This window comes from Bombina bombina, chromosome 2, assembly GCF_027579735.1.
Source record: "Bombina bombina isolate aBomBom1 chromosome 2, aBomBom1.pri, whole genome shotgun sequence".
NCBI lineage: Eukaryota > Metazoa > Chordata > Amphibia > Anura > Bombinatoridae > Bombina > Bombina bombina.
This window is the reverse complement of record NC_069500.1, coordinates 435,697,251-435,769,339: the sequence shown is the minus strand read 5'-3', so window position 1 is coordinate 435,769,339 and position 72,089 is coordinate 435,697,251. Positions and strand designations below refer to the sequence as shown.

Genomic DNA, 72,089 nt, shown 5'->3' with positions numbered 1-72,089 from the left:
CCAAGTGATTACAGCCAGTAGCCCACCCTGATACTAGACAGCACCAGTTTTCCGGATCCCACCCTGTGACAGACTCTGGGTACCCCGATGGGGTAGCTCTGCTAGAGGGTCCTTCCTATACCTGACAACAGGCCGCTATGTAGCAGAGAAAGTGATTATAGCAATGCCCATCCAAATAACTAGACAGACTAGCATTCAGGTGAAAAAAGAACTGATTTTTTTGTGAAACACACTCGCTGTATATACACACACAAAGGGTCTTATCTTACTCCCAAATCTCCCACCATTACCGCCCCTCCAGACAGGCTAGCGCCTGCCATAGCAGCCACAGTCCAACTGAGTTCCAGGACACAGAGATGTGGTGGTTTCGGGGTGATCCCGGGGGAGCGGTGGCACTTACAGCCCGGTAAAGATAGGGGGGTAGGAGTGTCCAAAAACCCCCGTTCTCAAAGGAGCTTCCCTCTGGCAATTCCCCCACCTCTTGTCCTCCCTAGGGGCTACCAATCCCCAAAAGAGCGGAGCTCTGGGGCAAAGGACCACTGGAGCGACCAGGGGTAAAGTTAGCAGGTGTCTGGCGTGATACAGCTGACCGGGAGTTCCAGGAGCCCGGCCAGCCAGAGAGGGGTTAGACGGGTATTTAGTGTGGTGCAGGGCTGGCCAGCCAGAAGCCCGACTGGCCTAGAAAGGTTTTCCCGGTCACAGATCAGCTCTTTCCTGACCAAGTACACACAGCAAAAACAACATATAGAAAGAGTCAGTGAGATCCTGTAAGCCATGAAATGGCCAAATCTGGTGTAAAAGGGAGTTAGCCAGGTAATAGGGGGGTGGGGAATAAACATAATCAATGTGTTTATAGGGATTAACTGGTTAGAATTTAGGAATTAATTTAATTTGAGATGAAATATTAATGTTTATAATAATTTTATTGTCATAATTTCTAGCTATCTCAATAGCATTTTGGAATACACTATATAGATTATATAACATTTCACTGGAGTGTATTGACAAATTCCACTATATTAAAAAGAATGAGTCCCTGAGCTAAAAAGCTGAATATTTAGGATCCAGTAAAAAAGAAACTGATGCACTTCTGGTGGGCGGCTCTAGAAGATGGCAGCAAGCTTTTCTAGCTCAGAAGAAAACCTCTTCTAATGTCTGCAATTTTACCATTCTTCTATGTCATCTGCATTTCCCTGGACAGATAAGCTGTCCGGTAACCCTTAGCAGATAGAAGCATCTCCAACTTCTTCTTCCCTGGAAGGCAATTTACTAAAATATAATCCACAAGGGATTACTCAGCAATGGAACCAGAAAAGGACATTGCTAGGCAAATACGCATTATTTTTCTACCTACAATGGAACGACTATTCCGAAGTTGTGAGGAATTGTACGAATTGGTTTGGGCAACTGGGAGGTCCTGCCCCATAAGACTTGATACAGTAAACATGATCAACACACCACTACCAGTAACCTCCTTGATGCCTGTTGAAGAAGCTCCTCGATATCGACAACCGCCAGAGCATGATTCTCCCTACGATACCATGTGGCCAAACAACACACAGCCTGACTCAAGCCAAAGCGGTCCTCCGCCACGCAACGGATTAAAACCGACATCGGATGATTACACTTTGGAAGCTCCACAGAAGATCACTTTTCAAAGCTCACTTATACAGGCAGCATATTGGGTCTCCATACCACCAAGACTTTGGATGGACATATATCATGCGCACACAGGACAAAGATCCGACTTGCAATTGCAAACACCTTGCATAGGACACTCTGAGATGGCGCACATGTATGTCTTAAGGGAAATGGTGGATCTGAATGAGCGTAGCTGGAAAAACTTTCTTGCGCTTACCTCTAGATACATGAGTCCTAATCCTAGCTGGCATGTGGAGGACACCCATAGACCAAAGGGCATAGGCTGACTGTCACTATGGAGAAAGCCAATACGGGTCAGTTTAACCACCTATGTTAACCGCATCAGAGGTGACCCGTCATGGAGCTCAGAATTTTGTATCTCAGTGCTATGCTGGGGATATTCTTGAAGATGATGTCAGCTCTGCATTGGAAGGGTGCAGCCCCCCACTCAGCAAGTACTTTTATTTCTCTACATTCCGTACTATGGGATACTCTGAAATATTGACAAAATGCTTACTTTATATTTTTTACAACATGCTGACTTACTTATATCCTCAATTCACGGCTTGTGCTGATGCTTCGTTTTTCTTCTTACAGAAACAAACACAGTCATTTAAATGCAAAACTTGTAATACCCTTTTGCTCACTTACACCAATTTTCTTAATGTAATGAATGACACACTACTCTATATAAGCATATGGGATCGTGCATTTGTTCCTAGATATGAGGATTGCAAAAAATCATGAGCCTCTAACTCAAGGTCTGTGGAATATAGCATATCTCCTTTATTGTTCTATGTGCACGCATGTTAACTATACCTTTGTGGCTTACACACATTGTGTTCTGTTTTGTTTTGTTTTTTTCTTTTTGGTGTGTGTTTTAAGATAAATAACGTAGTGCAGCTCTACCAAATTCTGTAAAAGCAATTTGTCAGCTACACATTTAGATACGCAGTTTATGTGCTTATCATTTTGAATGACACTGTCAATTAATGGCCATTACTATATTTTTTCATTAATTAACTGGATTTGTGTTCTAACCTTTAGATCCTAATGTAAAAGCCCTCTCTTATACTATAGTCATGTATCACGTTAATAACAAAATGACTCATCTACAATTAATATATTACATTAGGTTTCTAGCTCCTGCACTAGGGTAATTCAGCAATGAGGAGATAAGGTTCAGTTAGACAACCAGATCTTCTAGGTTTACCACAATTAGCTGCTCTCTGCCATATACACTGGTTTTTGTGCTTACCTAAGTGTAGAAAGGGAGAGTATATTCTCCAGATATTGAGTTTAGTCAGCGTTAAGAGATTCCACCGTAAGACAGCAGATGCCCTAATTTGTTTAAAACTTGGCTATGTTGTGTTTTGTTGTTGTACAGGTGTTTGGTATTAGTTTTATTATTTTTTATTTTTGCCTCCTAGTTATTCTCAATAAGTCCCATCACCTTGCTAAAATCTTAATATAGCTATTTCACATGTACCCTAGTTATCCCCAATAGCGTGGTCTTTTACACATATTATAAGCCACTTGCAGTGATACCTATACCTAAGAGAGTCACAATATAATTTCAGTGTAATTTAGCTTTAAACACATCTTAAATAAAAGCGTATTCGGGCTGATAGTACGAGTATTACCATTATTACTTTCTTTAGGCATATCTTGGAAACTAAAACGTCCCAGCAAGCGCAAATTTAAACACTAAACACTAATTCATATAGGTTATTTCATTCTAAGTAGATTATGCTTGTACATATCATACACATTTATACCTCCTCAGTTAACCGCTAGACCACTGTTTATTTAGGGAAAAGTATTGGATAGTATAACTCATTAATAGAACCAGATAAACCTCTTTTTAATAGCGCTCTTATCAATTACACTTCGGCAGATTTATTGTTTAATTAAATTTGCCTATCTTACAATACTGGGTAACATATATATTGTCCTTCCTCCTATACATATATTGGGGATGGCATACCTCTGATAGCTCTGGGTCATTTAGGGAAGTGTTTAGTTTATATATTTAGTTTGGTTAAGTTGTTTTGTTTGTTATTATTTAAAAAAAAATAAGACACACGGGTTACACATGAACGGATACGACTAACTTGATAAAGCTCCTCTTACAAGGACTTCTCTATTTTGAGCAATATAGAAGAACTATAATGATAGCTATCTATGGAGGACGGAAACACAGTCTGCAGCCCTTCTTAGATACCCGTGGTAATAACTACATTGCGGCTTCTGATATATGCAATGCTTATTTCATATGCGCATTGTGAATTGTCTATAATTTTACTCTGTATACGCATACAATTGTCTAACTGTACCTGTGTTTCTTCAATAAAAAGAATTAAAAAAAAAAAGAAAAGAAACTGATGCTATGTATAAACAGTCTATTACTAAAATAAAGGATATTGTTATGAAACAATGTCTCAATGATTTCTAATCAAAATAGAACAATGTGTACAATTAATGCAAAGAATAAATATTAATAAATAAAACGCGTACAATTTAATACATTATATATATATAAAAATACCACCGGTGGTTCACAATAAAAAATGTTATATGATAATACAAACAAATATAGAATACCAAATAAACTAAACCAAATAAACCAACTAAATCAGCTAATAGCTCTATAAAGGTATCTATTAAATGTCAGATCAGCTAATGTTAAAAACAATGTCTTAAATACACCCAGTTGAATTTGGCTGATAGTCAGTGGGTTTAAAGGGACAGTCAAAAAATGTCTTATTTAAAAAGATAGATAATCCCTTTATTACCATTTCCCGCTTTTGCATAACCAACACAGTTATATTAAAGGGACAGTCTAGTCAAAATTAAACTTTCATGATTCAGATAGGGCATGCAATTTTAAACAACTTTCCAATTTACTTCTATTATCTAATTTGCTCAATTCTTTAGATATCCTTTGTTGAAGAAATAGCAATGTAGATGTGTGAGCCAATCACACAAGGCCTTTATGTGCAGCAACCAATCAGCAGCTACTGAGCATATCTAGATATGCTTTTCAGCAAGTGATATCAAGAGAATGAAGCAAATTAGATAATAGAAGTAAATTAGAAAGTTGTTTAAAATGACATGCTCTTTCTAAATCATGAAAGAAAAAAAAAAAATTGGGTTTCATATCCCTTTAATATACTTTTTACCTCTGTGATTACCTTGTATCTAAGCCTCTGCAGACAGCCTCCTTATCTAAGTGCTTTTGACAGACATGCAGTGTAGTCAATCAGTGAAGACTCCTAAATAACTTCACGGGAGTGAGCACAATGTTATCTATATGACACACATGAACTAACACTGCCTAACTGTGAAAAACTTTCAAAATGCGGTTTTCAACGGTTTAGAAATCAGTTTGAGTCTAGCTAGGTTTAGCTTTTCAAAAATACCACCAAGGGAACAAAGCAAATTTGATGATAAAAGTAAATTTGAAAGTTGTTTAAAATTGCATGCTCTATCTGAATCATGAAAGTTTAGTTTTGACTTTACTGTCCCTTTAACTGTTAAATGAAGAAAGGCAAAAACAGGTGACGCTGGATAATGCTCACTTACTGCTGTATAATAGTCCTCCTCGACCGCTACTATATGCAGCTTACAGCTCGATAGGTTAAGTCAGTGGATGTGTGGATGAGAAATTTCTATCGGCCACATCAAAAATAGATTTAATATTTCAGGTGAATTAAACGAGTATATTGATATGCTTACCACTAAGGCCAAAAATATTGCTATTGATAATAGAATGTGGAACGAAACAAGTGAATTTTTTCAAGAATGATTAAAAATTAATCAATGCAAGTGTTCTAAAAAATGGGATGAGAAAATAATCAAATCTTGGCCGTTGATAATATGCATTAATGACGAACTGTCCACTCAAGTTATAGAAAAGGAATGGCAATTACAGCAGCTAAGAGATGAAATTCACTCATCACGCAAATGTGAAGAAAATTTAGAATTAGCCCAAAATGAAATTGTTATGCTTAAACAAGATATGGTCGCCTTAGATAAACATAACCAAAAATTAATCGCTAAAATAAAAAGTTTAAATGAGCAACTCAACAATAATAAGCCCCCCTCCATTAGTGATGAAAATAATGGGAATAATAATGAGATTATTAAATCCTTAAAAGAATTTGTGAGAAGCGAGATACAAGGTATAAGGGAAGAAATTAAACAGAAATGAACTTCCCATATAGGCAGTCACCTAAGGGTTTAAATGCAGGGAATGCCTACACTTCAGAGGGAGAGGACAGTTATTATAGTGAGTCAGAGGGCGGAGCCAGCTACCCAGATAGCCCATATAATAATAATACACATAAGGGATCTCCCCATAGTAAAAAATAGGACAGATAGGGGGTTCTCCAGCCCTAATAATAAGGTCCCTAGGAGAACTCATGATGTACCTAATAAGGTGTATGACACCCATAAGATAATTAAATTCTTAAACAGTGCAGTATCTGTATTCTCCAAAAGGGGGATTATTTCTATAATGGACCACTTAGAGGCCTATGAAAATGCTTTATCTATACTAAATGTTCATAGTGAGCAGTCTAAAATTGAATTTCTGCCATGGGTATTTGAAGGTAAGCATCGCAAATACTTTGTTTCACTAAAGGATATGAATATTAATTCTTGGAGTGAAGCAAAGCAACAATGTAAAAAGGAGTTTGGGCAGTATTGCACCGCCACCAAGCGTCTGTATACAATTTAAAATGCGGCGCAAATCAAAGACCAATGAAATTCCTTTCTACACTAAAAGGAGCTTACAGTATGTCAGATAACAAGCCCAAATTTGAAAGCTCAGAGTTTGTAAATTTATTTTATGAAGCCTTGCCCTCACACATCAAAGTGAATCTGGCTAGAGACTTTGATGATAACTTTTCATTGGATTGGCTGATCAGAGAGAGTACAAAGTTACTCCATTCAACAGTCCAGTGAACAGGGGGTTAAAAGAGAAACAAGGCCCAACCCTAAAATTGTGTCAGAAACTAGGGTGTCACCTAGCCCCCTAAATTTTGAATCCAAAAAGAAAACATATGCTGAGGTGGCCAGAGGAAACAGGCCTTCCCCACAAAGTTTTGAGTCTGCCCCTCCCCCACCAAGGGCTGAGACGCAGAATCCACAGGCCGATAGAAGGGAATATACTCAAAATGGGGGGCATACCTAAATAAATAGATATCCCCAAAGAGACGAATACCCACAAGGTAATAGGTATCCCCGAAGAAGTAGATACCATAAGTGGCGCAGATACTCTCAGGATAAACAGACACCCCAATTAAATAGTGCACCCCAGGATATTAATGCTGGACAAGTTGAACCTCAAAGACAACAGCGTCAAAATAGACCCAATGGCTATGACTCTGAGGGATCACAACGATCCAGGAATCACTAACCTGGGGCATAAAAAATCGGTCCATGGGTAGAAATAACTTGTATAATCAAGTCGGTCAACTAGGTACCCAACTGGCTAAATTATCTGAACAATTTGCTAATATGAGTCAGCAGGCACAAGCATAAATACTTAGATATTATCTGGGGGGAGAGAAATACCAAAGGGGATAATGAATGTTAATAATGATACTAATCAAATTCTCTCCCTACAGCCCAGCAACAGAAGGCCTGACTGTGATGACAGGTGTCCACAGACTGGAAATATTAATGAATCTCTTCTTTTGAAGTTGTCCCTAAACCTTATTCCCATAGATGCAGTACACAGGAATCCCGTCATCCCTATTATAGAGGAAGTGGCTGATAAGAATGAAAATTCTTCTGCATCCGGTAAAGTGGTTGATTCTGGGGAATCGTGGCGAAGTCCACCAATGTTTAAACATGCTAATTTTATGTGTGAAATGGTAGAAACTGAAGGGAGATATTATGTATTAATGTATTAACTGAACTCCAGGATTCAGATACAAACCCTATCATGGGATTAAATGATACTGGATCTTTAGCAACTATTTTATTTTATCCCACAGGTACTACACACAGCTAAATGAGCTAACACCCCACAAGCCTAAACTCAGGGAATTTGACAATTCATTAATAGGTGTTGGGGGTGACTCTCTCAAAGTCTGGGGCACTGCATGGTTAAAACTAAAGCTGGGAAACAAGGTAGTAAGACACCCTGTCATTATAGTGGATCTGCCAAATGATTGTTTAATAATTGGTATTGATCATCTTAAGCGATTAAGTACCATAATTGATTGCATAAATAATATTATTTGGTCACAAGTCAATAGATCTATTAATTATGAACGGTCCAGTATACCTCACACCAGACATAACTGTCATGTGGTTGAAGAGAAGCCAGATGCTGTTGAGATTCATTTCAGTCTGGTACAGAATGTCACCTTAGAAAACATTCCACCTTAAGAAGCAATTAAGAAGGAACACAACCAATGAGATCCAAGCAGCAGATTTTTAAACAAGGTTCCGGGAGCAGCTGCTATCTTGAAAAAGCCTGATATTATGGGTGAAACTCATTGAAGGAAGTGGAGCTGTTTGTTTTGTGAACAAAATTCTACAACTAGGTACCTAGTCCAACCCGCGCGTGATACTCGCTACGTGCGGATGTCCATATTGCGGAACATGAATTCCACCAACCACCGGGATCTTGTTGGCTCTTTTCAGGCATAAGGAACTGTGAGTAGTGTTATCTATCACACAAGACACTGACCTGACAGACCGTGATCCGGTAGGACTGTGAATCTCAATACAGATATACTAGCTGCATAAGTGGGGCGAGTGTTATCAATCCTACTTCCCCTGAAGGTGAGCAGTGGTTTATTACAGATACCGACCTGATATCACCGAGATTTGGCGGACTGTGTATAATTCTGTACATAGTTACCAAAAGAAGATTTGTTACACTTTTTAATAACTGTTCATTAAATCGGAGCTGCTAAATTATAAGGTTGTTTGATTTGATTATAAGGTGGTATTGGACATTATTTTTTCACATACATCTTTTTAACAATTTTAAGGCGTAAAGCCTATATTATTATCATTATTATTAATTATATTTAAGGGAGACGTCCCTGCTATTGCTTGTTTATTTTTATGGATTTTTAGATATATGTCGATTTTTATTTTATTTTGTTCTATATATTTTTATATCTGACTAGATGTTTACAGAATAAATATGTTGGTTATTTTAAGCTTTCTAGCGCCCTCTTATTTAATCCATTTTGTAATATTATCTGTGTCCATCCTAAGGGAGGTGGTCTGAGAGTTGCAAGGTGTAACCTTTAGGCTTAGCGCTGTATTTATATTTTGTTGGAGATTCATTTCAGGAATAGCTCTGTATCTGAAATAACTGTCCTGCAATGATCGGACTTCCCTAATGTAATGAACCCACAATACAGACTATGCAAAAGTTTGTTTTGTTGCTCCTTTGTGAACACACCTTGAAATATGCTGAGTTGCAAGGATGTGTCACTGTGAGCTGAATTAATGCACAACAATGAGGATTTGCTGCGAAGAAAAAGGATTGGACTGCTGGACTTCACTATAATAAAGTATAATAAGTCCCAGAGATAATTTGTTAGAATTTGTATTCAGTTTCTTATATGTTCACTTGAAATTTCACACACACTCACTCACATAAAATATATACATCCCAGGCACACCAATGAAGATCACCAAATGCGGTATTCCAAGTTTATACAGATGCTGGTATATGATAGTCCGTATATATACAGTAGAATGCTATCGAGTCTCTAAAGCATAAGAGTATTAAGGTGATAGTGGAGCCAGGAGTAAGGTTATGCAGTGAAAGAGGATCAGCGGCTGTTAGCAGAAATGTTTGTTTTACCTTGCTGGGAAGCGCTTCGCTGTGCGGTGACTGCTGCGGCTCCAGTGAGAGAGTGTGTGACTCACTTCCGGTATAGCGCAGCGGCGTCAGTGTTCAGCTCTTACAGCTTGGAGGATCAGCAGAGACTAACCTGAGTTACAGCACAAAAGGTGAGATCCGTGCGGTATTTGATCTGAGGATATCCCAAAACTTAGATGAGGATAAAGTTTCACTCTGAAAGCCAAACGTAACTTAGACTTAGTAAAAGTGTGACCTGGAGACTGAGGATATACAACCTCAACAGAAGGTTGCTAGACTTCAATAATCAGGCACTGATTATGAGAAAAGGTCCTCCTTATAAAGGATAGAGGAGTGGGAGGGATATACCTTAAAGGTATATCACACCTAAGTGGCTCTGATGGTCATACCATTAAAATTTCGCCCGGGAAAATAGCCAATATTTCCCTAGACGGTGATGTATTAACCATCGCCTAGATTACGAGTTTGGCGTTAGCCTAAAAAAGCAGCATTGAGAGGTCTCAACGCTGCTTTTTAACGCTCACTTTTTTTCCGCGACATTAGCATACCGCAAATCCCCTTATGTCAATTGCGTATCCTATCTTTTCTATGGGATTTTCCTAATGCTGGTATTATGATTGCTGGAAAAAGTGAGCGGTACACCCTCTCCTGTCAAGACTCCTAACGCATTTAAAAGTCAGTAGTTAAGAGTTTTATGGGCTAACGCCGTAGTATAAAACTCTTAACTAAAGTGCTAAAAAGTACACTAACACCCATAAACTACCTATTAACCCCTAAACCGAGGCCCCCCCACATCGCAAACACTATAATAAAATAATTTAACCCTTAATCTGACTTCCGGACATCGCCACCACTTAAATAAATGTATTAACCCCTAAAGCGTCGCACTCCCGCCTCGAACTAACTACAATTAATTACAATTAAATTAAATAAACTAAATTACAAAAAAAACAAACACTAAATTACAGAAAATAAAAAAGAAATTACACATTTTTAAACTAATTACACCTAATCTAAGCCCCCTAATAAAATAAAAAAGCCCCCCAAAATAATAAAATTCCCTACCCTATATAAAATTACAAATAGCCCTTAAATATGCCTTTTGCAGGGCATTGCCCCAAAGTAATCAGCTCTTTCACCTGTAAAAAATCAAATAAAATACCACCCCAACATTACATAGGATGTGAGGTCAATCCTATTGGCTGATTGGATCAGCCAATCGGATTGAACTTAAATCCGATTGGCTGATTGCATCAGCCAATAGGATTTTTCCTACCTTAATTCCGATTGGCTGATAGGATTCTATCAGCCAATCGGAATTCAAGGGACGCCATCTTGGATGACGTCACTTAAACGAACCTTTATTCAGTCGTCGGCCTTCGGAAGAAGAGGATGCTCCGCGTTGGATGTTTTCAAGATGGACCCGCTCTGCTCCAGTAGGATGAAGATAGAAGATGCCGCCTGGATGAAGACTTCTGCCATTTGGAGGACCTATTCTGCCCCGATCAGATGAAGACTTCTGCCGTATGGAGGACCACTTGTGCCCGGCTGGGTGAAGAAGTCTCAAGGTAGGGTGATCTTCAGGGGGTTAGTATTAGGTTTTTTTTAAGGGGGGATTGGGTGGGTTTTAGAGTAGGGTTGGGTGTGTGGGTGTTGGGTTGTAATGTTAGGGGGGTATTGTATTTTTTTTTAAAGGTGAAAGAGCTGATTACTTTGGGGCAATGCCCCGCAAAAGGTCCTTTTAAGGGCTATTTGTAATTTAGTATAGGGTAGGGAATTTTATTATTTTGGGGGGCTTTTTTATTTTATTAGGGGGCTCTTAGATTAGGTATAATTAGTTTAAAAATATGTAATTTCTTTTTTATTTTCTGTAATTTAGTGGGGGGGAGTTTCCGTAATTTAGTTTATTTCATTTAATTGTAATTAATTGTAGTTAGTTTAGGTAATTAATTTATTATAGAGTAGTGTTAGGTGTAATTGTAACTTAGGTTAGGGTTTATTTTACAGGTAAATTTGTCTTTATTTTAACTAGGTAGCTATTAAATAGTTAATAACTATTTAATAACTATTGTACCTAGTTAAAATAAATACAAAGTTGCCTGTAAAATAAAAATAAACCCTGAGATAGCTACAATGTAATTATTAGTTATATTGTAGCTATCTTATGGTTTATTTTATAGGTAAGTATTTAGTTTTAAATAGGAATAATTTATTTAATACTAGTAAATTTATTTAGATGTATTTAAATTATATTTAAGTTAGGGGGGGTTAGGGTTAGACTTAGGTTTAGGGGTTAATAACTTTATTATAGTGGCGGCGACGTTGACGGCAGCAGATTAGGGTTAATAAATTTAATATAGTTATGGCGACGTTGGGGGCGGCAGATTCGGGGTTAATAACTATAATGTAGGTGTCGGCGATGTTAGGGGCAGCAGTATAGGGGTTCATAGGTATAATGTAGGTGGCGGCGGTGTTCGGAGCGGCAGATTAGGGGTTAATAGTATAATGCAGGTGGCGACAATGTCGGGGGCGGCAGATTAGGGGTTAATAAGTGTTAGATTAGGGGTGTTTAGACTCGGGGTTCATGTTAGGGTGTTAGGTGTAGACATACTGTATTTTTTATTTTCCCATAGGAAACAATGGGGCTGCGTTAAGAGCTGAACGCTGCTTTTTTGTTATAGGTAGCTCTTAAATAGTTAATAACTATTTAATAACTATTGTACCTAGTTAAAATAAATACAAAGTTGCCTGTAAAATAAAAATAAACCCTGAGATAGCTACAATGTAATTATTAGTTATATTGTAGCTATCTTATGGTTTATTTTATAGGTAAGTATTTAGTTTTAAATAGGAATAATTTATGTAATACTAGTAAATTTATTTAGATGTATTTAAATTATATTTAAGTTGGGGGGGGTAGGGTTAGACTTAGGTTTAGGGGTTAATAACTTTATTATAGTTGCGGCGACGTTGGCGGCGGCAGATTAGGGGTTAATAAATTTAATATAGTTGTGGCGACGTTGGGGGTGGCAGATTAGGGGTTAATAACTATAATGTAGGTGTCAGCGATGTTAGGGGCAGCAGATTAGGGGTTCATAGGTATAATATAGGTGGCGGCGGTGTTCGGAGCGGCAGATTAGGGGTTAATAGTGTAATGCAGGTGGCGACAATGTCAGGGGCGGCAGATTAGGAGTTAATAAGTGTTAGATTAGGGGTGTTTAGACTCGGGGTTCATGTTAGGGTGTTAGGTGTAGACATACTGTATTTTTTATTTTCCCATAGGAAACAATGGGGCTGCGTTAAGAGCTGAACGCTGCTTTTTTGCAGGTGTTAGTTTTTTTTTAGCCGATTCTGCCCCATTGTTTCCTATGGGGAAATCGTGCACGAGCACGTTCAGCCAGCTTACCGCTACCGTAAGCAACGCTGGTATTACAGTGAGATGTGGAGCTAAATTTTGCTCAACGCTCACTTTTCTGAGGCTAATGCCAGCTTGCAGAAAACTTGTAATACCAGCGTTGTCTTAAGTGAGCGGTCAGAAAAAAAGGCTCGTTAGCACCGCACACCATTACCGACAAAAACTCGTAATCTAGCCGCATATCTCTCAACCAAGGGGATCCTAAGTCCCCTAAAGGGGGCGATCACTCTTAATTCCTTGCAGAAATTGAGAAAATAAAGGATGATTTATTTATCCCTATGCAAGTGCATGACCTTGGAAAAAACAAGTATGCTAAATTAAATTTAAATCAGGAAGCTAGCTACATAAGCAAAGGCTTACTAGCACAAATGGCAGATCCTAAAATAATTAAATATCTTTCTCCCCAAGATCACTGGGTCCATGACCAAGATGACCATTCTGAAAGCTATAACATTATAGCTAAATGTTTATTATCTATTTCTATAGATAATAAATCAGAAAAACACCTGTTTTTACTTTTAAATAATCCCCATAATCAAATAAATATTGGCAATGATCTCTTGCATAGATATGCCATACAAATATATTTAATTAACCTTTGCCTCTGGAGCAGGTTAAAGGGGGACCTTGAAATACTTCAGGATGAAAATGCAGCCCTGAAATCAAACCAGCAAATGCTGCATGTTGTGAAAATGCAGGTGTCTAATGATATTGTAATCCCTGCTAGGGCTGATACATTTCTCTTACCCTTATAGTTAAAAGGGGGTCACAAATTAAAAACTTCTGAAGCACTAAAATTCGTCTCCCAGAGAATGCAAAATATGGGTATAACATTGACCCATACTCCTATAGTAAATATTGGAACTATTCCAATACATGTTATTGTGCATAACATGACTCCACATGATATTACCTTATCCAACTTATAGTTATGGGAACTACCATAAGAAAATGCTCTAGAATCCAGTTATTATACTTTTGGATTCCAGAATAATGTAATCGGGCTAATACCTGAAAGGTACTTAACTGAAGAACACTTAATAGAAAAATCCTTTACATCCATGCCAGAAGGATTATTCACAATTCAGTCTATTTATCCTTTCAGCTCAGAGGAAGGCATCTGTAAAATTGAAGAAGCCTCCCTGGTATTTGATCAACCGATCATAGAGCAAGAATACCCCAAAACCCAGAATCCTGGGGGGTAATGTAAATTATAATCAAGGGGACCTCACCCCTAGATTCACTTGCCGAAATCATAAGAAAATTGGAAGAAAGGGGTATCATCAGACAGGTGCACAGCTCTTAAAATAATCCTATTCTAGGTATTCTTAAGCCCAATGGACAATGGCATTTGTGTGCTGACTTAAGACAGCTAAGCAAACAAGTGTACATGTTTGGCTGGCCTGTGCCATACATTGACCAGTGCCTAGCGCAGATGCAGGAATCTAAGATATTAACGGCCATTTATTGTGCGCAGGGATATTGGACCATAAATGTACATGAGGAAGACCAGTATAAGCTAGCGTTTTCCTTCCAGAAGGTCCAATATGCATTCCAAAGACTTCTGTTTGGATACATAAACTCAGGACATGAATTTGCTGTATTCATGCATAAGGCTATACCTGATGCACTAGAAAGGGGGACGTTACCCTATGTTGATGATGTGTTAATCAAAAGCACAGACTTTTAAAAAAACATTACAGAATTTAAACATGTACTCAGCTAACTTAAAAGGGCAGATTTAAAATTATCCCTTCAAAAAGCTCAATGGTGCCGCACTTGTGTCAACTTCTTGGGACATGAGGTTACTTCTGAAGGGTTAAACCCTCAGAAGAAAAAGGTGGAAGCCATAATAAATGCTAAGAACCCCACTAACTTTAAGTAATTGAGATTATTCCTAAATATGACAAATTATTCTCGCAAATGTATTGATAATTATGCAGAATTAGCTAAACCACTGCTACATCTTCTAAAGAAGGATGTGATATGGCACTGGAGTGAGACTCAAGAGACAGCCATAAGAGAGCTGAAGAGAAAACTCACTCAAGCCCCTTGCTTAGCTTACCTCGAAGGTGGTAAACCTTTCTACCTAGAGACAGGTTACTCAGATGTAAGCATGAGTGCTGTTTTATACCAAAAACACGATAAATTAAGCAAAGTCATTCCTTATGCGAGCAAAACTTTATCCCCAGTAGAAATAAAATATAGTGATTGTGAAAAAGCCCCCTTATCTACTGTATGGGCTCTACAAAATTTCCACAGCTACATACAGGGCGAAAAAATTATGTAGAAACAGCCCACCAGCCTTTGCTATATTTGCAAAGTGAGAAAATAAGAAATGTGAACCTGTCCAATAGCTGCATAACAGCTTGGACTCTTTCCTTACAAGACTGGTCTTTAGAAATTTGCTATAAGCAAAACCAAAAGAATCCAGTCGCACAGGGGCTTGCTGAGCTCCATGACTGTACTGCTAAAAATTATGGGGAAAAGTTAATAGAAGATGATTTCCTGGAGGAACAATTGCTTTCCCCATGTAAAATATACAATGAGGACCATTGCCAAACATTACCTTGGGTGTATGTTGATGGATGTTCTTACCATGCCACTATTGATAATGAGCACAGATTAGTCGCTGGCATTGGTATAGCTTGGGCAAGTGGATTCCCAAATATTTCTGTAGGATTCAACATTGGACCAAGATTCAGTCAAGTAGCAGAACTTATGGCTATTCTCAGGGCCGCCATCAGGGGGTGACAGGGGTGACTCCTGTCAGGGGCCCAATGGGCCAGGGGGGCCCCATGAGGCAAGAACTAAAAAAAAATTAATTTTGGCAGCCACCCGTGGGTACTACAGCAGAGTGCACAGCAGAGTGCTAATTGAGCATGGGAAATGTTATTACAGGGAGTAAAGTATTAGCATTTGAGAGGATTTCTGAGTGTGCACTAAACCACTATGCACAGTGTGAGACAGATTTGGCACTTTGTACAGTGTGTGCCTGAGTCAGACAGCAGATCACTTTCATTTGCAGAGGAGGTAGGACTTACTTAGCAAATGATTTTTATTTCTTTGTGCAATTTTGGATTATAACTTCAGTGTGGTAGTAGTTGTATGGTGGGGCCAGGGGTCCATAAAAACATTTTTTATAGCAGCAGTGTATTTATGATTATTTGACAATGCTGTAGAAATTCTATATTTAAAACCATGCAGAAATGTTTCCTCCTCAATACACAAATGATAGGTGCCCTTTTGGCAGATATGCATTTTTTTTATTTTAATATATATATATATATATATATATATATATATATATATTGCATTCCAGTTTACTGCCCCTTTATGTAAGGACTTTCCAGATGCAAGGAGGCATTTTATCTAAGATTTTTACATCTGCATAAAATGTTATACTCTCAGACTAAGATTGCTCAGTGTTTGAAATGAGACAGGTTAACTTAAAACTGTTCCGTTTACACTACAGCTGACTTAATTTTGAAAAACATACCAACAAGCCTAAATCCTGCATTTAACTAGATCTAATGGTATGAGTACCATAGCTTATGGTTCCACCAAGACCATATAGAGTACAGCATTTTCAAAATCCATAAGTACAGCTGACAGATGGGAACATTTGTACACTATATTTAAAGTAGTGCTCTTGGTTGGGGAAAAAACAAACAAAAATATTTTAACTTTTTAAAAGTACTTTTCTCCGTCTAGCCATCTACCAAGATCATTAATGTACAATTTTGAATTCACAGAATTATTTTTGTTTACACATTTACAAATATGATTCTTTAAAAAGTGATCTCTTAATTTCTGCAATTTTATTATCATGCATGTCACACACTGTTGATTTAGGGGATGCAAGGTGCATAAATGTTTCCTCCTGTGAGTGTTTCTGTGGGTGTCTGTGTTTATGTCTTTGTGCTTTGGTTTGTGTCACTATGAGTGTGTATGTATTTTTTTTCTGTGGGTCTCTCTGTGAGGGTGGGTGTGTATGTCTTTGTGCATTTTCTGTGGATGTCTGTGAGGGTGTGTGCATATGTCTTTGAGCTTTTTCTATGGGTGTCTCTGCGAGGGTGTGTGTATGTTTGCCTTTGTGTATTTTCTCTGGATGCCTCTGTGAGGGTGGGTGTGTATGTCTGTGTTTTCTGTGGATGTCTCTGTGAGGGTGTGTGTGTATGTATGTATGTCTGTGTTTTCTGTGGATGTCTCTGTGAGGGTGTGTGTTTTCTGTGGGTGTCTCTGTGAGGGTGTGTGTATGTCTTTGTGTGTTTTCTGTGGATGTCTCAGTGAGTGAGTGAGTGTGTATGTATGTCTTTCTGTGTTTTATGTGGTTGTCTCTCTGTGTGTGTATGTCTTTTGTGTGTGTATGTCTTTGTGTGTTTTCTGTGGGTGTCTCTGTGTGTGTGTGTGTGTATGTCTTTGTGTGTTTTCTGAGGCTGTCTCTGTCTGTGTTTCCTTGGGTGTATGTGCAAGTTTGAGTTTGTGTGTGTCCATTGTCTGTTCCTTTTTAGGACATTTTGACCTTACTACTGATTATTCACATCTTTCTACAGACTTTGAGACTAATGAGACCTTTACGGAAGTCACCAATCCGCCATTTAACCTTTAAATTATTGTTTAGGCAGTTCAGTGCCCTTCCTTTCAGCCACTGCATGCTGTCGTCATCATTTAGTTGGCATCTTCCTTTACAAAAAGATAATCAGAACTCCATATTTTGTTTTCTAAATCTCCTTTTTTTTTTTTTACAAAACTGTAGTCTACCTCATTACTTGTCAGGTCAATGTAATCAAGTGCTGAGTGTCTGTTTGGGTGTCTGTGTCTGAGTGTGTTTGTGTGTTTCTTTGCGTGTCTGCTAGAGTGTCTATATGTGAATCCTTATGTGTGAGTGTGTGTTTCAGTGTATGAGTGTGTTTGTGTGTTTCTTTGCATGTCTGCTAGAGTATCTATATGTGAATCCTTATGTGTGAGTGTGTGTGTTTCAGTGTATGTTACTACCATTACAACATTTCCAAGTTTAAATAGACACTTAAGAATAAAGTGCATATATGTTTTAGTCACTTGGTCAAAAATTGCACATGTCAAAGGGGGGGGCTGATCAATGGTTAAGTCAGCGGCCCCAAAATTTATAGTGGCGACCCTGGCTATTTTAAAAACCATTGAAATAGCTATTGAACAAGGTATTCATGAATTTGTGATCATTACTGACTCAAATTATGTGCGTGACAGTTTTGTTGAATACCTGCCAACCTGGAAAAGAAATGCAGACAACCAATAATAAACCAGTCAAACATGGTAAGTTGTTTTGCGAGATTGATAAATTAGTGATTTCCAATGGGTTAACCATACACTGGAAAAAGACCAAGGGTCATTCCAGAATTTAAGGTCCTGATAAGGAAGGCAATATTCATTAGCCAAACAAGGAGCCATAACTGGAGAGCTCCTTAATAGGTATATTATAGTAGTTACAATGTGGGGCGCCGTCGATTTAGCGGTTAATATGTTTAGTTTAGTATTATCGATGTGGGGGGCTGGCGGTTTAGGGGTTAATAGTTTTAATTTAGTAGTAGTGATGGGGGGGGCGGCGGTTTAAGAGTTAATAGGTTTATTTAGTTCTAAAAACAACAGAAAAAGGAGAGAGGTACCATATGTGTGAATCAATCGACAACTGAAGGAGAGTACAAAGATAGTGCAGGGTACTCACATTCTGTGAAGGCACTCCAATGTGCCAATAGTAGCAGGCTGGTTTTCCACAGCAGACCAGGTAGCTGATACAAGCAGTATCTGGATTCCCAAGAGAGGCTTTATATCTAGCGCCCCCTATAGGGTGTTAACCCTTTATATTATTAGGTTTATTTAGTGTTGGCGATGTGGGGGTTGGCGGTTTAGGGGTTAATAGGTTTATTTAAAGTTGGCGATGTGGGGGCCGGTGGTTTAGGGGTTAATAGCTTTCGTTTATTAGTATCGATGTGGGGGGCCTGCTATTTAGGGGTTAATAGGTTTATTTAGAGTTAGCTATGTGTGGGGTCGGCGGATTAGGGGTTAATAGGTTTTATATAGTATTTGTGATGCTGGGGATGGCGGTATAGGGGTTAATTGGTAGTTTATGGGTGTTAGTGTACTTTGTAACATTTTAGTTATGAGTTTTGTAAAACATTTTTGTTTCGCAAAATCCATAACTACTGGTCTCTGATCGTGGAATTTATTGCGGCAGTATAGACTATAGCGCAAGCATTTTAGCCGTAATATAGACGCTATGAAAATCCGGCACTCAAAAGACATTTATTGAGTGCGGAATGGAGAGTTGTGTAAAAGCTAAAACGCTAACGGTATAGCTATACCACAGTGACTTGTAATACAGGAGACCTGCATATTCCGTGCGCAAAGGTCAATTTTTCAGCGGTATAGCCGCACCGCACCATACAGCAAAACTTGTAATTTAGCTCATGGATAAATAACTGGATAAAAAACAGTGAGCAACGAGTAGTAGTAAATTGATCATACTTAGATTGGACAAAGGTAATCAGTGGAGTCCACCAGGGATCAGTACTGGGCCCTGTTCTTTTAAATATTTGTATGAATTACTTGGAGTAAGGATTAAATAACAAAATCTCTATTTATGCAGATGATACAAAGTTGTGTATGGTCATTAAGTCAGTGCAGGATGAAAATGCTTTACAAGGGGATCTACAAAAATTTTAAGAATGGCCGGGGAAATGGAAAATGAGATTTAATGGAAAATGCAAGGTTCTACATTTTGGAAGTAAAAATAAGCAATCAGCCCATTATTTAAATGGGACTAGACTTAGCAAAACAGAGGAGGAAAGGGATTTGGGAGTAGTGATAGATAACAATCTAAAGATGGGTGCAGAATGAAGCGCAGGGGCTTCTAAGGCTAATAAGATGTATTAAAAGAGGCATTGATGCAGGGCAGGAAAGCATAATTATGTCACTATATAAATCCCTGGTAAGACATCACATTGAGTATGGAGAGCAGTTTTGGGGACCAATCTCAAAAAAATACAATGCAGGCTTAGAAAAAGTTCAAAAAAGGGCCACAAAGAAAAATTTGTTTAAAATGATAGATAATCCCTTTATTTACCATTCTCCAGTTTTGCATATCCAACACTGTTATAGAAATATACTTTTTACCTCTGTAATTACCCTGTATCTAAGCTTCTGCAGACTGCCTCCTTATCTCAGATCTTTTGACAGACTTGCATTTCAGGCAATTAGTGCTTCTGCTGACTGCCTCCTTAAATAACTCCATGGGAGTGAGCACAATGTTATTTATATGAAGCCTAACGCCCTCTACCTGTGAAAAACTGTCAAATGCATTCAAATATGAGGTGGCCTTCAAGGGCTTAAAAATTAGCATATGGGCCTACCTAGGCTTAGCTTTTAAATAAGACTACCAAGAGAACAAAGGAAATTTGTTGATAAACGTAAATTAGAAAGTTGTTTAAAATGACATGCCCTATCTGAATCATGAAAGTTTAATTTGGACTTTACTAGTCTTTTAAATTCTGTGGCGAGGCAGTTCCAGTCCAGAATTGCCATGCTTTTTAATGTAACATTTTGAATTTAAACTCCAGCATTAAAGGGATAGAAATGTCAAAATTGAAATGTGCCTTCACAGAATATGTGTGTAGGTCACTGGAAAAACAGTGATAAATTTTACAAGAAGGATTTTGCACCGACCGCATTAATCCAACCCTTTAGTGCAGCCCCTGGTTCCTGCTGCAGCAACCCTTCTTCCCTGCCGGTCCTGGCCTTCCAGACCGAGCAGATTTTAGCAAGCTGCTGCGCCCAACCTCTCCTAAGTACAAGGTGGCCCCACTAAGAAACCTGACACCCTTTAATGATGATGTAACCTGGAGGGCAATGAGTACATTAAACTGCAACAAAATACTTTAATGTTAGGGTTTAAGTTCCCAGTTACGAGTGAAGCGCTAGCAGTTACGCCTGAGCGAAAAGGGGTTTATATCAGCTGTTTGTGCGTGTCGGGTGTAGCTCTCGTATTTCAAGTTGAAAGTAAAGCAATCGATTGAGCGCAATAGAAGTTAACGAGCGTTAACTTTGGCTTTAAGTGCACATCGAGTTAGCGCTATCTGACGAATGCAAAAAGCTTACTTATAGCTGAGTTAGTGCACGAGTGGGAGTGTTAAATACCACTCCATTCGTAATCTGACCCTAAATGTGAGAATACATAGAAATTTCTAAATTAAAAGGGACATAAAAATAAAAAGTGAAAAGGAAAATGCTCTAATGTGTTGCAGCATTTTATTATTGCACTATTTTTTACTCATAGAGTTAAAGGGAAAGAAAGGTCAAAACTGAAAGGTGCATGAATGCATTCTAATCTTAAATAGAAGCATCTTTGCAATATATTTCCATTAGCAAAAACGTTTCTAGTAAAAGTTATTACTGTTTCAGCAGCATATGCACGTATGCTATGTGTAACTAGAGGATCAGGAATAGAATACCATGTCTGCTTCAGAGAGCTGATGTGGTATGTATTGTGTCAGTGAGGATACAAGTCACTAGTAACTCTCTGAGGTGTTTGAATACTGGTACACTTGCAGCTTATGTACGTATGCTGCTTAAACAGAATTCATTTTACTGGGATAATTTTTACTAATGGAAGTATATTGAAAAAATGTGTCTAATTAGAATGTAATTGCACCGATGTATCAATTATGACCTTTGTATACCTTTAAAGTCAGCTCTAGAACAAGAATAGGACCGAGCTAAACACATCTGGTGTACCAATTACAAGAGGCATATGTGTGTAGCCACCTATCACCAGCTAGTTCCCAGTTGAAGCAGTATTTGTAACTGATTAATTTATTAATATTATATGAAAGCACACTTGTAAAGTATTACACACACACACACACACATATATATATATATATATATATATATATATATATATATATATTTATATATATATATATATATATATATATATAAATCAGCAAAGTAAGGGAGTCTTTATTGACGTTTCGGGGTTGCCCCGTTTTCAAAATAGGCATAAAAATAAAAAACAGGGGCAACCCCGAAACGTCAATAAAGACTTTGTTCTTCACTACAAGACCCTGTGAGTGACTCCCTTACTTTGCTGATTTGTATTTCACTTGGAGTGCACCCGGGGCACCACGGGCCAGTTTTTGGACCTTTACAATTTACCAGGAGTGCTTCTACCATCCTCCTTTGCTATATATATATATATATATATATATATATATATATATATATATATATATATATATATATATATATATATATATATATATACATACATATTAAATGCAAAAATAACTTTATTAATCAATGTACAAAAAGGTGTTTGACTGGGAAGGGCTCAAATTTGTATATGTGTATATATTTGTATGTGTGTATGTATGTGTATGTATGCACACATATACATACATACACATACATATGTACATGTACATACACACATACAAATATATACACATATACAAATTTGAGCCCTTCCCAGTCAAACACCATATCAATCTGAAACACTTTTTATACATAAACCATATATCCTTTTTAAAAATAGAATAGTTTAAATAGGATTGTTGTTATATATGTAAATATACAGTTATTTTATTGTTCATATATATATACACACACACACACACACATATATAGCTAAGAACATATATTTAATATATATATAGATATTTGGTTTAATTTGTATTAAATGACAACAGCCACTTGTCTGCATTTAGCAGTGTTCGTATGCAATGTTTTCAGAGTATCTTCCACATCCATTATATTTAAGTACAAAATCATTCATTTGTAATTACAGTGAATTATTTTTCTCATCCATGTATGGCACAAGAATAAAAAATAATTTTCGCTAGAATTTCTCTTATAACGTTAGACAATTATGTACTTGCTGAGTACTTATGTTGTTGCTGCTAGATGTCCAGTAACAAACACATTGTATCAAAGTATTGAGTATTTCCTTTCACAGTTTGCCATTTTCTATTATGAAACATGTCCCAGTACTAGTCCCTAGCTACTTGATAGTAAAGGAGAGGGACCTTGTAGAGAGCATTTTTAGATTCAGATGAGTCTGTTGGTCCCAAGTTAGCTTTCAGTTGTTTCATTTATTTTTAAGCTGGGGGATGGTGGCTGTTACTAGGCAATTTGCAGCACACATGGTACTTTTTATTGAGGATACGTGGCAGAATATAAGTGAATAAAAGAAACACAATAAACATTTATTAACACCAGAATTACCGTATATAGTAATACGCTATTTGAATAACTCAACCCTATGTAAATATGTATCAGCTACATACTGTCTCATGCTCGCTCGTAATGGGTGTTAGACACATCCCATTAAATCTAAAAATAATTCAATCTGATTTACACAAGTTTGTTCAGTCTCCGTAGAGACTGTCAAAAATTGCCGGTGCCGGCTATATTTCAAGCCGCCACAGCGGGGTATTGGGAAAAGTTTTCAATTAGCAATAATCGCGCCTCGGATAGACCTCATTGGCTACGATACTGCCACTGCGCAAAGCTAACGACAAATAGTTGAAGTGAGTGACTCCTTTTACAAGAACTTTAAGAAGCATATGGCGATATATATTTTTGAATAAATAATACATTACAATGTAGGCAACAACTTGTGTTTGAGATTTCTTTTTAAAAGTCTAACCTTTATGTATGAAATAAGACTTTAATGTTTCACTAAGTTATTTAATGAAACCGTGGTGCATGATGGACGAGGTAGTATGCAAATAAAGTGACGTCACCCATCAGCACTAACTCGTCTAGTGATTTAGTACAGATTGAGCTATTTAGTGCAGAAACAGTTTGGTAAATCATTTTATCACAGATCATTTATACCCTCAGCCAAATGCTCCGCCAGGCAAACGATACACTAATACATATCCGATCTAAACTGGGGAATACTATCCCATCCCAACCACTCTCTGCTTCTTTCTGAGAATCACTTAATCAGACAGCTACATTTCCAGTATGAATTAAACGAATCAATTAAAACAAATGTTTTCAGTAGGTCTCATGTTATAGGAGTAATTTTGCTATATTTTTACTCAGTTATTCAGTCTCCGTAGAGACTGTCAAAAATTGCCGGTGCCGGCTATATTTCAAGCCGCCACAGCGGGGTATTGGGAAAAGTTTTCAATTAGCAATAATCGCGCCTCGGATAGACCTCATTGGCTACGATACTGCCACTGCGCAAAGCTAAATAACAATATTTCAATTGACTTACTCTACTTACATCAATCTTAAGTAAGTTAGGGAGAAGCTCATCACCTCTCAATACTTCGATTTGACGTTTGCAGCAACTTTGTGTGTGTGTGTGTGTTTTTTATTGTCTTTTTTTAAGATAAATATAATTTTCTTTATTCCTATTGGAAAACCATATTTTTGCTTTGAGTGCAGTAATTTAATGACACCGCAATGCATGATGGACGTTTCATGCAAATATAGGGGAACGCATTTGACGTAACCGGAAGTCAGTACTAGCATGTATTTTTTTTTATTGTGCGAAAACCACAAACTTTGCCTTTACATATAAACCATTTTGTCGCATGTCCATCTATACCACGGGTTCATGTCATACCATAATATCAATTAAAGTGATACACAAATACAATCCCTGCCAATGCAATAAATTAGATTTACCCAGTTGCGCTTCATGGTAGTATTAAATACTGTCGAATGTATATGGTCTTGGTCACTTCTAGGAAATATTGACCCATGTAAATGAACCCTTTCTGATAGATAAATGAGTTGATAAAAAGTATATATTTATAGCTAGTCACATTCATTCCAGAGCAGACAGAAATATGTACAATTTCCAAGTACTTCAGCAGTTAAATGCCCTTACAATTATACAGCTTAATAAACCATTATTATAATTAACACATTTCTTAGCTATATATTTCGTGCGTCACTCTGCAACAGTTTCAAGAGCAGTTCAATTCTGCTTATTGGGTTATCTTTTTTTGTACCACAAGTTTCAGTCTCCGTAGAGACTGTCAAAAATTGCCGGTGTCGGCTATATTTCAAGCCGCCACAGCGGGGTATTGGGAAAAGTTTTCAATTAGCAATAATCGCGCCTCGGATAGACCTCATTGGCTACGATACTGCCACTGCGCAAAGCTAAAGATGCATCGCAGAAGTGACGACCTCTATCTACATGACTCTTAAAAAGGTAAGGGAGATGTTATTAATTTAAATGCTTTCCGGTTAGCAACAAATTGTATCTTGCGATACAAGCGTACATTTTCTTTTTTATATATAGTTTTGTAAAAACAAAATGAAATATTTTACTAATATTCAGTAAATAAATAATTGTATCTCTTTTGTAACAATTCTCCAAACACACAGCATTAAGTAGTGAAGCATGCTGGGAGCATCCTGTGTTTGCGCAAACATCTATGGGTATTGTAGTCCATAATGCTTGTAGTTTTAGGAGAGTGAATAGAGCAGATAACAGCTGTCTGTGTGCTCTGTGCTGCACTCGGAAGTGACTGTCACTGTAAGTAAATGTAGGACTGAATCTTTTGTGTTGTATTTAAGAGCTCGCTTTAACCTTGTGTTTTTGTCTTATTGTTCAAACATTTAGTAAGACCAGCACGGTCGAAAAGAGGAATTCTTCAAGTTTTTGTTCTTTTATATTGTTTTAAATTAATTTATCACCCATGTCTGAAGAACACCTGTTTCATTCGACCATATTTGACTATATCCACAAATGAGCCGCGAGACAACGGGCAGCTAGAGTTAAAGGGACAATAGAGAGCAAGCTATCACATGGTTGGAATATTAAAGGGACAGGAAACACCAACACTTTCTTTCATGATTTGTATAAACATAAGATTTTAAACAACTTTCCAGCTTAGTTCTATTAAATTTGCTTCATTCTCTTGTTAGCCTTTGCTGAAGGAACAGCATTGCACTACTGGCAGCTAGCTGAACACTTCTTGATAGCCAATCACAACAGACACATGTGTGTAGACACCAATCAGTAACTATCTCCCACTAGTATAGGATATGTACGTCAGTGACGTGCAGTAATAGGAGGCAGGGTAGGCAGTGCCTACCCTGTCCAATGAGGGAAAAAAGATTTGAACTCATATTTATTAAAAAAAAAAAAAGTGTTTTTTGCTTCATTAATATTTTGTCCACGCCCACCCTCACCCCAAGGGTACCCCCCCCACCCCCATGGCGATACTCATTATGGTACTGCGCTTTGCGCATGCGCTGTGCAAAAATTCACTATCCATATTCCATTGTTGCGCAATTAGGAGGCAGTGAGCCGGTCCGCTGCCCTCCATTAATTGCGCAACATGGATCTGGAGCTGCGCCACCCACTGGTGACTCTTCGGGCCCTGATACAAGCTCCAATGGAGGCGGTTCTCAAAACCGCCTCCATGATGAGCTAGGTCACTTCAGCCAATCACAGCTTCAGCAGCACTGCAGGGAGGCGTGCCTGCTGGGCTGCTGATTGGGCCATGTGACCATTTTGACATGTCACATTGAGCGCGCTGACAGATCTACTGGCGGGAAGACTCAGTGTCAGTAGTGGAGGGAGCTGCTGAGAGAGTCTTGTGCGTGCGTGCCGCCGACCACTGCTGCCTAGTGCCTACTGCCCCAGTTGTTGTGTGGCTGTCTGGTGGACTAGTGTGGACCAGGACTAGTCACGGAGGAGTTGCTGCCAGTGCCTGCCCACTGCCTGGAGGAGACTGAAGTCAGACTCAGGAGGAGCCGGAGCGGAGGACTGCCTAATAGTGCCAGACCCAGTGCCATTGACTCACTGACTACCCTGGACCTGGAAAACACCGGTAACTGTAAGTACTAGTAGTGATCGAGAGTAAATGCCCTGGGGCAGCCTGGCCAGAGTGAGGTGTGTGGCTACTAGTGTAGAATTCATACATGCTGGAAATACACAATGTGTTGGCAGGGCACCAACAACACTGCAACGTTGAGTTCCATCAGGTATACTTTTATATTGGCCATGCTGTGTGTGTGCTCACTACTCAGGGCAGGTCCGGTGCAACTGCAAACTGCTGTCTGCCACACTCTGCATCCATTAACTCCTGCAGTAGTACGAGGAGCCCAATTAGTATACAGCTACAGACAGCGTGTCAGTGACAGAATGATTTGTGAGTAATTTACTTACAATAGTCAGCTAATCATTTTTTTCTAACAACTTAGTAAATCACTCACAAATCATCCTGTCACTGACACGCTGTCTGTAGCTGTATACTAATTGGGCTCCTTGTACTACTGCAGGGGTTAATGGATGCAGAGTGTGGCAGACAGCAGGTGTTTAGACTAAGAGAACATAATCATCTTAATGTAATATTTTGAAAGATCACCTGATCTCCCCCACAGCAGTCATCAGTGAGTGCACGGAATCTTTTTACACTGGTGCTGCTGCAGGAAACATGGGTGGAGCTCAGCTTAGACAAGAGGTAACGCTGGAGTTAGCTGTGAGTGAGTATCAGTAACTCATATATTGTTGTCAGGGCTATAGAGGTCTGAAGCTTCCCACAGTACCTGGTCTGCTCTTTATAGTCTCCCCTCCTCCCTGCTCTCATTTCCCCCATTCCTTCTCAGGGCTGTGTTGTATCTGTCTTCCTGCTGGTAGATATGGCTGCTGTGCAGAGCATGTTTACTGAAGGAAAATCACATGGAAAAAGGGTTTCTGAGGGTAGGGGGTTGGGGATTCCTATTTAAAAATAGATATTTTCTTTACTGAGTCAGCAGCTGCTTGTATTATAGTAATCCTTTAAGACAACTCCAATGCTTCTGTCTAAAAATATGAGGTTGGCTATATGTGTATGTTTTCCCACAGTACTTGTGTTTTTTTTATATAAAGTGACATATTGAGATGTATGGGAGTTGAGAGAATCAGTGTATCTGTGTTTTGTATCTGTATGAGAGTGTGTGTGTGCATCTGTATGTATGAGTGTGTGTGTGCATCTGTATGAGAGTGTGTGTGCATCTGTATGTATGAGTGTGTGTGTGCATCTGTATGAGAGTGTGTGTGCATCTGTATGAGAGTGTGTGTGTGCATCTGTATGAGAGTGTGTGTGTGCATCTGTATGAGAGTGTGTGTGCATCTGTATGTATGAGTGTGTGTGTGCATCTGTATGAGAGTGTGTGTGCATCTGTATGTATGAGTGTGTGTGTGCATCTGTATGAGAGTGTGTGTGCATCTGTATGAGAGTGTGTGTGCATCTGTATGAGTGTGTGTGCATCTGTATATATGAGAGTGTGTACATCTGTATGAGAGTGTGTGTACATCTGTATGAGTGTGTGTGTGTGCGCATCTGTATGAGTGTGTGTGTGCGCATCTGTATGAGTGTGTGTGTGCATCTGTATGAGTGTGTGTGTGCATCTGTATGAGTGTGTGTGTGCATCTGTATATATGAGTGTGTGTGCATCTGTATATATGAGTGTGTGTACATCTGTATGAGAATGTGTGTACATCTGTATGAGAGTGTGTGTGCATCTGTATGAGAGTGTGTGTGCATCTGTATGAGTGTGTGTGCATCTGTATATATGAGAGTGTGTGTACATCTGTATGAGAATGTGTGTACATCTGTATGAGAGTGTGTGTGCATCTGTATGAGTGTATGTGTGCATCTATATGTATGAGAATGTGTGTGCATCTGTATATATGAGAGTGTGTGTGCATCTGTATGAGTGTGTGTGTGCACATCTGTATGAGTGTGTGTGTGCATCTATATGTATGAGTGTGTGTGTGCATCTATATGTATGAGAGTGTGTGTACATCTGGATGACAGTGTGTGACTGTGTACATCTATATGAGTGTGTGTGTGTGCATCTGTATGAGTGTGTTTGTGCATCTGTATGTATGAGAGTGTGTGTGCATCTGTATGAGAGTGTGTGTGCATCTGTATGAGAGTGTGTGTGCAACTGTATGAGAGAGTGTGTGTATGCATCTGTATGAGTGTGTATGCATCTGTATGAGTGTGTGTGCATCTGTATGAGTGTGTGTGCATCTGTATGAGTGTGTATGAGAGTGTGTGTGCATCTGTATGAGAGTGTGTGCGCATCTGCATGAGAGTGTGTGCGCATCTGCATGAGAGTGTGTGCGCATCTGCATGAGAGTGTGTGCGCATCTGCATGAGAGTGTGTGCGCATCTGTATGAGTGTGTCTGTGTGCATCTGTATGAGTGTGTCTGTGTGCATCTGTATGAGTGTGTCTGTGTGCATCTGTATGAGTGTGTCTGTGTGCATCTGTATGAGTGTGTGTGCATCTGTATGAGTGTGGGTGTGTGTGCATCTGTATGAGTGTGTGTGCCACTGTATGAGAGTGTGTGCGTATCTGCATGAGAGTGTGTGCGCATCTGGTTTCTCCTTTTACAAATAAGGCAAGTTGGAGTTTGACTACTGGAGAATAGCTGCAGTTAAAAGGATGTTAATTTGTTTTAAAACATTAAAGGAACACAACATTTTTCTTTTATGTTTCAGATAGAACATACAATATTAAAGACTTTTACATTTTACTTATGTTATCCAATTTGCTTTTTTCTTTTAGTATCATTTGAAAAGCATACCTAGGTAGGCTAAAGATCAGTAATGCACTACTGGGAGCAGCTGGTGAGTGGTGGTTGCACATATATGCCTCTTGTCATTGGCTCATTTAATGTGTTCAGTTAGCTCCCAGTTGTGCATTGCTGCATATCCTTCAACAAAGGATAACAAGAGAATGAAGCAAATGTACTAATAGCCTCACTAGCCTCTGACCTCACCGCACGTCACTGATGTACGTATTCTTTTTCAACAAGGGATAAAAAGTAAACAGCCCAAATGACACGATCTATCTGAATCATGCAAGTTTAATCTTGACTTTCCTATCCCTTTAAACAGTATGCAATTGTAATATAAATTGTTTAGTTACTAACTTTGCATTATACTTTCATTATTTTCCTTCCCTCTGTTTACTATAATTTAAATATGAAAATTGTTGGGCTTCTAAATTCCAAAGTTTCTATAATGGGGCTGCCACATTTGAACTTAAGTTTCCCACTTATCTCAATCTCCTCCTGAGGACATTTAGGGACAGATTTAAATCAGCACACACCTCGCCGCTACAGATCCCTTGTTGTGGTCTATTTACTAGAGTGCAATTTATGCTTCCAACAATACGTAGGTCAAACTTCAAGAGAACTTAGGTCAAGGATGAGAGAGCACATTAGAGATACCAAAGAGTATGTTAAAGAATCAGCTACAGCTGGACACTTGAATCTTGTTCATATGACAAATAGTTTTCAAATGAAGGTTAAAGAGACAGTACACTGTAAAATTGTTTTTCCATAAATGTATTTTAAATGACTTGTTATACCAACTGCAGAGTATAAAATATTTGAGAAATTGCATTTTCGGGTTTGTGTATTTGAAGTAGCTGGTTTTGTGCTTTGAAACCACAGCCTATTACAATGGGTTGAGCTTCAGGTAATATCAGATCTCATTATGTTATCACTTTTATGTACACAGCCTTGCTTCCTTATCTTATATTTGTCTGGAACACCAAAGCTCAATACATAGAGAGAACAATGGAAAATTATCATTTTATTACTTAACTATCATGCCCCTCACTGAGGGTGTAATCTCTTCTGCTGGCTGTGTTTACTTAGGCTTGTCAATAGCGTATACGCCAGTATCAAAACTTTCAGTATAGGTTGGGAAACCACAAGCTAAATCAGCTATTTCAAATGCTGAAATATGAGTAAAGGAGCTACTTGCAACCAATTTAATACACTCTAGCAGGTAAAAAGGATCATTGGGAATAATTTAAAGGGGAGAAAGTTTTTGGGTGAACTGTCCCTTTAAAGTGATAGTAAATTCTAGCGTTTTTGAAACAAATAAAGGTGACTGAGTCATGAAGTATAAAATATTTTATGCTGAAAGTTCCTTTGTTTGAAGTGCATCCCATGGCAGATCGGAATTTTTCAGTGAGGTGACATTTCCACCTCTTAGCTAATAGCTGTGGATAGCTAGCACGCTATTGGCTCAGATCACCTCAGTGATAAAATAGCGTTCTGCTGTGGGCTGCCTGAGCAGCTCAGTGCAGTGAACGCAGCACTGCAGACAAATAAAGGAACTTTTAGCAAGAAGTATTTTATACTGCATGACTCAAAGTCCCCTTTATTTACTCCACTGGTAAATTCTAGCGTTTCTAAATTGCTAGGATTTACTATTATTTTAAAGTTATTGACAGAGTTACACTTTCCCCTAGGGGTGGCGACAGGCATAACTTATTGCAAAAACAGGAACTCTATTGAATATATACATTCAAGACAATTACCCCACTAGCATTAAATTGTAAATGGGATATGAGCTACATAGATTGACAGTAATGACAGCTAAAATGTAAAGTGGAGTGGAAACACAATCTCAAAAATTAAAGTTAGAATAAGCACAATATTATTATTAAAAAGAACAAGGAAGTAAAATTATGCTTATCTGTATAGTTTTAACTTTAGAACATGCCACTATAGTTGCACCGTATAGTAAGCTCAGTAAGGATTGTGGCAGAATTCTTTCCTGTGATGAATTTGCTTAATTGGTTGATGGGTAACGGAAAGTCTTGTGAGTTTTTGTGATGTCTTATAATAATTGCAATTTTATTATTATAACGTTTACAATGTAATGTTTTATTAAGCATTAATGTTTGATTAAGCATTTTAAATATGCTGTGTGAATTAATGGTTTTAGCACATAATATATCACACACTTATGTAAATGGTTTAAATGATTGTATTTATGAGATTTGGTGTCATTTTATTATAATGTTTTATTAATCCTTGATTGGACACTTCCCTTTAAATTGGGGGACGGCATAATGATGGGTAGTCCTATGATTAAGTGCCGATAGTGGACACAAAATGCGTCAGGATTCTGTGATTTCCCAACTCCCATGTTTTAAACATCTTATTAAAAGTTATTTTTTTACTTTGCATAATTAGGGCCTTTTGATGTGCGGCTGCTTGACTACTGTTTTGTACAGATATAAATCAGGCAATAACATAGAGTTTGTGCAAACAAGGCTGGGTGGAAAAACTGCTAGATAATCCTATGTTCTACACAGTCTTGCTTGGACAGACTTTTTTATTTATTTCCAGAATAGAGATAAATAGAAAGCTAGCGGCGGGGCCCATAACTTTATAGAAACTAAAGCTTTGCACTTATATCTTCAATATTTGAACAACTAGTATAATTGTAAAAATAGATCTACATATGAATCTAAGGCTAATCGTTGCTTTAAATATATCATTATATATGTGTAATACATTTGAACATTTTATTATTATTATTATTATTATTAAACTATCACGGACCTATTTGTTTAACCCTCACAAATCGGCTGTAGTGCAGCCATGCATTACTGATCCTGTGCTGAACATAGCAAGTGATTGATGGCAACACGAACGTACTGCCCTGGGTTGGTTCAGCTGCTCTGTTCAAATGGATGTGGACCAGTAGTGTATCGTCAGTCTAGTCAGCCTTTAACTATGTGTTTAACCCCGGGTGGGAGACTTAATCACTCTCTGATCATATAAATATAAAATTGTTTGATTTTTTTTAAACTTGAACCAAGTTTTCTGACCTATTTTACAAATACATATACACACATTTTATTTATTTGCTTTTAAAAAAAAGAAAAGTATTTGCTGCACAGAATTCAGCATCACTTTGCAATAATACCTTCACATCATGTATGTTCTTATCTAATTTAAAGGACCATTATTGTCAAAAAATAACATGTTCTAATTCGTTAACGACCCTAGACTACTGTGTATTTAACCTCCGCAAAGAGTGGTTAAACACACAGTAGAAATATACCTCAGGACTTGCAGAGCACTGCTGTTCCCGAGTGGAAAAATACTTATATGTGCTGGATCAGCAGCATTTTCTGCTCTGAACCTTCAGTGCTGTCCTGTACCCCTGAAGGCATTTATTTCATTTCTATGTTCCCCAACATTTTACATGAACTTAAATGGAATTCCTATGTATTACTTGTATCAGTTATGTTAATTAAGTAAATATATAGAAATCTGATATTTGTTTTATGTTTTCCGGAATTTAATATTTGGCAATATTACAACCAAGGATAATCAACACATAGAACATATATATGTCCATTGATATTAATAATTATATGTAATTACTGTGCTTTTTACATTAAAAAAGAGGAAAATAAACTATTTTTTGCATGATGAGGAAAGTAATATTTATTGTACCGACTTTCTATTTTTAATAACCATTTCATACACAGTTTATCTGTCTTGTTTTGCTGCAGCCCACTTCAGTATGACGCACTTTACCTATTTCACAGTGACACATTTATCTGTCACTTGTCTCTGGGACACTTGGTCACAGTAATACACATGCTTTGTTCATATCAGTGAAGCTCAACTCCAGCCCTCATATGTCACTAATAAGCCAGATTCTAAGGTTTTACCAATTTGAGGTGCATCGGTGATTGAGCAGTGGTCTAACCTAGGCCGGGAAATACTCACACTCTGCCCTGTTAGAAGTGCTCAAGGGTAGAAATGAGAAACAGCTTCCCTTGATATATCATGTTTACAATAGCTACATCAGGAAAAGAAAGTGAATGCCAGTCCCTGAAGTACCCCTTGCCAATGCCTTAAGTACCCCCAGAGGTACACGCACCACAGGTTGAGAAACTAAGCTCTAATGGATTAGAGCATTTTTTTTTTTTTCTATAATGGCCATTTAAAAGATCATAAAGAATACAATATTTTTATCTGGTGCAATGTAATTACAAATACCTGATGATAATAATAATAATAAAAATGTAATCAGTAACCTATGCACTACAAATGTAATGAAAAGAACCAGTCAAATGCCACAAATTTGTTCCAAAAGAGTTACACTTTGTCTATCAAATAAGGGTGTATTCTATTACATTTAGTAAAGGCATCACAGATATATGCTATTATAAAATCTCCTAACTAAACATTTCAATTTCCTGTCACGTGAAGGTCTTTGGATGGCGTACACCCCTGCTTTGTGTTTGCTCCGGGTTATCTAAGACTAACTTTTTCTTTTTTTTTCTAAATATAGAGGTTTTTTTCCCTTACTGAACTGAGCAATTTAAAACAGCAATCTCTTTTCTCATTTACAGGACTTTCATGAGCATCTAGATTTTATGTTCTGCAGACACCGCATAGAAGCTCTGATTATTTTTCTTATATTTGTATTCTGGTCACTTAAATTATGAGGGGGCATTTGGCATTTGGAATCCGACTGTTGTTGGTACAGAAGAGCCCTCAATGCCGACTAAGCTCCACTTTTGCAAAGTTACAGTTTGTCCCAGCATGCCAGCCTGTAGATCCCCATCATCTGGAGAAGCTTCAGGATTTTGTATCTAGCTCCCAGCGCCTTTTTGTTATAACAGGGGCAGGAATCTCTACAGAATCAGGGATCCCAGACTACCGCTCTGAAGGAGTAGGACTGTACTTTAGAACTGACCGGAGGCCTATCCAGCATGCCGTGTTTGTGAAGAGTAAATCTGCCCGACAACGCTACTGGGCTCGTAATTTTGTAGGGTGGCCACAATTCTCATCCTATCAACCGAACATTGCACATATGGCTCTGTGTAATTGGGAGAGAGCAGGGCGCTTACACTGGTTGGTGACACAGAATGTCGATGCTTTGCACACAAAGGTTGGACAGCTCCGTCTATCGGAATTACATGGTTGTACTCACAGGTAGAGAATCATATTTACAAAATGGAAGCTGTTCTTGTTTCACTGTCAAAACTAACAGTGGCATGGCTGTTAAACTCGTTTCACTTTGACTTCACTGTTAACTTACATTAAAACGTTATAAAAATAAAATAAGAAGTGAACTTTGTGAATTAAGTGAAAATATTTATGCATAAGTGGATACACTGTCCCAGATTTCTCCTTGAGTTCTTTTTATGTTTCCAAAAAAACACCTCAGAAAGAAGAAAGGGAGACAATAGTGTAATCCTATTAGGAAAACCAACTGCAAAATTCAGTGATTAATTACTCACGTGGTTCTGAGCTTTTACCGAGCGCTATCGTATTAGGGCAATGTTTATGTTAGGCACACGACCAGCCACACCTCCGGTGTATCTTCAAATATATTTATTTTGCTAAAATTACACCAATTCTCTTAATGGAACATCAGGTAACAAATGGTACATATATTGTATCACAATCAGGTCACATCAGGTAACAAATGGTACATATATTGTATCACAATCAGGTCACATCGGGTAACAAATGGTACATATATTGTATCACAATCAGGTCACATCGGGTAACAAATGGTACATATATTGTATCACAATCAGGTCACATCGGGTAGCAAATGGTACATATATTGTATCACAATCAGGTCACATCGGGTAACAAATGGTACATATATTGTATCACAATCAGGTCACATCGGGTAACAAATGGTACATATATTGTATCACAATCAGGTCACATCAGGTAACAAATGGTACATATATTGTATCACAATCAGGTCACATCGGGTAACAAATGGTACATATATTGTATCACAATCAGGTCACATCGGGTAACAAATGGTACATATATTATATCACAATCAGGTCACATCAGGTAACAAATGGTACATATATTGTATCACAATCAGGTCACATCAGGTAACAAGTGGTACATATATTGTATCACAATCAGGTCACATCAGGTAACAAATGGTACATATATTGTATCACAATCAGGTCACATCGGGTAACAAATGGTACATATATTGTATCACAATCAGGTCACATCGGGTAACAAATGGTACATATATTGTATCACAATCAGGTCACATCAGGTAACAAATGGTACATATATTGTATCACAATCAGGTCACATCAGGTAACAAATGGTACATATATTGTATCACAATCAGGTCACATCAGGTAACAAATGGTACATATATTGTATCACAATCAGGTCACATCAGGTAACAAATGGTACATATATTGTATCACAATCCCCAAAAATATTTTGAGGATAAAACAACATGTCTTAATACCCAAATGTCCCTTCACTTGGCCCAGGATTGATAAATGTTCTGATACATGTTTCACCTTTCCTGGCTTTTTCAAGGATACATTTCCCTCAGTATTGCCAAATATTTAACTTCCCATTCGATCTCCTATTGGTTCCCTGTTATATGTTGTTGCTGTGTAATACCGGATTAAAATTAGCGCCTTTATTGCCAATAAGAGATCGAATGGAAAGTTAAGTATTTGGCAATACTGAGAAAAATGTATCCTTGAAAAGGCCAAGAAAGGCAAAACATGTGTCGGAAAATGTATCAATCCTGGGCCAAGTGAAGTGACATTTGGGTATTAAGACATATTGTTTTTTGGGGATTGTGATACAATATATGTACCATTTGTTACCTGATGTGACCTGATTGTGATACAATATATGTACCATTTGTTACCTGATGTGACCTGATTGTGATACAATATATGTACCATTTGTTACCTGATGTGACCTGATTGTGATACAATATATGTACCATTTGTTACCGGATGTGACCTGATTGTGATACAATATATGTACCACTTGTTACCTGATGTGACCTGATTGTGATACAATATATGTACCACTTGTTACCTGATGTGACCTGATTGTGATACAATATATGTACCATTTGTTACCTGATGTGACCTGATTGTGATACAATATATGTACCATTTGTTACCTGATGTGACCTGATTGTGATACAATATATGTACCATTTGTTACCTGATGTGACCTGATTGTGATACAATATATGTACCATTTGTTACCTGATATGACCTGATTGTGATACAATATATGTACCATTTGTTACCTGATGTGACCTGATTGTGATACAATATATGTACCATTTGTTACCTGATGTGACCTGATTGTGATACAATATATGTACCATTTGTTACCTGATATGACCTGATTGTGATACAATATATGTACCATTTGTTACCTGATGTGACCTGATTGTGATACAATATACGTACCATTTGTTACCTGATATGACCTGATTGTGATACAATATATGTACCATTTGTTACCTGATGTGACCTGATTGTGATACAATATACGTACCATTTGTTACCTGATGTGACCTGATTGTGATACAATATATGTACCATTTGTTACCTGATGTGACCTGATTGTGATACAATATATGTACCATTTGTTACCTGATGTGCCTGTAAGAGAATTGGTGTCATTTTAACCAAATAAATATATTTGAAGATACATCGGAGGTGTGGCTGGTCGTGTGCCTAACATAACATTGCCCTAATACGATAGAGCTTGGTAAAAGCTCAGAACCACGTGAGTAATGAAAAACTGAATTTTGCAGTTGGTTCTCCTAATAGAATTACACTATTGTCTCCCTCTGTTTCTTCATTCTGAGGTGTTTTGTTGGAAACAAAAGAAAAACTCGAGGAGAAATCTGGGACAGTTTATTGATTTACACATAAATATTTTCATTAAATTCACAAAGTTCACTTTTTTTTTGTATCACATTTTAATGTATTGTGAGTTAACCCTTAAGGACCAGACTACTTTTCCATTTGTTGACCGTTTGGGACCAGGGCTATTTTTAAATTTCTGCGGTGTTTGTGTTTAGCTGTAATTTTTCTCTTACTCGTTTACTGTACCCACACATATTATATACTGTTTTTGTCGCCATTAAATGGAATTTCTAAAGATAACATTATTTTCATCATATCTTATAATTTACTATAAAAAAAATATAAAATATGATTAAAAAATGAAAAAAAAAACACTTTTTCTAACTTTTACACATCTACAACCACCAAAAAACACCCATGCTAAATAGTTTCTAAATTTTGTCCTGAGTTTAGAAATACACAATGTTTACATGTTATTTGCTTTTTTTGCAAGTTATAGGGCAATAAGTACAAGTAGCACTTTGCTATTTCCAAACAATTTTTTTTCAAAATTAGCGATAGTTACATTAGAACACTGATATCTGTCAGGAATCCCTGAATAGCCCTTCACATATATATTTTTTTTTAGTAGACATCCCAAAGTATTGATCTAGGCCCATTTTGGTATATTTCATGCCACTATTTCACCGCCAAATGCGATCAATTAAAAAAAATCATTCACTTTTTCACAAACTTTTTCACAAACTTTAGGTTTATCACTGAAATTATTTACAGCTTGTGCAATTATGGCACAAATGGTTGTAAATACTTCTCTGGGATCCCCTTTGTTCAGAAATAGCAGACATATATGGCTTTGGCATTGCTTTTTGGTAATTAGAAGGCCGCTAATTGCAGCTGCGCACCACACTTGTATTACACACCACACTTGTATTATGCCCAGCAGTGAAGGCGTTAATTAGGTAGCTTGTAGTGAGTTTGTAGGGCTAATTTTAGCTTTAGTGTAGTGTAGTAGACAACCCAAAGTATTGCTCTAGGCCATTTTGGTATATTTTATGCCACCATTTCACCGCCAAATGTGATCAAATAAAAAAATCATTAACTTTTTCACAATTATAGGTTTCTCACTGAAATTATTTACAAACAGTTGGTGCAATCATGGCACAAATGGTTGTAAATGCTTATCTGTGATCCTCTTTGTTCAGAAATAGCAGACATATATGGCTTTGGCATTACTTTTTGATAATTAGAAGGCCGCTAATTGCAGCTGCGCACCACACTTGTATTATGCCCAGCGGTGAAGGGGTTAATTATTTAGCCTTTTTAGGGTTAATTTTTAGCTTTAGTGTAGAGATCAGCCTCCCACTTGACACATCCCACCCTCTGATCCCTCCCTGACCCCCCTCAAGCAGTTCTCTTCCCTCCACCACCTCACAATTGTCACCACCATCTTAAGTACTGGCAGAAAGTCTGCCAGTACTAAAATAAAAGGCTTTTTTTTTTTTTAACATATTTTTCATTTTCTATATATAATCTGCAGTGTTGGATCCCCCTTTAGCCCCCAACCTCCATGACCCCGCCCCCAAACAGCTCTCTAACCCTCCCCCCTCTACCTAGTTGACACCATCTTGTCTGCCAGTACCCAGTTTGGTAAAAAAAACAAACCTTTTTTATATTTAAATACATAAATCAAAATTTTCTGTAGTGTAGCTGCCCCCCCTCATATCCCTACCCCCTCCCAGATCCCTTTCCAAAATTTTTATTTTCAACTCTCCTAAATTTCTGTATTGTAGTAGTCCCAGTTCCGCTTGCACTCGCCGCGCTCCCGCCGCGCTCCCGCCCACATGCACGTGCTATAGTGCACCCGCGCCCACCCTCCCCCCATTAACGGTAACTAAAACGGCAGTTGACCAGCGATAGGCCGCCCACCCGCCGCCCTGCTATGGCTCCCACCCACCAACGATCGGCACCATCGCTAGCTGATGCAGAGAGGGCCACAGAGTGGCTCTCTCTGCATCGGATGCTTAAAAAAGGGTATTGCAGGATGCCTCAATATCGAGGCATCACTGCAATACCCTGAGAGCTGCTGGAAGCGATCACAATTGATTCCAGCGCTCAATTAGACTGAGGACGTACCAGGTATGTCCATTGTCACTAACTGACAGTTTTTGCAGGACGTACCTGGTACGTCCTTGGTCGTTAAGGGGTTAAAGGGACATGAAACCCAAACATTTTCTTTTATGATTCAGATAGAAAATAAAATTTTAAACAACTTTTAAACAACTTTCTAATTTATTTGTTAAAGGAGCAGCAATGTACTACTGGTTTCTAACTGAACACATGGGCGAGCCAATGACAATCGGTATGTATATGCAGCCACCAATCAGCAGCTAGAACCTAGGTTCTTTGCTACTCCTGAGCTTTCCTAGATAAATCTGTCAGCAAAGGATAACAAGAGAAGGAAGCAAATTAAATAATAGAAGTAAATTGGAAAGTTGTTTAAAATTGTATTATGTATCTGAATTTAACCAGCGACAGTTTACCAAGTTTTTGCCATGTACCTCTTAAGGTATTAATAAGCGCCACTTATTATTGGTTGTGCTAAGTATCATCAAAAATTTTAAAAAAGAAATAAAAAAGAAGTACATTGCCTTTAGTCAATAATATATATCTATGTATCACTTTTATCCACGTGGTGTGGCTTTCTCCTTAGGATGGCTGCATTGCTCCCCATTTACCTTTCTATCATTTTTCCTGTATTATAGAATCCTCTTTTATTTTCCAGCATACTTCCTGTTGTACCAGTGTTCCCATACAATGCTGATTTCCAGCTCTATGTAAACTTCATCTTTATCTCTTTGTACAAGAGAAAAAAAAATAGTTTAATTGTCAAAACATTATTGTATTCAAAATTCTTAGCAATAACACCAATTTACCATGAATTAACCCACCCTCAGTCTGTATGTTCTTTTAATAAGTAACTATTGATATGAACGTTTGTATCGAGGGAGATTCAGGCAAGCACAGCCCCGTAATTAAGAGAATAATAATAGAGCAATAATATTTACACCAAAATGATAACCCAAGGTGGGACAATACTTCTAGTTTCCGGTTTAACAAGATGTTTGACATTGTTCTTTATATATCTCATCTGAAAAAGATACGCTATATATAGCGTATCATGTCCGCCAGACATCACTGAATGCTGTACGCTGAATAAGCTGTCAGCATTTAACATTGCACAAGCAGTTCTAGTAAAACTGCTTGTGCAATGCTGCCCCCTGCAGATTTGCAATAAGCCCGATCGTATAGGATCAGTTGGATTGATGTCCGCAGCCTCAGAGGCGGCAGACCAATTAAGGAGCAGCGGTCTTAAGACCACTGCTTCATTACTGCTAATTCCGGCGAGGAAACGGGGGCATCAGGGGCCGTCCGGACCTTGATAAATAGGCCCCTGTGTGTGAGACTGGATTATAAAATTAATTTTAAACATAAGTCTTGGGTTAAATGATAAGTAACAGTAGTATATTTGGGTTCAGAGGAGCTTAAATTTACTCTTTAGTTACCTTACAGACAGCTAGATTACGAGTTGTGCGTTCGTCTTTTAAGGCTAAAAAATGGTAATTTCAGCGTTAAAACAGCACAGCAGCCATTACAAGTCTTGTCGGTATAGGTGTACTGCAAGCCTTTTAGCCTGTACCCAAACTTCAGTCCCGCACACGTAAAAATGACGTTTTTTCATGGGACTTCCATAGTGCTGCCATTATGAGTTTTGCGGTGAGGCTAAAAAGCTTGCATTCCACCCTATACCGACAAGATTCGTTCCGCAATCTAAAAGCAGTAGTTATGAGTTTTACGCTACAAATCTGTTACATAAAACTCATAACTAAACTGCTACAAAGTACACTAAACACCCATAAACTACTTATTAACCCCAAAACCGAGGCCCTCCCGCATCGCAAACACTATATTAAATTTATTAACCCCTAATCTGCCGCTCCCGATATCGCCGCCACTTTAAAAAAATATTTACCCCTATTCCGCCGCTCCCTGACATCACCACTATAATAAACGTATTAACCCCTAAACCGCTGCCCTCCCGCATCACATACACTATTTAAATATAATTAACCCCTAATCTGCCATCCGCCCACATCGCCCCCAATATACTAAAGTTATTAAGCCCTACACCGCCGCCACTATAATAAACCTATTAACCCCTAAACCGCAAGCCCCCACAACAAAATATATTAACTATACTATTAACCCCTAAACCGAAAGCCCCCCACATCGCAATAAACTAATTTAAACTAGTAACCCTAAACCTAACGCCCCCCTAACTTTATATTAAAATTACAATTTCCCTAGCTTAAATTAAATTAAAACTTACCTGTCAAATTAAAAAAGTTAAAACTAACAATTAAACTATATAATTATTAAACTAAAATTAAACTAACTACCAATTAAATAAAACTAAACTACACATTAAAAAATCCTAACACTACTCTAAAAAAAATCACAAAGCATTCAATTACAAAAAATAAAAATTACAAGAAATAACAAACACTAAATTACGGAAAATAACAAAAGAAATTATCAAAAATAAAAAAGAATTACACCTAATCTAATAGCCATATCAAAATAAAAAAGCCCACCCAAAATAAAAAAAAAATTCTAAACCTAAGCTACCCATTGCCCTGAAAAGGGCATTTGGATGGGCATTGCCCTTAAAAGGGCATTTAGCGCTTTTACATGCCCAAACCCTAAACTAAATAAAAAAACACCCAAAAAACCCTTAAAAAAAAACTATCACTAACCCCCAAAGATCCACTTACAGTTTTTTGAAGTCCTGCTTGAACGACCTTCATCCAGGTGGCAAGAAGTCTCCATCCAGACGGCCTCTTCAATCTTCATCCTGGCGGCGAAGTCCTTATTCAAGCGGCGAGAAGTCTTTATCCAGGTACCCTCTTCAATCTTCATCCAGGCGGCATCTTCTATCTTGATCCCAGCGGCGCGGAGCGGGTCTATCCTGAAGATTGCATCCTCTTCATACACTGAATCTTCAAAGCAAGGTATGCAATTCAAGATGGTGTCCCTTGCATTCCTATTGGCTGAATAATTTGAATCAGCCAATAGGAATTAGAGCTGCTAAAATCCTATTGGCTGTTCAAATCAGCCAATAGGATTTAAGCAGCTCTCATTCTATTGGCTAATTCGAATCAGCCAATATAATTTTTTAGCCAATCGGAATGCAAGGGACGCCATCTTGAATCCTGTACCTTGCATTGAAGATTCAGTGTACGGCGGCGACCGTATGAAGAGGATGCTCGGCACCTGGATGTCTTCAGGATGGACTCGCTCCGCACCGCCGGGATCAAGATAGAAGATGTCGCCTGGATGAAGATTGAAGAGGCCACCTGGATGAAGACTTCTCGACGCTTGGATGAGGACTTTGCCGCTGGGATGAAGATTAAAGAGGTTGCCTGGAGGAAGACTTTTCATCGCCTGGATAAAGATCGTTCAAGCAGACTTCAAAAACTGTAGGTGGACCTTCGGGTTAGTGATAGGTTTTTTAAGGGTTTTTTGGGTGGTTTTTTTTTCAGTTTAGGGTTTGGGCATGTAAAATAGCTATAAGTTTTTTTAATTTAACAGGTAATTAGGTGTAATTCTTTTTTATTTTTGATAATTTCATTGGTTATTTTTTGTAATGGTAGGTTTTTTTATTTTTTGTAATTTAAGGTTTTAGTTCACAGGTAAGTTTGTATTTATTTTAAATAAATACAAATTTACCTGTGAAATAAAAATAAAACCTAAGCTAGCTACAATATATCTATTAGTTATATTGTAGCTAGCTTAGGTTTTATTTCACAGGTATTTAGTTTTAAATAGGTATTATTTAGTTAATAATTGTAAGTTTCATTTATCTATATTTTAATTATGTTAAAGTTAGGGGGTGTTAGGATTAGGGTTACGGTTAGGCTTAGGGTTACGTTAGGGTTAGGGGTTAATATATAGTTTAATTTAGGTTGTTGCAATGTGGGAGCTGGCGGTTTACGGGTTAATAGGTTTATTTAGAGCCAGTGATGTGAGAGGCCAGAAGTTTAGGGGTTAATAGCTTCATTTAGTTGCAGCGATGTCGGGGAGCGGCGGAATAGGGGTTAATTGATTTATTTAGGTGGCAGCAATGTTGGGGTGCAGGGGTATATGGGTTAATAACTTTAGTATAGTAGCAGCGATATTGGGAGCTGCAGATTAGGGGCTAATAGCTTTATTTCGGTGGTGGCGATATCAGGGGCGGAAGATTAGGGGTTGTCGCCGTAGTTATCAAAGCGTCAAGATCAGCAAATGTTGAAATTTGTGATGTAACATACGATCCCGCAATCTCAATCCGACGCACATCGATGCAAGTTTAAAACCCGTGGAATTCAAGTGGAGACGTGTTAATTCGCCCTTCTATTCGACACAATTTGAAGCTCTCACAAAGTTATCAAAATTTCTACAGTTACGCTCGCGTCTTTCCCGACACAGCGTACCTGGTTTTCAATCCGCCACCCTTCATGTCCCGGATGCCGTAGAACTTAATGGGAGTCTGAAAACACAGAAAGCTTATGTTCGATGCTGCAAGAGAATGAAGTATATTACATAATAAAAGTAAATTAGAAACTCTATTAAAATTGTATACCCTTTCTAAATCAAACAATATTATTGCTCCACATGTGGTGCACTAGTAGATATAGGGATAAAAATGAAAAATACATTATTACTGATGGATTATGCTACAACTTTGTCTCTCATTACAAATCAAGGGACAATATTATTTCTACATATTTGGTGCAAAGTTTTGCTCCAAACTTGTCGCACTAATAGATATAGATATAAAAATGAAATAAATACACATAGCTCAAAGGGATAACCCACCTAACTTTAAACTGTCATTCTATTTTCAGTGTATTTCTTCCTTCTCTTAAAAAAAAAAAAAAGTAAGAAATGTCATCTTATATGCCAGGCCATTTTATAACACCTGTGAAGGGGTGTTTTTTAAAAATAGATTGCAATCAAGAGGGGTTAGACAGGTGCAGAGAGAAACCTGGCCCAGCTCTTAAATGGACACGAAACCCCAAAATATTTTTTCATGATTTGGATAGAACACACAATTTTAAACAGCTTTCAAATTTACTTCTATTATCTAATTTGCTTCATTCTCTTGTTATCCTTTGCTGAAGGAACGGAATTGCACTACTGGCAGCTAGATGAACACATCTATTTAGCCAATCACAAGAGACAAATGTGTGCAGGCACCAATTAGCAGCTAGCTCCCACTGGTGCAACTTAAATGTTTACTTTCCTATCACTTAGGATTGCATAGATTGCAAATAAATACATATGATACTCTGATTACATGTTATATTCGAAATTATTCCTGCTCAGAATAATAATACATTTACACTATATACATATAGTGGTATAAATAAACACAGAGATATGACAGACAACATTGTTTAGAACAAAAAACACATGTAAATATGTTTGCAAAAGATTTCTGACATAACACTCACGTGTGTGTGTGTATATATATATATATATATATATATATATACATACATACTTAAATATATATGTTCAATATTAAAAAGAATTCTAATAATTCACTCTACACTTTGCACCAAATATGTCCCTATTTGCTATATTCGCAATTAGTCTTGCTCAGAAAAAGAATATATTTACACTATAGATAATAATGTGATTAAGAGAAATGTGCTTGTTCATGGACAGTAATGAAATGGTATAAATAAAGTTGTGAAAAGCCCGAATAGCTGCGACATCAATGACTGTTAGTTAACACCAGTCCGATGTGCTTCGCACCATACTTGATGCGCATGTTTTTGACTGCTTTTTTGATAAAAAAGGGGATCGTATTCAGATCCACGGCCGCAATGTTTGGCGAGCGTATTGATGCCCGCGAATGCAACATAGTTGACGCTTTGATAAATATCCCCCATAGACTTCAATAGGGCTGCATTATGGAGCTTTTCTTTCCGCAATCGCATGGTTAGGTTTTTGTCTGACAGCTTCTCCCCATTGATGTCTATGGGGAAAGCGTGCATGAGCACGTCAAAACAGCACTTGTTTTTGGTGCGTTATGGAGCTTAAAAACCCAATATCGCACGCACAAGCCGGGTTTTGAAAAACTTGTAATGGCTGCGCTATAGAGGGCTAAATAACGCAACTTTTCTTGCTTTGCGTTAGAGACAGTAAACACCTTGTAATTACCTCAGAGGCAGATCTTTTGTTTACTTTCTACAATTAGATTTTTTTAGTGAAAAATTTTCTGCAGGCAATTTTGAAATAAAATTCTATTTTAAATTAGGCAGTTAAACCACCCCTGAGTTTACCAGTTTAAATTATAAGCATAGGCCTTCAGCCTCTTATTGTGTCACTCACTACCCATGCTTCCTTCTAAACTAACCTGGCCTGCCCCCTAAGTAGTGTCCCCCCCCCACACTTGCTCATAAAAATGCCCTCAGCAGCCAGTCGGACCTCTTTAAAGTTAAACATAAGGAACGGCATGGGCTGACCTGCTGTCACGTCACCACAATTTTTACTGAGAGCCAAGTTTCTCGCTGCTCATAATAAAAAAAAATCAAACTGTTTAAGTGCAGCTGCCAGTTGAATGAATTCAGCTCTACTATATCTTTGGGGGGGTTGGAGTAAGTTGGAGCAGACCCGGTGTTCTCTAATTTTCCTCAACCTCATAAGAATGCTGGACCGTGTCACTTCCGGTGATGTAGAATCAGCTGTTTGATTGAAACATCCTTCACTACGCATGCGCTCCACCACATTATCCAGTGCATCACCACACTCCAATCGCCACGGTCCAGCATACTTATTGGGCCGAGAACAAGTCTGACGAAAAATTGAATCACTGTGCATGTGCTCCACCACAGAACCTAATTTCTATTATTATTATTAGAAGGTATTTTGTATAGCGCCAACAGATTCCGCAGCTCTGTAAACATAGGCGGTATACAAGTTAACATTTATAGGGGGGGCAAATGGGTAGAGGTCCCTGCCGAGAGTTGCACTGTTGTAATCGGCTCTTATGCGGGTGATCTACAAACAGCTGGGCTCATAGGCTTACATGCTAAGGGGTTCAAGGGGATAGCAGTGGAGTTAGGAAAGGTTAGTGTATGTTGCATGCACCCCTGAATAGTACAGTCTTTAGGGAGCGCTTGAAGCTTTGAAAACTAGGGGAGAGTCTTGTGGAGCGAGGCAGAGAGTTCCACAAGATGGCAGCCAGTCTGGAGAAGTCTTGTAAACGGGAATGTGAGGAGGTGAGTAGGAGATTGTGGGCAGAGTGAAGGGGGAGGGAGAGTATCTGGAGACAAGGTCTAAGATGTAGGGGGAGCAGTGTAGTTGAGGGCTTTGTATGTCAGAGTAAGAATTTTGTGTTTAAGCCTGGAGGCAAGAGGAAGCCAGTGAAGGGATTGGCAGAGAGGTGCAGCAGATGAAGAGCAACGTGTAAGGAAGATGAGCCATTCATTATGGACTGTAAAGGAGCTAGGCGGTAGCTATGGAGACCAGAGAGGATGGAGTTGCAGTAATCGAGGCGGGAAAGGATGAGAAAGTGGATTAGAATCTTAGTTGTGTCTTGTGAAAGGAAAGGAAATGTCTAATTTTAGGTATGTTTTTAAGGTGGAAGCGGCAGGCTTTAGCCAAGGATTGAATGTGAGGAGTGAGTCAAGTGTGACTCCAAGACATCGGGCATGTGGGGTAGGGGTAATAATGGAGTTATCAACAGTTATAGAGAAGTTGGGAGTGGAGATTTTTGAAAAAGGGGGGAAAATAAGGAGCTTAGTTATGGAGAGATTTAGCTTAAGGTAGTGAGAGGACATCCAAGATGTATATGAGAAAGACAGTTCGTGAATCGGGTTTGCAAGGAAGAAGATAGGTCTGGTGCAGAGAGGTAGATTTGGGTGTCATCGGCATACAAATGGTATTGAAACCCATGGGACTTTGTTAAGGAACCTAAAGATGATGTGTAGATTGAGAAGAGAAGGGGACCAAGGACAAAGCCTTGCGGTACCCCAACAGAAAGTGGTAACAGGGAAGAGGATGCCCCAGAGAAGGCTACACTATAGCTATGGTTAGACAGATAGGAAGAGAACCACGAGAGAGCTGTGTCGCAAATGCCGAAGGATTGGAGAGTTTGGAGCAAAAGAGGGTGGTCGACAATATCAAAGGCTGCAGACAGATCAAGGATGATAAGCAGAGAGGAGTGGTCTTTGGATTTTGCTGTAAGTAGGTAGTTGGTAGCCCTAACAATTGCTGTCTCAGTGGAGTGGTGGGGGCGAAATCCAGATTGCAGTGGGTCAAGGAGGGAGTTTAGTGTAAGGAAATGGGATAGACGTACAAATTCTAGATTTTCGAGCAGCTTCGAGGCAAGAGGGAGTAGGGAAATAGGGCTGTAGTTGGATGGGGAGGTTGGGTTGAGAGAAGATTTTTTGAGGATAGGTGTGACCAGTGCGTGTTTAAGAGATGAGGGAAATATACCAGTGCTGAGGGAGAGGTTGAAGATGTGTGTGAGTATAGGGGTAAAGGTAGAAGAGAGGGTGGGGAGTAGCTGTGAGGGGATGGGGTCGATGGGACAGGTAGTGAGGTGAGAGGATAGTATAAGGGTAGAAACTTCATCCATAAGGCTATGTGGGTTTTGGATGATAGTGAGGTTTTGAGGGGGTTTAAGACCGGTAGCATGTTGAGAGCTGATTTAATTTCTGATGGAGTCTGTTTTGTTATTGAAGTAGCTGGCAAAATCTTGAGCTGAGAGAGAAGTTGTAGTAGGAGATGGAGGTGGGCAGAGAAGAGTATTGAATGGGGAGAACAGACGTTTTGGGTTTGAAGAAAGATGAGAGATAAGAGTGGCGAAGTAATGTTGCTTATATAGATAAAGGGCAGAATAGTAAGAGTTCAAGATGAACGTGTAGTGAAGAAAGTCAGCTGAACTTCGAGATTTTCTCCAGTGTCGCTCAGCAGTACGGGAACATCTGCGTAGGTACCGTGTCAGAGGAGTATTCCAGGGCTGAGGATGAGTGTATGATTTCCGAGCTATGGTAGGTGGGACCAGATTATCAAGGACCGATGTAAGGGTGGAGTTAGTGGCAGATAGATTCATCAGGGCAGGAAAAGGAGGGCATGAAAGAGAGGAGAGGTTCGATAGAGCTAGCGAGCTGTTTCTGATCTAATGACTTGATGCTTCTGTAAAGTTTGGTCTGAGGGGTAGAAGGAGGGAGAGTTGTAGGGAGGGATGTGATGTTACAAGTGAGGAGATGATGGTCTGAAAGAGGAAAAGGGGAGTTTGTGAATTTTGAGATAGTTAAAATCAGATAAAGGAAGTGACCATCTTTGTGAGTGGGAGAGTTAGTCCATTGAGACAGGCCGAAAGAAGAAGTTAGTTGCAGAACTTGTTTTGCAAAGAAGGCAGTGGGGTTGTCAACAGGGAGGTTGAAGTCGCCAAGAATGAGGGCAGGGGTGTCTAGTGATCTAGAAATACCCTTGGATATCTTTTTATATCCCTTTCCTGTTTTATACAGTTCAACTACTTTTTCCCGCAGATCCTTTGACAATTTTTTTGCTTTCCCCATGACTCAGAATCCAGAATCGTCAGTGCAGCACTGGATGAAAGATGCAAGGGCCTGTCAGGAGTCCAGAAACTCATTGACCTTTTATATACACACACTAATTACAGGAAAATAGATCACAGGTGAGGTTGGTACCCTTTAATAGCCATTCAAACCCCTTTGTGTCAACTTGTGTGCATGTTATCAGGCCAAAATCACCAGGGTATGTAAACTTTTGATCAGGTTCATTTGGGTAGTTTCTGTTGTCATTAGGATTTAAAAAGAGTAAACACAGTTGATTGATAATAAATGGCTTTAGCCAAACACTAACCATGAGTGAAAGAAAAGTTTTTATGTTATCATTCATATTCTCTGAAAAATGGCCAAGAAATCATAAATTCTGCCAGGGTATGTAAACTTATCAGCACAACTGTATATGTGTATGTGTGTTATGTCAGAAATCTTTTCCAAACATATTTAGTAACTTTTCCCTAAATTCCCTTTTTTGTTCTAAACAATGTTTGTCTCTGTGTTTAGTTTTAGCACTATATGTATATAGTGTCAATTTATTATTATTCTGAGCAGGAATAATTGCAAATGTATCATGTAATCAGGGTATCATATGTATTTATTTGCAATCAATGGATATTTTAAAAGCTGGGCCAGTTTTCTCTCTGTACCTGTGTAACCCCTCCTGATTGCAATCTAGTTTTAAAAACCACCCCTTCACAGGTAAAATGGGCTGGCATATAAGATTACATTTTTTACTGAAAAAGAAATTCAAGAGAAGTAAGAAATGCACTGAAAATAGCATGCCAGTAAAGAGGTGATTTTAATTTCTGCTGAATCTGAATCATGACAGTTTAATGTTAGGTGGGCTATCCCTTTGAGCTATCAGTTTAAGATTATATTGAATCAAACATCAATTCAAATTCTAAAATCCTTGTCTAAAATATTACACTGTGTGTCCTAATGTCAGCATCAATGTTTATCTTTAATTCTAAATTCACATATACATACTTTCAAAGTATAATACACAATGTAACAAATGGCACTTACAAGTTCTGATGAGTGATCAATGACACAAGTATCGAGAAATTTGATTAGTTAGTGATCGTTTAAAATGTATACTTGAATCAGATTGGCTGATGTCCTAGATCATGTGATTATGCATATTCCAATCAAAAGTGGTTGAAACATTCACTTGTGTGTGGGATGTTTAGGAGTTTGCATCATAATTGGTGCGAAAAGTGTTGCATCAAAATTGGTGCGAAAGTGGAGAGTGTGACTTGTATTACATGGCTTAAAAATGGTGCACATAGATTTTTCACAAAAAATAAAAAGGAAGTTAGCTATATTATGTTGTGTATTTATTTCATTTTTATCTCTATATCTATTAGTGCGACAAGTTTGAGACAAAACTTTTCAACAAATTTGTAGAAATAATATTGTCCCCTTGCTTTGTAATGAGAGACAAATTTGTAGCATAATCCATAAGTAGTAGTGTATATTTCATTTTTATCCCTATATCTACTAGTGCACCAAATGTGTAGCAATAATATTGTTTGATTTAGAAAGGGTATACAATTTTAATAGAATTTCTAATTTACTTTTTTTATGTAATATACTGCATTCTCTTGCAGCACCGAACATAAGCTTTCTGTGTTTTCAGACTCCCATTGACTTATATGGCATCCGCGACCTGAAGGGTGGTGGATTAAAAACTAGGTATGCTGCGTCGGAATAGACGCGAACGTACCTGTTAAATGTTTGCTACATTTGGAAAAGGTTCAAATAGAGTCGAATCTGAATTTGAAACATCTGTAATGAGTCAAGCAGCGATCTGAGTCGGATTGAGATTGTGGGATTCGTATATTACGTCACAAATTTCAACATTTGACGATTTTGACGCTTTGATAACTACGGAGGATCAATCTTTCGATAAATATGACGCGGAATTCAAGCGTATTTTCAGTTTAAACTTTGATAAATAGACCCTATATAGTTCTTTCAATATTGTGTCTCATATTAAAAAAATAAAAAAAGATATAAGGGAAGTAATATTATTTATGTTACTGACTGCTGCATCTAGCTTCATTGCACAGATAGCTAAGTTCAGGATCTTTATATTGAGGCATATTTTAGCATAGAACACTTTACATGGCATACTTCACTATGGCATGTTATATTTTACTATGGTTCTGTATCTGGCACGTCACTGTAACACTTTTTTACAGTACTATACTCTTTACCTGGCACTTTGCCTGTTACATACTTTATATCAGTGTTGTTCTTTATAACAGTCTTCAAATGTCCATAACCAGCCAGATTCTAAGGATTTCCCTACCTGAGTACAGGTGAGTCAGTCACAGTGAGTGAACAGCTGACCAGCTCAGACAGGGAATTAGCATCTGGCAAGTCAAGAGGTGCTTGAGGGTAAAACTGAGAAAAACTGATTTCTGTCATTCTGTCATGTCATGCAACTGTGCAAAAATAATAAAAAGGAAATGTGCTGGAATACCGCTTAAAGGGACATTATACACTCATTTTTTTCTTTGAATAAATGTTTAGTAGATTATCTATTTATATAGCCCATAAAGTTGTTGTTTTTTTTTTTTTTAAAATGTATAGTTTTGCTTCTTTTTAAATAACTTTGCTCTGATTTTCAGGCTCCTAACTAAGCCCCAAAGTTTTAGGAGAATTACCTTCAGCTACCTACTCTAGCTTGCTCCTGTTTGTGTAAAGGGTCTTTTCATATGCAAAAGAAGGGGGAGTACCTTATTCCACATTTGCAGTGGGCTTTCATGCTACCTTTTCAACAGAACTGACAGCTTCTAAGTAATTTTTTAAACAGTTTTATACTGGATTTTTATATCAGTATCTGGGCATCTTATTCTTTATAGTAGTGTCTATTACATGCAGTTATATGAAAAGTGGTGTATACTGTCCCTTTAACAATGATCCAGGTATTTACTGGGGTACAACTACCTCAGGTTCAGAAGCAAGGGAATATATTATATTAAACCTTATGATGGCAGATAAAAAAGGATATAAAATATAAGCATCTACATTTTTTTGTTTTCTCATGCCTCAGATATTTTTGTCTATGTTCATGGTTGTGTTTTTTATTTCTAGCTATCTGTTTCATCTTCAGGTCCTTGTGACTAGCCTCCATATATGTCTCACATTTTACTCTCCTATAATTATGGCTGATATTGATCTGTCGCTATCTCAGTTATTGTGTCCTGTGTTCCCTGTTTTAGGGTGATATGCTTGGGCTGCCAGACAGTGATTAACAGATCAGAGCTTCAGCAGAAGTTTGGGGATTTAAATCCCAACTGGAGCGAGAGAGCACATGGCTTGGCCCCAGATGGTGACGTTTTCCTGACAGATACGCAGGTGGCCAATTTCCGTGTCCCTGACTGTGAAAAGTGTGGGGGCATCCTAAAGCCTCAGGTGACATTTTTTGGTGATACAGTAAGCCGAGACTTTGTGTTTTCCATATATGAACGCCTGGATCAGGCTGACGCCATGCTTATTGTGGGGTCCTCAATGCAGGTAAGTTTGTGTCCCTTATGAATGTTGGAGTCTGTGTAGGGTTTCCAGTTGTCCAGTATTTAAAGTTAAAGTAAACATCCTAAGATTTCAAAATAAAATGTTTAGTTATGCGTAAGCAAACAAAATATTTTCACTATTTATTTTGTGCCTTATTCATATACTTAGCTCTAAAAATTAAATTTTTTGTAAATCCTGGATTTCCCTTTCGAAATAAGGCAAATGGTGGGTGGAGTTTGGCTATTGAAAAACAATCGCAACAAACACATTTAGAATTGACTGATATGTTATTCTATAGCAAGAAAACAGAAATATTTTGTAATTGCATGGTGTTTACTGTCCCTTAAAGGGACAGTAAACACCAGAATTTTTGTTGTTTAAAAAGATAGATAATCCCTTTATTACCTATTCCCCAGATTTGCATAACCAACACAGTTATAATAATACACGTTTCACCTCTGTGATTACCTTGGATCTAAGCCTCTGCAGACTGTCCCCTTATTTCATTTCTTTTGACAGACTTTAGCCAATAAGTGCTCAATTCTCGGAAAATTCACGTGCGTGAGCTCAATGTTATCTATATGAAACACATGAACTAACGCCCTCTATTGGTGAAAAACTGTCAAAATGCATTCAGATTAGAGGCGGCCTTCAAGTTCTAAGAAATTAGCATATGAACCTCCTAGGTTTAGCTTTTAACTAAGAATACCAAGAGAACAAAGCAAAATTGGTGCTTAAAGTAAATTGGAAAGTTGTTAAAGATTACATGCCCTATTTGAATCATGAAAGTTTTTTTTGGACTTGACTGTCTCTTTAACCCCTGAATGACAGGACGTACCAGGTACGTCCTGCAAAAACTGTCAGTTAATGACAGTGGACGTACCTGTTACGTCCTCTGTGAAAATGAGCGCTGGAAGTGATTGCTATCGCTTCCAGCTGCTCTCAGGTTATTGCAGCGATGCCTCGATATTGAGGCATCACTGCGATACGCTTTTTTACACACCGATGACTATGTGGCCCTCTCTGCTTCGGCCATTGATGGTGCTGAACATTGGTGGGTGGGAGTAGCAGCAGGGAGGCGGGTGGGCGGCCCATCGGTAGTGCGCGGGGGGGGGCGGGAGCGCGCGCGGGGCGTGTGGGGGGGGGGGGGGGAATTGAGGAGGGGCAGCTACACTACAGAAAATTTATTTTTAAGATAAAAAAAATATTAAAAATACAGTGTTTTCCGCAAACTGGGTACTGGCAGACAGCTGCCAGTACCAAAGATGGCGGCAACTATGTAGAGGGGGGAGGGTTAGAGAGCTGGGGGATCCAACGCTGCAGAATAACTGTAAAAAAAAAGAGCCTTTTATTTTAGTACTGGCAGAGTTTCTGCCAGTATTGAAGATGGTGGTGACAATTGTGGGGTGGGGGAGGGAAGGGAGCTGGGAGGGATCAGGGGGTGGGATGTGTCAGGTGGGAGGCTGATCTCTACACTAAAGCTAAAATTAACCCTACAAGCTACCTAATTAACCCCTTAACTGCTGGGCATAAATAAAACCTAAATTTTATGAAAAAGTGAACGATTTTTTTTATTTGATCGCATTTGTCGGTCAAATGGTGGCATGAAATATACCAAAATGGGCCTAGATCAATACTTTGGGTTGTCCACTAAAAATATATATACACATGTGAAGGGTTATTCAGGGATTCCTGACAGATATCAGTGTTCCAATGCAACTATCTAATTTTGAAAAAGAAATGGTTTGGAAATAGCAAAGTGCTACTTGTACTTATTGCCCTATAACTTGCAAAAAAGCAAAGAACATGTAAATATTGGGTATTTCTAAACTCAGGACAAAATTTAGAAACTATTTAGCATGGGTGTTTTTTGGTGGTTGTAGATGTGTAACAGATTTTGGGGGTCAAAGTTAGAAAAAGTGTGTTTTTTCCATATTTACATCATATTTTATAATTTTTTTATAGTAAATTATAAGACATGATAAAAATAATAATATCTTTAGAAAGTCCATTTAATGGCGAGAAAAACAGTATATAATATGTGTGTGTACAGTAAATGAGTAAGAGGAACATTACAGCTAAACACAAACACAGCAGAAATGTAAAAATAGCCTTGGTCCAAAAGGTCAACAAATGGAAAAGTGGTCTGGTCACCAACGCCTAGATTTAGAGTTCTACGTTAGCCTTCAAAAGCAGCGTTAATACGTTAGCCTTCAAAAGCAGCGTTAAGGGCTCCTAACGCTGCTTTTTACCGCCCGCTGGTATTTAGAGTCAGCCAGGAAAGGGTCTAACGCTCACTTCCAAGCCGCGACTTTTCCATACCGCAGATCCCCTTACGCCAATTGCATATACTATCTTTTCAATGGGATCTTCCTAACGCTGGTATTTAGAGTCTTGGTTGAAGTGAGCGGTAGAGCCTCTACTGACAAGACTTCATCCGCAGAAAAAGTCAGTAGTTAAGAGCTTTCTGGGCTAACGCCGGTTTATAAAGCTCTTAACTACTGTGCTCTAAAGTACACTAACACCCATAAACTACCTATGTGCCCCTAAACCGAGGTCCCCCCACATCGGCGCCACTCTAATAAATATTTTTAACCCCTAATCTGCCGAACGCACACTGCCGCCACCTACATTATCCCTTTGTACCCCTAATCTGCTGCCCCTAACATCGCCGACACCTACATAATATTTATTAACCCCTAATTGCCCCCCTGAAGATCTCCCTACCTTGAGTCGTCTTCACCCAAGCGGGTCGAACTCTTCATCCGATGGACCAAAAGAAGACATCCAGAGCGGCAGAAGTCTTCATCCTATCCGGGCAGAAGAGGACATCTGGACCGGCAGACATCTTCATCCAAGCGGCATCTTCTATCTTCATCCATCCGACGAGGAGTGGCTCCATCTTCAAGACCTCCGGCGCGGAACATCCTTCTTCAACGACGACTACCCGACGAATGAAGGTTCCTTTAAGTGACGTCATCCAAGATGGCGTCCCTCGAATTCCGATTGGCTGATAGGATTCTATCAGCCAATCGGAATTAAGGTAGGAAAAATCCGATCAGCCAATAGAATGCGAGCTCAATCTGATTGGCTGATTGGATCAGCCAATCGGATTTTTCCTACCTTAATTCCGATTGGCTGATAGAATCCTATCAGCCAATCGGAATTCGAGGGATGCCATCCTGGATGACGTCACTTAAAGGAACCTTCATTCGTCGGTAGTCGTTGGTGAAGAAGGATGTTCCGCGCCGGAGGTCTAGAAGATGGAGCCGCTCCTCGTCGGATGGATGAAGATAGAAAATGCCGCTTGGATGAAGATGTCTGCCGGTCCGGATGTCCTCTTCTGCCCGGATAGGATGAAGACTTCTGCCGCTCCGGATGTCTTCTTTTGGTCCATCGGATGAAGAGTTCGGCCCGGTTGGGTGAAGACGACTCAAGGTAGGGAGATCTTCAAGGGGGTAGTGTTAGGTTTATTTAAGGGGGTTTGGGTTAGAGTAGGGGTATGTGGGTGGTGGGTTGTAATGTTGGGGGGTGGTATTGTGTTTTTTTTACAGGCAAAAGAGCTGATTTCTTTGGGGCATGCCCCGCAAAAAGCCCTTTTAAGGGCTGGTAAGGTATTAGAGCTGTTAACTATTTTAATTTATATTAGGGTAGGGAATTTTTTTATTTTGAGGGGCTTTGTTATTTTATTAGGGGGCTTAGAGTAGGTGTAATTAGCTTAAAATTCTTGTAATCTTTTTTTAATTTTTGTAATTTAGTGTTTGTTTTTTTTGTAATTTAGTTTATTTTATTTAATTGTAGGTACTTGTAGTTAATTGATTTAATTTATTTATTGATAGTGTAGTGTTAGGTTTAATTGGCAACTTAGGTTAGGATTTATTTTACAGGTAATTTTGTAATTATTTTAACTAGGTAGCTATTAAATAGTAAATAACTATTTAATGGCTATTGTACCTAGTTAAAATAATACATTTATTAGAGTAGCGGCGAGGTCCGGTCGGCAGATTAGGGGTTAATACTTGAAGTTAGGTGTCGGCGATGTTAGGGAGGGCAGATTAGGGGTTAATACTATTTATTATAGGGTTTGCAAGGCGGGAGTGTGGCGGTTTAGGGGTTAAAACATTTATTAGAGTGGTGGCGAGGTCTGGTCGGCAGATTAGGGGTTAATAAGTGTAGGTAGGTAGCGGCGACGTTGGGGGCGGCAGATTAGGGGTTAATAAATATAATATAGGGGTCGGCGATGTTAGGGGCAGCAGATTAGGGGTACATAGGTATAATGTAGGTTGCGGCGGTGTAAGGAGCGGCAGATTAGGGGTTAATAATATAATGCAGGGGTCAGCGATAGTGGGGGTGGCAGATTAGGGGTTAATAAGTGTAAGGTTAGGGGTGTTTAGACTCGGGGTACATGTTAGGGTGTTAGGTGCAGACTTAGAAAGTGTTTCCCCATAGGAAGCAATGGGGCTGCGTTAGGAGCTTAACGCTGCTTTTTTGCAGGTGTTAGTTTTTTTTTCATCCCAGAGAACTCTAAATACCAGCGTTGTTTAGAAGCAGCGCTAGAAAAAAAACACGCGTAGCTAACGCACCCCTTTGGCCGCAAAACTCTAAATCTAGGCGTAAGGGTTTAAAGGGACAGTCTAGTCAAAATTAAACTTTCATGATTCAGATAGGGCATGCTATTTTTAACAACTTTCCAGTTTACTTTTGTCATCAAATTTGCTTTGTTATCTTGGTATTCTTTGTTGAAAACTAAACTTAGGTAGGCTCATAAGCTAATTTCTAAGCTGTTGAAGGCCGCCTCTTATCTCAGTGCATTTTAATAGTTCCCAGTTAGACAGCGCTAATTCATGTGTTCCATATTGATAACATTGTGCTCACTCCTGTGAAGCTATTTATGAGTTAGTACTGATTGGCTAAAATGCATGTCTGTCAAATTGAGGCAGGCAGCTTTGTTCCAAAAACCGGAAACCAGCACAAAAACCGACAGCACCGCAATCCCAACGGATGGGGAGGAAACACACCCAGAGACAGTGAATATAGTGAGTAATATAGTGAGTAGCTATGCTCTCTGGATAAATCAGCTGGTACATTTTACTACAGGGGTACATTCACATAATAAGAACTGTACTGCTTCCCTTGTTGTGAATATTTCTAAGTACCAGCTAACAGAGATGGAAGAATCAGTTCTTAATAAGGGACTTTCTTTTTGCCCTAGTATGGACATTTATGTGTTTAATCTTGATAAAGATGTATTTAGATTCTTTAGATCAATTAGGCTGAAAGCCTTCTTTTCTACAGATACTAATGTACAAGATAATAGAGATATGGGTGTTGATAGGTTTGTTCCACCAACAAATAATATGGGTGTTGAGACATTTATCTCATTTGTTAAAAAAGACATAGATGATGTTTTGAGCAAGAACAAACAGAACTATGTTAGATGTAAATTATCTATTGAGGAGAAAAAAAGCTATTAAAGGGACAGTAAACACCAGAATTTTTGTTGTTTAAAAGGTAGATAATCCCTTTATTACCCATTCCCCAATTTTGCATAACCAACACAGTTATAATAATATACTTTTTACTTCTGTGATTACCTTGTATCTATGCTCTGGAAACTGCCCCCTTATTTCAGTTCTTTTGACAGACATGCATTTTTAGCCAATCAGTGCTTGCTCTTAGGAGCTTCATGTGCCGGAGCTCAATGTTATCTATTTGAAACACATGAACTAACGCCCTCTAGTGGTGAAAAACTGTCAAAATGCTTTCCGATTAGAGGCAGTCTTCAAGGTCTAAGAAATTAGCACATGAACCTTCTAGATTTAGCTTTCAACTAAGAATACCAAGAGAACAAAGCAAAATTGGTAATAAAAGTAAATTGGAAAGTTGTTTAAAATTACATGCCCTATTTAAATCATGAAATATTTTTTTTTTACTTTACTGTCCCTTTAAGTCTTTGCAGGATAATGTGAATATTATTATTAAATATGCGGACAAAGGGGGTGCTGTTGTCTTGGATAGTGACTATTATGTAAATGAGATCCTTGATAACCCCCTCACACCTGTGTTCTATACGCTACCGAAAATACATAAAAATATTCAAATATTAAAAGACCCCTGGGTAGTTGGGACTGAGTCTATGTTTTTCAACATTGCTATATTTGTTGACAGGATTTTGAACCCAATTGTAAAAAATAAAAAGATCATACTTAAAAAACACTAATGACTTCCTTAGTAAGATTGTTGATTTTGAAGTTGAGGGTGGGTGCATTCTATTTTCCCTAGATTTGGTGAATTTATACACCTCTATACTGCATGATGTAGGTTTACAAGATGTTAAAGAACATCTTAGGGAAAGTGGGGTATACTCACCACAACATTGTGACTTGGTGGATGACCTGCTTAGGATAATTTTATACCATAACTATTTCCTCTTCCAATACACCTTTTACCTACAACGCAAGGGTACTGCAATGGGTTCCAGTGTGGCACTCTCCTATGCCAATCTGTCTATGAGTACCATTGAGAATACATTTATTTTCAATGATAGGAGATTTTTGGAACATTGTCTACAATGGAATAGATTTATTGACAATATTTTTGGCATATGGAGGGGTCCCCTGGATACTCTATTGTAATTTGTAGATACATTAAATGGGATTATGACCGAATTAAAATTCACATTATCACACTCATTTGATAGGATATCATTTTTGGACCCTAATGTAAAAATCGTTAATAATAAATTAACTACTGACTTGTATGTTAAAGAAACTGATGGTAATACATTACTCCATTATACAAGTTTTTACCCAATTAGGGTTTTTGAGTCTGTCCCTAAAAGCCAGCTAATGAGGGTTAAAAGGATTGTTAAAGAGGAATCTGATTTACTAATACGGAAAGAGGAAATTCTAGATACATTTCTCAAACGTGGGTATCCAAGGGATATCCTAAATAAAAAAAGGGATGAGGTGTTCAATAATGATGAAATAGTTATTCCCAAATCTAGAAAGAAAGACAATAAAATTGTTTTTGTGTCAGAATATAACAATTTAAAGGGACACTGAACCCACATTTTTCTTTCGTGATTCATATATAGCATGACATTTTAAGAAACTTTTTAATTTACTTCTATTATCAAATTTTCTTCATTCTCTTGGTATCTTTATTTGAAATGCAAGAATGTAAGTTTAGATGCCAGACCATTTTTGGTGAGCAACCTGGGTTGTTCTTGCTGATTAGTGGATAAATTCATCCACCAATAAAAAACTGCTGTCCAGAGTGCTGAACCAAAAAACTTAGATGCCTTCTTTTTCAAATAAAGATAGCAAGAGAACAAAGAAAATTTGATAATAGGAGTAAATTAGAATGTTGCCTAAAATTGCATGCTCTATCTGAATGACGAAAGAAAAAATTGGGGTTCAGTGTCCCTTTAAGTGATTACATTTTTAAAGTCATTACAAAACATTGGTATTTACTTGAGAAATCTAATCCTTTAGTGGAAGAATTTAGGATGTTACCTTTGGCCGCCTTTGAAATAGTAAAACATATTAGGGATCAGTTAGTAAGAGCTGATCTGGGTACTAATAAAAGAGGAATGATAAATTACTTAACAACAGAGAATTTAAATTGCTCACACTGTAATTCAATGATAAAGGGTAAGAATTTGGCCCAAAGTTGTGGACATAAACAAACGACAATACAAGGCTTTTTTACATGCCAAAATGAGTATGCTATTTATCTATTGAAGTGTTCATGTGGGCTTTGTTACATTGGGGAGACCACTAGATCTGTAAGAGAACGTATGATGGAACATAAGTCTTTCATTATAATTAAAGACCCTAATAAACCAGTTTCTAAACATTTTACTGTAAAAGGCCACAATATAAGCCAATTAAGATTTCAAGTAATTGACCATGTACCCCCTTTTAGGAGAAGGGGAGATAGGGAAAGGAGGTAGGGTCATAGGATGGGTACCCTTGCACTTAAAAGTCTTAATAGGGATTATGATTTGCATCTGTTCCTTTAAGAAATTGTTTAATATGTTTCTGATTATATTCAATATTTAGAACGCATAAATTGATAGGGAAGTGACTTTTTATAGGAATTTAAAATTGCACATTTTCAATATTATCCTATAAATATTTGTAATATGTGACCAAAATTTTTATTGATATTATAGAGGTGTGTTGTATATTCTAGGTTGCTATGACAATGCAACAGGTGTAACCAATTGGTAAAGGTATTTAAGGTTAGTCTGTATAGTATTCTGATGAGTAAGTGTCCTGTGTGACTTAAAACGTTGCTGTTTTTCTGGTTACACCACCCTAATAAATGAGCAAGTCTTTGCTACGAACATAAGTGCTGCGGTCTTTTCATTTTTTGGTAAACTGAGATAAGGGATACAAGGATACAAGCTAATCACAGAAGTAAAAAGTATATTAATATAACTGTGTTAGTTATGCAAAACTGGGGAATAGGTAATAAAAGCATTATCTATCTTTATGAACAATAACAAGTCTGGAGTAGACTTTCTCTTTAAAGGAGTTTAATTATTGTTAACAGCTGCAGATGAGCCCTTATTTATGATGACACAATCACAACAAGATATGTTACTCTATAGCAAGACAACAGAAATGTCTTATAATTACAAGGTGTTTACTGTCTCTTTAACAGGGCTGTCCAGTAAATTGTATGTAAAAGATGGACACTTAATTGTTTCAATCAGATCGGAGATGTTGTCTGAGGACTGATATAGTCTTATAGTTCATATGGGATTCAGAGCCATAAATGTTCATGTGGGCTTATACGTGACAGAAGCTGTAGAGAATGGCTTATGATCTGAGGTCCCAATGCAGAAATATGACTGGCATGAGGTGTAGAGTCATGGTGTCTGATCTGAGGTCTCAGTGCAGGCATGGCTAACATGAGGTGTAGAGTCATGGTGTCTGATCTGAGGTCCTAGTGCAGGCATATGGCTAACATGAGGTGTAGAGTCATGGTGTCTGATCTGAGGTCCTAGTGCAGGCATATGGCTAACATGAGGTGTAGAGTCATGGTGTCTGATCTGAGGTCCCAGTGCAGGCATATGGCTAACATGAGGTGTAGAGTCATGGTGTCTGATCTGAGGTCCCAGCGCAGGCATATGGCTAACATGAGGTCTAGAGTCATGGAGGCCTATTTATCAAGCCATCGACTGAGCAGCATTCTACGGCACCGATACGCTCGCCTAACATCATGGCCGCGGATCTGAATACGCTCTCTATATTTATAAAAAAAGCTGTCAAAAAGCTGCGCACCAAGTACGGGGTGATGAGCAGCGGACTGTTGTTAACTAACATTCCTCGATCTCGCTGCTATTCGGCTTTTTACCAACTTTATTTATACCCTGTCACTAAACACTGCCACTATACTAAAATGTTTAACCCCTATCCCACCTCTCCCCGACCCCGCCGCAACTAAATAAAAGTATTAACCCCTATCCCGCTGCTCCTGGAGCCCACCGCAACTCTAATAAAGTTATTAACCCCTATCCCTCCGCCCCATAGCCCACCGCAACTTTAATAAAGGTATTAACCCCTATTCCGCTGCACCCGGAGCCCACCGCAACTAAATAAAGTTATTAACCCCTATCCCGCTGCTCCCGGAGCCCTCCGCAACTAAATAAATGTATTAACCCCTAAACCTCTGGCCTCCCACATCACGACCACTTACTAAACCTATTAACCCCTAAACCTATTAACCCCTAAACCGCCAGCCCCCCACATCGCCATAAACTAAATTAAGCTATTAACCCCTAAACCTAACAACCCGCTAACTTTACATTAAATATTAACTCACCCTATCTTATAATAAATTTAAACTTACCTTTAGAATTAAATTAAACTATATTAAACTATTAATTAAACTATATTAAACTATTAATTAACCTACCCTAACTATTATCCTACAATTACATTAAACTATATTAAACTATTAATTAATCTACCCTAACTATTATACTAAAATTACATTAAACTATATTAAACTATTAATTAATCTACCCTAACTATTATAATAAAATTACATTAAACTATATTAAACTATTCATTAACCTACCCTAACTATTATACTAAAATTACATTAAACTAACAACTAAATAACTATATTACTTATTTAAACACCTAACCCTACTCAAATGATTTAAATCTACTATTAAAAATTACTAAGTTACAAAAACATAACAACTAAGTTACACAAAATAAAAAAATTATAATCAAATATTTAAACTAATTACACTTAATCTAATAGCCCAATCAAAATAAAAAAGCCCCCCCCCCAAAAAAAAAACCTAGCCTACAATAAACTACCAATGGCCCTTAAAAGGGCCTTTTGCAGGGCATTGCCCCAAAGAAATCAGCTCTTTTACCTGTAAATAAAAATACAAATACCCCCCAACAGTAAAACCCACCACCCACACAACTAACCCCCAAATAAAAACCTATCTAAAAAACCTAAGCTCCCCATTGCCCTGAAAAGGGCATTTGGATGGGCATTGCCCTTAAAAGGGCAGTTAGCTCTTTTGCGGCCCAAAGTCCCTAAAAATAAAACCCAACCAATAAACCCTTAAAAAAAACTAACACTAACCCCCGAAGATCCACTTACAGTTTTTGAAGACCGGACATCCATCCTCAACGAAGCGGCAGAAGTCCTCAGCGAAGCCAGCAGAAGTCTCCATCCAAGCGGGCCGAAGTCTTCATCCAGGCTGGCAGAAGTCTTCATCCAGACTGCATCTTCTATCTTCATCCATCTGGCGCAGAGCGGCTCCATCTTCAAGACATCCGGCACGGAGCATCCTCTTCTTACGACGACGTCTGAAGAATTAAGTTTCCCTTTAAATGACGTCATCCAAGATGGCGTCCCTTACATTCCGATTGGCTGATAGAATTCTATCAGCCAATAGGAATTAAGGTGGAAAAAATCATATTGGCTGTTGCAATCAGCCAATAGGATTGAGCTTTCATCCTATTGGCTGTTGCAATCAGCCAATAGGATTGAGCTTGCATTCTATTGGCTGATTGGAATAGCCAATAGAATGTGAGCTCAATCCTATTGGCTGATTGCAACAGCCAATAGGATTTTTTCCACCTTAATTCCTATTTTCTGATAGAAATAGCTGATTGGAATAGCCAATAGAACGTGAGCTCAATCCAATTGGCTGATTGGATCAGCCAATAGGATGAAAGCTCAAGCCTATTGGCTGATTGCAACAGCCAATAGGATTTTTTCCACCTTAATTCCTATTGGCTGATAGAAATAGCTGATTGGAATAGCCCATAGAATGCGAGCTCAATCCTATTGGCTGATTGGATCAGCCAATAGGATGAAAGCTCAATCCTATTGGCTGATTGCAACAGCCAAAATGATTTTTTTCCACCTTAATTCCTATTGGCCGATAGAATTCTATCAGCCAATCGGAATGTAAAGGACGCCATCTTGGGTGACGTCATTTAAAGGGAAACTTAATTGTTAGTTTAATGTAATTTTAGTATGATAGTTGGGGTAGATTAATTAATAGTTTAATATAGTTTAATGTAATTGTAGGATAATAGTTAGGGTAGGTTAATTAGTAGTTTAATATAGTTTAATGTAATTCTACAGGTAAGTTTTAATTTATTATAAGATAGGGATGAGTTAATATTTAATGTAAAGTTAACGGGTTGTTAGGTTTAGGGGTTAATAGCTTAATTTAGTTTATGGCAATGTGGGGGGCTGGCAGTTTAGGGGTTAATAGGTTTAGTAAGTGGAAGTGATGTGGTAGGCCAGTGGTTTAGAGGTTGATACATTTATTTGGTTGCGACGGTGTCGTGGAGCAGCGGTATAGGGGTTAATAACTTTAGTTGTGTCAGGGAGCGGCGGTATAGGGGTTAATAACTTTATTTAGTTGTGGCGGTGTCGGGGAGCGGCGGGATAGGAGTTAATATATTTAGTAAGTTGCGGTGGTGTCGGGGAGCAACGGGATAGGGGTTAATACATTTAGTTAGCAGCGGTGGGCTCCGGGAGCGGCGTAATAGGGGTTAATAACTTTATTTGAGTTGCAGTGGGCTCCGGCAGCGGCGGGTTAGGGGTTAATAACTTTATGTAGGTGGCGGCAATGTCGGGGCGGCAGATTAGGGGGGTTTAGACTCGGGGTATATGTTAGGGTGTTAGGTGTAAACGTTACTTGTTTTCTACCATAGAAATCAATAGGATATCTGGCAGCAGCGAACATAAGCTTTCGCTGCTTTCAGACTCCCATTGATTCCTATGGCATCTGCGGCCTCCAGGGTTGCGGATTGAAAACCAGGTACGCTGGGCCGGAATAGTGGCAAGTGTACCTGTTAGAGATTTGATAAATGGCAAAAGGTGTCAGATAGTGCCGAATTTGTATTCGGAAAATCTGTAATGACGTAAGCATCGATCTGTATCGGATTGAGACCGGCAGATTGTATGTTACGTCACAAATTTCAACTTTTGCTGGTCTGTATAGGTCGAATCAGGCTCGCCACAACTATGCTGCGGAATTCCAGCGTATTTGCAGTTGACAGCTTGATAAATAGGCCTCAGCATGTCTGATATGAGGTCCCAGTGCAGGCATATGGCTGGCATGAGGTGTAGAATCATGGTGTCTGATCTGAGATCCCAGTGCAGGAATATGGCTGACATGAGGTGTAGAATCATGGTGTCTGATCTGAGATCCCAGTGCAGGCATATGGCTGACATGAGGTTTAGAGTCAGGGTGTCTGATCTGAGATCCCAGTGCAGGCATATGGCTGACATGAGGTGTAGCGTCATGGTGTCTGATCTGAGGTCCCAGTGCAGGCATATGGCTGACCTGAGGTTTAGAGTCATGGTGTCTGATCTGAGATCCCAGTGCAGGCATATGGCTGACATGAGGTGTAGAATCATGGTGTCTGATCTGAGATCCCAGTGCAGGCATATGGCTGATATGATGTGTAGAATCATGGTGTCTGATCTGAGATCCCAGTGCAGGCATATGGTTGACATGAGGTTTAGAGTCATGGTGTCTGATCTGAGATCCCAGTGCAGGCATATGGCTGACATGAGGTGTAGCATCATGGTGTCTGATCTGAGATCCCAGTGCAGGCATATGGCTGACATGAGGTTTAGAGTCATGGTGTCTGATCTGAGATCCCAGTGCAGGCATATGGCTGACCTGAGGTTTAGAGTCATGGTGTCTGATCTGAGATCCCAGTGCAGGCATATGGCTGACATGAGGTGTAGAATCATGGTGTCTGATCTGAGATCCCAGTGCAGGCATATGGCTGACATGAGGTGTAGCATCATGGTGTCTGATCTGAGATCCCAGTGCAGGCATATGGCTGACATGAGGTGTAGAATCATGGTGTCTGATCTGAGATCCCAGTGCAGGCATATGGCTGACATGAGGTGCAGAATCATGGTGTCTGATCTGAGATCCCAGTGCAGGCATATGGCTGACATGAGGTGTAGAGTCATGGTGTCTGATCTGAGATCCCAGTGCAGGCATATGGCTGACATGAGGTGTAGAATCATGGTGTCTGATCTGAGATCCCAGTGCAGGCATATGGCTGACATGAGGTGCAGAATCATGGTGTCTGATCTGAGATCCCAGTGCAGGCATATGGCTGACATGAGGTGTAGAGTCATGGTGTCTGATCTGAGATCCCAGTGCAGGCATATGGCTGACATGAGGTGTAGAATCATGGTGTCTGATCTGAGATCCCAGTGCAGGCATATGGCTGACATGAGGTTTAGAGTCATTGTGTCTGATCTGAGATCCCAGTGCAGGCATATGGCTGACATGAGGTTTAGAGTCATTGTGTCTGATCTGAGATACCAGTGCAGGCATATGGCTGACATGAGGTTTAGAGTCATTGTGTCTGATCTGGGATCCCAGTGCAGGCATATGGCTGACATGAGGTCTAGCATCATGGTGTTTGATCTGAGGTCCCTTCATGGCCTCACCTTTCACTTCCCCCTGATCTCTCACTGGCCATCTGGTACTTTTGTGGAGCAGGGCTGGCTAGTGTGTGAGGCCCTAGTGTAGACTTCATATTACTCTGTATGTATAATTTCCATAGTTATTCTGGTTTACTGCAGCAATAAATTCAGTGTTTGTTTATTTATTGTTGCTAGCACAATTGCTTGTTTTATTTCAGTTTTTTAAACTATTTATTTTGTGTGTCTGATTCGAGGTCTTCTGTACAGTGACACTGAGTACAAGCACCTTATGTTATTTTGCACAACACATTAAATACAGGTTTTATCATTTTACACCATGTTAATGGATAACCTTTACTGCATGCGTGACTTAGGTGTGTCAGTTGAAACTCATTTTTGTTTTTCAGGTATACTCTGGATATCGATTTGCACTTAGAGCACAGGAGCAGCATCTTCCCATTGCTGTAGTCAACATCGGACCCACACGAGCAGACCATATGGCAGCGGTGAAAGTCAGCTCCCGCTGTGGGGACGTCCTGCCTCACTTATTTTCGCTAGATCAGTGTATACAGAATAGTCATTATTGCTCAGATCTGTAGGCCATAAGGACACATACTGTAAGTCTGTGCTCAAGTGATGGTGCAAATGTGTCAAAAGCTGTCTTTGGCAGCCAGTGGGTTACTTTGGTTCTTTCAGTCTTCTGTGGATCCGAGGAGCATAGTATAATTTAGTAGATCACTTTTATGTTATTTGTAGAGATCCTCTACACTGACTTTACAAATGTTACTTCACACCTGGAAATAATAAATTGTAGTCCTCATATGGGAATAGCAAAGTGCCACCTTCATCTGAAAATGTGTTAAAGCTGAATGAAAACGTGAATGAAGAATCACATGAAATCTGCAATTTGTCAGAAGTTTAAAAAAACCCCCACAAATATATAACTGCTTCAAGAAGGCTACTTGCTGTTAAGCTCTGTATTTTATGTAGAAAATATGTATGATATTAATAATAAGAATAATAAATATATCTAACGAATCTCTAGTGCAACTGATAAGAAATATGGTTTAATTATATCACTAGGTCATATTGCCAAAGGATTAAAAAACATTCCAACGAGGCTTAGCTCTCCAATTCTTAGGTTGATGCTATTGTATTCAAATTATATCCAAATATCCTACAGGGACAAACAAGGCCTTGTCTGTCTCTGCTATAGTGGGCTTGATATCGCTGCCTCCCCTTGTTTACTTTTTGCTTTCCATAGCCAATACCGCCTTATTGACATTTGCAGCACAAATTGAATACACTCCAGCGAGTAAAATGATATCTGGGAACACATCAATGGGGAGAAGATTTTAAAGTACAATAGCCCTTTATGAGGGAGCATGGAACTTATATTTGAAATGCTCGTTAGTGAATTTCAAATTTGAATAAATGCTGCTTAAAAACGTTATTGCAAATTTTGTGATAACTCTCCCTGTGCATGTGACCCACTAAGGGTTCGGAGGTAGGTTATATGCACAAGCATCCCTTTGTCTTGCTGCGCAAGAGTGCCGGTGTTGGTGTGATGTCACTAGAGGTTTGCATGTGCACATGAACTGCTGCCACATGGTTATAGGGGCCATGCACATTAAAAGTTATCACATACATTTACAAAATGTGTTTTTTACTTTAAGATATGGAGTTTTCTTCTGCATTATTGACTTACTGTATATCCATTGGATATAAGTAAATGGGGAATGTTTTTTTTCTCAATTTTTGTGAATCTGGCTTCTACTTCAAGTTATACTGCACGCACGTCTTTAGATTCTGTCACAAGGCTTGGTTTGTTTATTTAAACCTCAGGTAATGCACCATGAATTGCTCTTATATTCGTTACCTTGGATTTACAATGGGATTACAGTGCACAGTAATAACCTATGACACAGATTCCTGAGCTGAGAATGGAGAATTACTAAACAGGCCTCTGTGAACTCCTAACAATTAGGTTTCATGTCCGACCAAATTTCCGACTTATGTAATGTAGAAGACCGTATGTAGACTTCTCATTAGCCAGCTGCCTAGGGTTGCTGCATTTGAAAAGGGTACCAACGTGGCTGATAAAATTGTGTAGTACTTTTCCTGTTATATTCTACAGCTAAATAGAAACTTTCCTGGGGTATGTAAGGTTTTTTTTGAGCAAACAGATTTTTGAGTTTGTAATAATGAGTGTTCTTATAATGAGTGTTCATATTAGTGGTTACAAAATAGTAACAGTGTGTTAAAGTCAGCAATTGTCTAATTAATATAAGCAGAGGGATTTTGGAAGTTTAATCTAGCCCTTTAGGTTTAGAAGACACTAAAATCTGCAGCCCTTATATTGTGTGTCCTTTATATTTGGCCAGTTATGTTACTTGGGTGCTGGTTTTTGAATTAACATACCAGGTGGTGCATTGCCAGATGATCTGCTAATATTTCACTTTTAGTACTAAAATCAGTAATCATTTGATCTAAATGCCAAAAAATAAGGGACAGTAAAGTCAAAATTAAAGTTTCATGATTCAGATAGAGCACATATTTTTAAACAACTTTCCAATGTACTTCTGTTATCAAATTTGCTTTGTTCTTTTGGTATCTTTTATTGAAGAGTAAAACTAGGTAGGCTCATAAAAGCTCAGGAGTGTGCATGTGTGTTTAGCAATGTATGGCAGCAGTGTTTTACAACATTGTATAACAAAGCTACAAATATTGTTGTAAAACACTGCTGCCTTACATTACTAAACGCACAAGCACACTCCTGAGCTCTTATGAGCCTACCTAGTTTTACCCTTCAAGAGAATGAAGCAAATTTAATAACGGAAGTACAATGGAAAGTTGTTTAAAAATATATGCTCTATCTGAATCATGAAAGTTTAATTTTTACTTTACTGTCCCTTTAACTGCAACATGATTTGCTATGCAGAGAGAGTTATTTCTCTTTTTTTCAAGGGGCATTAAAGGGGCATTAAACCCAAACATTTTCTTTCATGATTCAAACAGAGAATACAATTTTAAACAGCATTCCAATTTACTTCTATTATCTAATTTGCTTAATTCATTAGATATCCTTTGTTAAAGAAATAGCAATGCACATGGGTGAGCCAATCACATGAGGAAAATATGTGCAGCCACCAATCAGAAGCTACTAGATATCTAGATATGCTTTTCAGGAAGGAATATCAAGAGAATGAAGCAAATTAGATAACAGAAGTGATTTAAAAAATTGTTTAAAATGGTATTATCTATCTAAATCATGAGAAATAAAAATGTTTAATGTCCCTTTAAGTCATTTTTACACATGCATTGGGCCAGTTTTATCATCCTCCCAGCAGACAAGGTACACAGGAAGGGAACCTCACGGTGAGCCATTGTACTGCTGCACCTGTTCAGTGATTCTCTCACATGTGGCAGCTATAGAACACCAATACTACCATCTATGAACTTGCTATGAATGTATTTTGGGATCTCACATTGCTACTTTTAGTAATTAATGGGACTTTCCACTGCACTCCCTGCAACACTATAACAATTTACCTGCATCTCAGCAGCTGAGGTTCACACATAGTCATTGTTTATTTTTCAGACTTTGCTTGTCATCACAGTAAATATAAATTTTATTATCTGTTGGAACCAGGTATAGAGTAATATGTGTGTGATGGCTCTGAAAATGTTCCTCTTGCTGAATCTAAAATCATACAGTCTCAAGATCAAGAATCTACTCTTCAGAATGAGGGGTCACGTGGCATCTAGATATCACGTGACTGACGTAAAGATTGTAATTTCTAACTCACAATACACTGCTCTTAGAGTCTTAAAAGGGGGCGGCACATTGACTGTGTCTGTTTCTCAGCAAAATTAAATCCATATACCCATGAGGTGTCTAATGCAAGAAGGAAGAGACTACTCTTTCAAATGAGGTGAAACATGTCCCAAATGATGTCAAATGGTTGATGAAGAAACAGAAAATATTTAATGCACAAGACCAGGGGCTGACAACCTTTTGCGAGCACTTTGCCCACCTATCAAGTCTTTAAAGTGATGGTCAAGCATAGCATTTCTCAAAGGCTAGTCTGTATCTAAGGGTTAATATAAATGGACCTTCAGTCATCAAGTTTAAACATGTAATAAAACATACCTTTATTTTATTTCTCTTTAGCAAAGCTAATGTTTTTTCACTAGGCAGCCTTTGAACCTCTTCTCCAATAGTTGTGCTAGGCATACGGCACTCAACAGTGACATAACCACATGCTTCTATTCAAAACTGAAATGCACCTGGCTGTAATGTCCCTTTAACATGCGCATTTAATCTTTTTTTAATTTGCAATGGGTACCTTTTTTTGTTGAGTTTAATGTCCTCTTAACAGGGAGGGACTACAAAGCAATAAAATATATAAAGCACAGACGTATGTGATCTGATCGCACTATAAATTCCTTAAAGGAAGAAGGTGTGTTAGTTAACCAGGCAGTTTTGCTGTTCTGTGACTGCATCTCACCTTCTAGTTTGGGTATACGCCTGCAGACGGCATGGCTGGTGCAAAACTGCTGCTTTTATCTGTATGTGTTGGGCTTGTTGCCTATTACTACTTCACTACTGACACTTTTACTCCAGGTAAGACCAAAAAAAAAAAAAAAAGAAGTTATTAGCACTTATTACAATATAGAATTATAAAAGGGTCTGTGCTCTGTGTTTCTGGGTCAGCTAGAACTGGACCAAATAAAACATAACTTAAAACAAAGCAAACTGTTGTATATTGGATACAAATACAATATTTCTTGCATCACAGAGCAGATGTTACAAATAATGGTCTTATGGTCTTAGTATAGCTAAATATAAAATGGAGTAACTATTGTTCCTTAAACTGTATTGTGATGGTCAATTTATTGTTTGTTAATAAGTTAATTTTATATTGTGAAGCACAATAGGAATAACTGTGCCATAAGAGTTAAATATTCAATGTATATATATTGGACTAACATTGCATAGTAAAAGAGTAAGAGAGAAATCTCAAAAGCTTGTCTTTTACTATGTAATGTTAGTCCCATAAAAAAGGTATTACTGCATACTGCAATACTCTTGCTATTTTGAGATGTGTGTGTGTATATATATATATATATATATATATATATATATATATATATATATATATACAGTATATATGTATGTGTGTGTATATATATATATATTTTTTTTTAATTTATTTATTTTGCCTAGTGGATAGATAGCTGTATCCAGCATTCAGTGAAACAGACTGCACATAATTCTGACTGTAATACAGTTTAAATACACATAGTTCACACAAACCGAAATTTAAACCATGGCAAAATAGAACACACACAGTACATGCATATCCAAGTCTAATTCACACTCACACATACGCAATCCGAAAATAATTTTAATAATTATGTCTACTATTCACACAAACAAATTGAGATCACTGAATCAAATTCCAGTCCACTGCAAAGTCAAATTCTAACATACAAATCCAGATTCATGTCAAGTTCACAGAAGCTGGAATAGCCATAGAAAATCCATATACCTTACAGAAACCATGTTTATTCCACACA

General features: G+C 38.3%; 2 protein-coding genes and 3 non-coding genes across 6 annotated transcripts in view; 2 read left to right on the top strand and 3 right to left on the bottom strand.

The window, feature by feature from the left end:
- Positions 1–23,324: 23,324 nt before the first annotated feature.
- LOC128650599 (U4 spliceosomal RNA) lies at positions 23,325–23,465 on the bottom strand. Its single transcript, XR_008400879.1, has one exon. It is a non-coding gene; the product is annotated as a U4 spliceosomal RNA (small nuclear RNA).
- A 548-nt stretch (positions 23,466–24,013) lies between these two features.
- Positions 24,014–24,154, bottom strand: LOC128650598 (U4 spliceosomal RNA). Its single transcript, XR_008400878.1, has one exon. It is a non-coding gene; the product is annotated as a U4 spliceosomal RNA (small nuclear RNA).
- A 783-nt stretch (positions 24,155–24,937) lies between these two features.
- LOC128650597 (U4 spliceosomal RNA) lies at positions 24,938–25,078 on the bottom strand. The gene has a single exon (XR_008400877.1). It is a non-coding gene; the product is annotated as a U4 spliceosomal RNA (small nuclear RNA).
- Positions 25,079–25,085: 7 nt separating this feature from the next.
- On the top strand, positions 25,086–67,544 carry SIRT4 (sirtuin 4). Of its 2 annotated transcripts, none has more exons than XM_053702053.1 (4): positions 25,086–25,128; positions 34,102–34,687; positions 52,256–52,550; positions 66,914–67,544. In XM_053702053.1, exons 2-4 carry the CDS (start codon positions 34,194–34,196, stop codon positions 67,103–67,105), a joined length of 981 nt encoding a protein of 326 aa, XP_053558028.1. In that variant the 5' UTR covers positions 25,086–25,128; positions 34,102–34,193; the 3' UTR covers positions 67,106–67,544. The 2 variants fall into 2 exon arrangements, with proteins under 2 accessions (XP_053558028.1, XP_053558029.1); XM_053702054.1 differs by lacking the exon at positions 25,086–25,128 and adding an exon at positions 25,404–25,455.
- A 1,987-nt stretch (positions 67,545–69,531) lies between these two features.
- Positions 69,532–72,089, top strand: part of LOC128649021 (hydroxysteroid 11-beta-dehydrogenase 1-like protein A) — a 47,988-nt gene continuing 45,430 nt past the window's right edge. Inside the window, exon 1 of the mRNA XM_053702052.1 lies at positions 69,532–71,133. Within this exon, the coding sequence (XP_053558027.1) occupies positions 71,049–71,133 (85 nt within the window). The 5' untranslated portion in view covers positions 69,532–71,048. The remainder of the gene's footprint in view (positions 71,134–72,089) is intronic.

Excerpts from the sequence above, each read along its gene's own strand:
- SIRT4 (XM_053702053.1), top strand. The coding sequence starts at position 34,194 with ATGAGGGGGCATTTGGCATTTGGAATCCGACTGTTGTTGGTACAGAAG. Across the intron at positions 34,688-52,255 it reads TTACATGGTTGTACTCACAG|GGTGATATGCTTGGGCTGCC; the intron begins GTAGAGAATCAT and ends TCCCTGTTTTAG. Across the intron at positions 52,551-66,913 it reads TTGTGGGGTCCTCAATGCAG|GTATACTCTGGATATCGATT; the intron begins GTAAGTTTGTGT and ends TTTGTTTTTCAG.